Below are 72,089 nucleotides of genomic sequence, written 5' to 3' on the forward strand. Positions count from 1 at the left end.
TGTTCACTTTGAGATGTTAGAATTGTTTAGTGTTTATTATTTATTATTTTGTATTGACTAACACAATAGCATGAATGATCAGAAAATCACCAGATTCAAATTCTTACCGGAATATTTTGAATGTGGTAAGCAGGCCACAGTCATAAAATTGATTTTATTTGTAATAACACCATTACACTCCTTAAAAATGTAATGAATAAATAAATACAACATTATACTACACTCTTAAAAGGTTCCAAAGCAAAAGAGTTTTAAAGGAATCCATTTTGACAGAATAATTTTCTTAAAAAACAAACAAAAAACAGGTGGTGTATATTGGTATTGTTCAATATGAAAAAAATATAAAGATCACATTTTTGCCATATTGTCCAGCCATCCTTTCGCTTACACAAATCACCTAGTCAACTATATTTTTACTATACAGTATAATAGGGGTAGTACATTACAAACATTTCACCCCGCGACCCCTAAAATAACAACACCAGTGACTTGTGACCTCCTCCTATGCTTGGAGGTGGTTATAAGCATACAAATATTGCACACAATGGTACACACACACCAATAGGAACTATATAAGCAAGCTTATTGACGACACAAAAAAGTGCAAGGTTATATTTTTTTATAATCATTATTCATTTGTTTAATATAATATTAATCTCACTTAATGAGAATGGTGAGCACAAAGTTTATAGCACAATACTAAAATCAGCCTCCTTGACAGTGTGAATTAAACAAAGCACTGCAAAGCGTTACACGGACCAGTTGTGGCCTTTATTTTTAATGTATGTGAGTGCCATAAAGCTGTCAAAATTTAACATTGTACCGTAAAATCAATCTGCTACAACTAATGTAATTGCTGTGATGTTAATATAGCTTAATAACCACAGGGGTTGGAATCCAAAGGCTAATGATTTTTTATTTGCATGTTTTTTTTATTAACCTTTTAAATATTGAGTATGGGTCAGTGACTGATTGTTTTATAGACGATATACCTGCAGCTTATATGAGAAGATTTAACAAAGAATTTTACTTGTGCTGGAGTCTGTGACATTTACAATAATTTAAATTGATATAGAAGCATCAAATGAAAAATAAATTCATTAAGGAAATAACAAACTGAATTAATAAGGTAAGGCTGTGTTACTTAACATTACTTGACAAATATTAATAAACAACAGCTTACTTCTTAATAAATCGAGGATGCGTATTTTTCCAAACGGAAAGGCGGAAGTTAAGCGACGTCATTGCTCCATTAACTGCTGGGATGATTGACAGACAGTGGACCAAGCAAACAAAGCTAAAATTAAGCAAAGCTAAGCAAGGAGTGGCAAAAAAGGAGAAAACGGGGGTGCAAAACTACCAAAGGTAAGAATCGTTTTTGTGACACCATTGATGTAACGTAATGTTAACTGTTTACCGCCTAGCCTAATCAAACGTTAGCATCAAACAAAGGTACGTTAACCAATTCATCCAGCTTACTAAATTTCTAAATATTTGACTTACCTCCCTTGCAGTTAAAGAGAAAAATTACTTTGTGTTGTCTTTATACCACTATGACATCCAAATTCGCTTTTAGAAAAGATAAATAGACCCACTTACGTCAGTTCTCTTCCCCCTATTGGCCACGCAGTGCGTTTTTAGTTTCGGTTTACCTTTAGTATCAATTGGAGACTTCTCTGGAAAATTTACGACTGAAAATATTAACATTACACGTTGTGATTTAGGGCTATTACAGTATTAAGTATGTATTCAAATGTTTCACTTTCAATACTGAACTGCTTTCTGAGTTTGAAAATGATTCTTTAAGTTATTAGGAATAGGAATAAGCTATTGTTTATCAAGGATAGTATGTTTAAAACCTTTTCCCATAATGATTAAATTTATTTCCTCAATAATGGATTTACTTTTACATTGATGCTGCTATGAATATAATAATGTTAATAATGTTACAAATAATTTCATAATCTAATAATACTGAATTAAAATGCAGTCTCCATTGTGTTATTTTTGCAATTGTAAGTTTTTATTATGATTTAGTTTGACTATTAAGATTTAAAATGTGAAAAGTAATTTTGCCACTTAGAATTATGGCTTTCTATATCATTGGTAGGCATATCTCAATAACTTATAATTTTATTATTCATTCATTCTTTTATTCATTCATTTTCTTGTCAGCTTAGTCCATTTATAAATCCGGGGTTGCCACAGCAGATTAAACCGCCAACTTGTTCAGCACGATTTTACGCAGCGGATGCCCTTCCAGCCGCAACCCATCTCAGGGAAACACACTCATTCACACACACACTCATACATTACGGACAATTTAGCTACCCAATTCACCTGTACCACATGTCTTAGACTGTGGGGGAAACCAGAGCACCCGGAGGAACCTACAACGCCACTGCGTCGCCCACTTTGTTATGATTACTTAAATAGATACAATAATTTTTTTATTATGATAACTACTTATATAAAAAATATTAGATATATAGTTTTTATTAGAATAAGAAAAATACAAATACACCCAACATCATAAGTAAATAAACAAAGCTTCATTTTGTGGAAAGCAGTTAGATTGCTTGGATTTATTTTTGCAGACTATAAAATTACTGTATTTAAAAAAAATCACTTCTTTAACATTATTCTATTATTGCATTACTTTATACACTGGAAAACAATTACAGTTCAAATTAAAAGAATAAAAATGTAATTATTAAGTGTTATTGTTTACAGTTTTTTTTTTTTTTGTTGCTCTAATATTAGTCATTTTAGTGTTACGTTAAGTGAAAATTTCATATTTAATCCATAGTGTATTTGATACAGGTAGGTGTAATGTCATTGTATAATATATAGATATTATACGATATATGATACTGTACTTTTTGAGGTTTGGAACTTGGTTGTACACAGACCACTACAGAAGTTTTAGCAGGGAATATGAGTACATGTGCATGTCATGACCAGTGAGCATGACCATTTTAAATCTTTTATTTTTTTAAGCTTTAGCTGATTTTTTTTTTACAATAAAATATAATGTGTATGATATTTGTATAGTGACTCATCATGGTCAGTGTTGGCTGTAATTAACTACAGTACAAAGTAAATGGTTCCTTTAAATATATATTTTATTGTGTTTTATTTTCATTCATTTGCTTTTTAAGGCCTCAAATCAAAAAATCTACCCTGGCCTATTAATATATGTTATTGTTGAGCTTCTTTAACTTTCTTTTATTACCCTTTTGTTAGTCATGACACTTTTGAACATGTGTAAATTAGCAAAATGAAACAAAGAGAAGAGATTTCAATTTAATTTAATGTAATACAATATAAAAACACCTGTACAAAATGCACATATTTAAGTAAATAAAACAAGTTATATACTGTACATCAATTTTCTATTATCTGACTCTCAAATCACTTGAGATACAGATGAACATGTGTATCACACTGTGTTTGTCATTCATCTTCCACTTTTATGGCATTACGTAACAAAAAGATATACATTTTTTTTCCATTGTGTGGATTAGAACAAGCTTGTGTTATCTCCACAAGTACGGTGATATTTATCTTTGGTAAACACGAATGGGATTAGTGGGGATTGACTCAGGTACAGGAGGTAGTTTGGATAATCTAATGGGATAATCTGCACTGTCCGACCTGCTTCTCACAGGTGACTTTACAAGGGTCTCCAGCTTTAAACACACCCTGTCTGGCTCAATTACACAACTGCTTCGCACTGCCATCAATCTGCAAAGAAAACAATTAGGTAAGATTCGTATCTCACAGTTTTAGTTCTGAACACCTGACATAATGACACACTAATAAAGTTGTTGTTTTGGGTTTACTTTTTAAGCAATTTGGTGCCAAAGTATTTTTAATGGATCCTTGAAGTGAGTTTTGCTATTAAATTATTGTAAATATATCAGTTGTTTTGATATTTGTTTGATAAATGCAGTGATTATTTAATATATCAATGTCATATTGAGAGCAGTCTGCACATAAATAAATAAACAAAAAATCAACACTTAACGGGTTAGTAAATCCAAAACCAAACATTTGCTCACTATGGATTTACACCATGTGGTTCCAAATCTTTATAAATTTCTGTACTCAGTTGAACACTACAGGAAATATATTAAAGAATGCAGGAAAGCTGTAACCATTGACAAATACTATGAAAACACCAAACACAAATACTACAGTAGTTACTTTTACAAAAACAGACCAAATATGAAAATAAAAGCCTTTGAATATTTTTCCCGACACATTTATCTGCTAGATGATAGTCAGATAACGTCCTTCTTAATACCAACTTTGTATAAAATAATCGATAAAATGCTTATGATAAGCCATTGTTTGTTTACCTTCAAGTTCTTCTTCCTTCAGTTGCATCAAACTAGCTCCAGCACATACTGTACATCTCGATATGCGAAAGTGTTTCCATACGTTTTCATCGAAGGTGTTAACAACACTTGTCCATCCAAAGAGTTTGTAATGTAGTTAAATGTTTACAAATACAAATACAGCCGTTTAGAGCTTATTTCTGATTAAGGATGTCAGAATTTACGGGTATATTTAAATGGATGTGTGAATGGTCTTTTCCGGAAAAATTCCGTAACGTCCTCGCCTGTGTAAGCAGCACTTTTTTACGGTAAAGTCGTTCCTGAAATTTTCCAGATATTTACCAGTATCACTGTGTGAAAGGGCTAATATATAAAGGTTTCCATCTTTCTTAAGAATTTATTTTTTAACGTTCAACAGTGTAAAGAATCTTGTAAAGGTTTGGAACCACCTGAGGCTGAGTAAATGAGTAAATTTTCATTTTTGGATGAACTATCCCTTAAAAATGTTCTTTCCAAATTTATTTAAAAAAATAATATCATTTATGAATTTTACTGCTGGACTGCTCTATGATAGGTATTTTATTTTGTATTATTATTATTATTATTATTATTACATAACATTACATTATTAATAAAATAATATTTGATTGTTTATATTGTATATTAAATTATATTTAATTATGTTAGAATTGTTTTTGTAACTCTCAACATACAAAATAGAAAACAATATTATAGAAAACAATATTATATATATACAGTTGAAGTCAGATTTATTTTTTTCTTCTTTTTTAAATATTTTCCAAATGATGTTTAACAGAGCAAGGACATTTTCACAGTATGTCTGATAATATTTTTTCTTCTGGAGAAAGTCTTATTTGTTTTATTTCGGCTAGAATAAAAGCAGTTTTGAGTTTTTTATGAACCATTTTAGGGACAAAATTATTAGCCCCTTTAAGCTATATTTTTTTCTCGATAATCTACAGAACAAACCACTGTTATACAATAACTTGCCTAATTACCCTAACCTGCCTAGTTAACCTAATTAACCCAGTTAAGCCTTTGAATGTCACTTTAAGCTGTATAAAAGTATCTTGAAAAATATCTAGTAAAATATTATTTACAGTCATCATGGTAAAATAAAATAAATCAATAATTAGAAATGAGTTATTAAAATTATTATGTTTAGAAATGTGTTGAAAAAATCATCTGTCGTTAAACAGAAATTGGGGAAAAAATAAACAAGCAGTCTAATAATTTAGGGGGGCTAATAATTCTGACTTCAACCGTATGTATATACTACATTCAGCTTAACTTTTCTTCATGACCCAGGAAAGCCATTATCAACCGGATAAGAAAAAATAAGCACCCTCCTCTCACTTTAATCAGTGAGATAAAACAACAAAAGCTTTAATCGCTATCAAAAGCATGTAAGAATCCCACGGGCCTAAAAAATCACTTGTTGCAAACCCAGATTGATGTTAAACTGTCTTTCTAGACAAATTAGTGTTTAACTAGGCTGTTAGCTGGCTTTTGGTGGTGGAGGATGGGAGGTGTTAGTATCCCACAACCGAACATCCATCATTCCCGACAGCACTTCAGCGTGTTTGTGCGCGTTACCTGCTTTTTTCTTTGCACACTGGCGTCGCAGAACCGAAAACAAGAGACAAGACACAAAGCAAGCAAACGCTACTATCTCAGCTTTCATCTTCAGCCACGCACATCAGCAACAATTGTCACAACACAGAGGCCCGCCGGCTTAAGTAGTTCACCTTAACACCCCTGTACATGAACACACACAGGCTCAGACACACGACTCGACGTGTTTAACTTGTGTTGAGAGAAGGACTTTAACAGGGTGAGATGTCTGAGCTGTCAGTCATTCATAGCCTGCAGAGCTCTAGAGGTTATCTGATAGTGAAAGCATAACTCGCTTCTTTTGCCATGATTTCATCTGCATTGCATAACTCTCTTTCAGCCCGAGTCTGTTAGCAGGGTTTAGGAGGTTTTTTTAAGTGAGATTTCACTATTATAAAATACATTCTTTAAAAAGATAATTTTTAATATATAGGGCTGTTCGAATTTGGGGAAAATATCTAATTGCGATATATAATTTTTTTTTGACATTTTTAATTTCATTGACAATTTTCATTGACATTGGCGATTTCGATTTGATTTGCGATGTAATTTTGCAGTCAGGCTTTAGCTCAATAATCTGTATTGTAGCTTCTTACTGCTAAAATGGAGTGAGTGTTAGTTAAAAAAGGAGAAGAAAATGTGCTGGCAGTTTATAAGAGGGTTTGTACAGTAATAAACAACACCAACCCAGATAATATATGACTGCGATCTATTAAAAATGTTCATAAGTCACTTTTTCAAACCTTTCAATATAAAAAGCTGTTGGAAGAAAGATTAAGGTCCCGTAATGCAATTTTAAAAACATTAATAAATGGGGGGAATAACATGAATCATAAAAATAAGGAGAAGTTTACAGATTTTTTTCGATGTGGAATGATTTGTCCCATGCAGCAAAAAAACTCTTTCTCTTTAACAACTTTTAAATGCTTTTTAAGATGCATAAATCATGTTAAAACAGTTTTGTAATGCTGTGAAAGTGTAGTGTATGTGTTAGGCCTGCATAATATATAATTTCAGCATCAACATCACAACGTATGCATCTGCATTAACCATATCACAAGATAATGTTGAATCTTAATCATAGTTGACCAGGAGCTATTGAATTGTATTTACTTAGTTTTTTTTTTTTTTTTTTTTTTTGCAGAAATTGTATAAATCTGAATTGCAATACATTTCAAAGCAAAAACAAGATCAATTCACTTACCACACTGGTAGATCATTTTACTTGTTTTACACCAGGAGATAAAAGTAGCTGACTATTTTTCTTGGTGGTGAAAATACTAGTAGCTAGGGCTGCACAATATTGGAAAAATCTAACATTGTGATATTTTTGCATTATCATGGAAGCTATTTAGGGAGGCAGAGTTTAGGAGCCATAAATAAGAAGGCTTTACCTCCTTTAGTTGACTTTGCTATTTTAGGTACTACCAAAAGCCTTGAGTTTTTGGATCTAGTGTGACTAGAGCTAAACTGACAGGGCAGTCCTAACAAATAGTGATTTAATACAGTTTTTAGAACCTAATTGAAATTTTAAATCTGTTTAGGCATTATTATAAATCACTTATGGTTGTAAAAATGCTTTAAACAGCATTCCAGCTATGGTTTATGAATTCTATCAGATCCGTCTGCATTTAGACTGTCTCACTGTGTTTTGTTTCTTCACTGGATGATGAGATAAAAATAGCTGACTATTTTTCTTGGTGATAAAAAATACTAGTAGCTAGGGCTGTGCGATATTGGAAAAATCTAACATTGTGATATTTTTTGATCTGCATTATCAGGGACGCAGAGTTTAGGAGCCATAAACAAGAAGGCTTGCCCTATTTTAATAGACTCAAAAGCCCTGATATTTAAGACCTAGTATGACTAGAGCTAAACGCACAGGGCGGTCACAACAAATGCTGATTTAATACAGTTTATAGAAGTTCATTTAAATTCTAAATCTGGTTATGACATTATTTTGAAGCACTTTACAGTTTAGGCATGGTTGTGAAAAGCTGTAAACAGCTTTGTAGCTATGTTTCATAAATTGTATCAAGACCTCTGGATTTAGTTTGTCTCAATATGTTTTGTTTCTTCACTGGATGATGAAATCAGACTCATTGTGCACTGGATTATTATTATTGTAATAATAGCAAAAATAATGTTTGCAAATGAACACAGTGAAATACTTATAATCATAATAATTAACACCAGAAGATAAAAATAGCTGACTATTTTTCCTGGTGGTGAAAATACTAGTAGCTAGGGCTGCACAATATTGGAAAAATCTAACAATGTGTTATTTTATATATCTGCAAGTGCAATATATATCTGATATGAATACAATTTCACCAGATGACTTTATAATGTTAGATTGATTGGGGTGATTCTGCAGAGGGAGTTCAACTGCAAAAAATCTAATGAATAATGAAAAAGATACAATTTAAATAAACACTGTTTTTAGTTTTCCAAGTCTAACAGTATTCAGGTACAGTAATTGAATAATAAAAAATTAATAATTTTAAAATCATTATACAATCAGGCATCAAAAATACATGCGAATGTTAAATTATAATACAAACTTAACATTACTGTGATGATCACATTGCGATATCTATGAGTAATACTACTAGTAGCCTAAGACTTCTGCACAATACTTTTAATATACAAATAAGTTGCATGTATTGGGTTACTCCCCGATCCTGTTCGTTAGTTTGTGTCCCGTGCTGTTGTTTGGTCCTGCAACAGGAAGAGAGCCTGCAGCAAATGCTTACTGATATATATCAGCCCCTCGCCTCTCTCTCTCTCTTGCTCTCATTCCAGCGGTATGTTTGTGACTCATGGTACATCTGGAGCCTGTATGCAGGGTCAGCAGGCCCTCTTTTATCTGTAGGGCTGATTGTGTCTTATCTTATCAAAGAGGCTAAGAGCAGGCCCTCTATCAGTCATAAATTACGGACCTGAAAGGAGAGCCGTGCATCGAGAGGAGAAATGAGCTTCAGGGGGATTTTCAACTCAAATTTTTTTCGGTTCTGTTCATATATTATACAAACATTAAAATGTCGATATCTCATCGTTTGAAAAGATGGTACAAGAAGGCAATGCAAAGAGAAATGTGGTGACCATTTAAGGCAGTAGGGTCAGTAACATACAGTTGAAATCAGAATTATTAGCCTTTTTTTTCTCTTTTTTTTTAAATTTCCTAAATGATGTTTAAGAGAGCAATGAAATTTTCACAGTGTGTCTGATATTATTTTTTACTCTGGAAAAAGTCGTATTTGTTTTATTTTGACTAGAATAAAAGCAGTTTTAATTTTTTAAACACCATTTTAGGGACAAAATTTCTAGCCCCTTTAGGCAATTTTTTTTCGATAGTCTACAGAACAAACCATCATTGTACAATAACTTGCTTAATTACTCTTACCTGCCTAGTTAACCTAATTAACCTAGTTAAGCCTTTAAGTGTCACTTTAAGCTGTATAAAAGTGTCTTGAAAAATATCTAGTCAAATATTATTTACTGTCATCATGGCAAAGATAAAATAATTCAGTTATTAGAAATGAGTTATTAAAATTATTATGTTTGGAAATGTGTTGAAAAAACCTTATCTCCGTTAAACTGAAATTAGGGAAAAAAAATAAACAGGGGTGCTAATAATTCTGACTTCAACTGTATACTGTAGTATAAAATCTGTGCCAGTTTGTCCAGTTTTTATGAATCTACTTCTTGTTTTGATGCTTATATCACTTGGTTTTGACTTGAAAAATACTTGATTGTTAAGAGATGTGTGAAATCACTCTAAAGAAAATAACTAAATAAATAATTTGTCTTCTATGCATGAATTCTGTAAATATATGAACATTTAGAATGTCAAAAAAATTAATTTAAAATTTTATTCAAAATTAAAAGGAATTTTAGGTGTAAAATCACGTTTGTAAATCTTATCTGGTGCAAACACTACAATGTAATGACTTTGATCCTTATATTTTATTTCAGGTTTTTTTAAACAACCAATGTTTTTGATAGTTTTAGTTGATGATACAATTTCTGGGGTGAACAACGACGTAACTCGCAGCTGAACTATCATAGTACGATGCATTGTTTGGGAAGAGAACTATGTAGTGACAAGTGTTTCCCAAAACCCGTAGTTTCTCAGTCGCAGATCCATCGTTTGAACCACATTAGTTATAACATAAATTGCCTATAATGATGCTCTAAACGAGATGGTAACAGCTTCTTTAGAGAAGAACCCCATATTTTTTTGTGCAAATTATATTGTTTTACACGGACATGCATTTAAAAAAAATACAATTTCAGTTTTACCACCCTCTGATTGGGGTTGGTACTAAGCTGTGCAGGACACCGACCCTCCAGGACTGAGCTTGGACATGCCTGTTCTAAAAGAATAGGGCGAAGGGGGGATAACTGGGAATAGAACACTGCCAGGAAGTATGCTTCTAACTACAGCTCTAGAGGTGCAGTCGCAAGCATATAAGTTTGCGACGCAGTTTGTGAATGTTCCTTGGAACAATGGATTTGGGAAACGCCAAATCAAAAAACTGTTTGTAACAACGCAACTTGGATCTTTAGTTGGCTAACCATGGTTTTCCAAAACGCACCCATAGTGAGTTGATTTAATTTAATTTTGTGGAAGATTATGCCACAAAATTAAAAATTGAGCTGACTATTCTGGAGCCCAGAATATTTCTTGAAGACGAAAGACCTTTAATCTACTTTAAAATGTGGACAATACAATAAAGCAGTAGATGCAAGACTGTAGACATAAGTCAGTTACATAAGACTGTCCATGACAAAAAAAAAAAGAGAAAAACTGTGCCAGTTTGTGAAGTTTTTAGGAATGTACTCCTTTTTTTTTTTTCATTGAACACATTTTAAAAATACATGGTTATACCTTTGTTAGGGAATGTTTAAATCTAATTTGAAAACTTGTGTGGTGCAATCACGCAATAGCAAATGTTTTCACATTTTTAATGTACTCTATTGACCTTATTCTGCGATGCGGAAGTGCGCTCGATTTTCTGATTGTTTTAAAACTTCCGAAAAAAAAATAGAATAATATAATAACAAAAAAATATCAGTTTGCAACATCAAGCAGTAAAAAGAGCTGTTTTTAACGTCTTAAAAAGAATGGAAGTGGATGAGACCGGAAGTCAAGCTAAAAAGATTTTAATGGCTGCACCCTCATACACGGAGAATAAGGTGAATATTTCCAAATTTTCTATTGCTTAATCATTATTCAGCTTCAGGTGTTTTAATCATTTCCAAAACCACTGGCGTAAAAAATGAAGCACCTAAACATACAAACTGCTTTTATTTCTTTTATTACTGCATTCATTTGAAGAGTGAGTGGCTTTCAGAAACTGAGCAAATTTAAGCATGTAACTATGATAGGTTGCCACCTGTGCATGATGTCCATTCATGTAATTTAATATTCCACAGTCATCAGTTAGTGGTATTATAACAAACTTGAAGCCACAAAGTGGTAGACCACATAAAAATCAGAGACTGGGGTCAGCTTTTGCTACAAAGTCAATAGCTGCAAACCTCCAAACTTCATCTGGCCTTCAGATTAGCTTGAGAACATTGTCAAGAGAGTTTCTGGGTTTCCATGGCCAAGCAGCTGCCTCCAAGCTTTATGCCAACACTAACTGTCTAATGAAGTGGTGTAAAGCAAGTCCCCACTGGACTCTAGTAGTGGAGATGTGTTCTCTGGAGTGAGGAAGCTTCTGTCTGGCAAGCTGATGTATGTGTCTGGGTTTGGCAGTTCGCAGGAAAATGGTACTTTTCTTTACTGCATTTTGTCAAATGTAAAGTTTGGTGAAGGAGGGATTTGATGTGGGGTTGTTTTTCAGGGATGGAGATTGGTCCCTTATAGTTTAAGTGAAAAGAACGCTTAATATTTCAGCATGCCAAGACATTTAGAACAATTGCATGCTCCCAAGTTAGTTTGAACAGTTTGGGAATGACTCCTTCCTGTTCCAAAATGACTGCACATCATGTGTCATGGAGATGTGAATTAGAGCGTTTAGTCCCAATAACTTGGCTTCCACCGAGTCCTGATCTTAACCCAATAGAACATCTTTGGGATGAAATAGAGCAGAGACTGAAAGTCAGGCACTGATTTTGCATGGGATGGCTTGGCTAGCAGTCTCTGCTCTAATTTATCCTAAAGATATTCTTTTGGGTTAAGGTCAGGACTTTGCACAAGCCAGTCTACTAGAGGAAAAATAAAATCAACAAAAAACATTATTAAATCTCGTGGAAATTATTCTCAGATGAGTTTAATATTTTATAGGTGCAGAGAGTGGGACATCGTGTAAAAAAATTTTAAAGGGGTGGTCCAGAGTGTAATTTTAAGGCTTGGTTGTGTTTATAAGATGCAAAGCAATGTGTGCTCATGTTTCACTTGAATTAAATCATGTTATTTTTTCTTTTCATAACTCTCACTGATTATAATCTTTTTGATTATACAGCTACACAGCTAACATGAAAATGATTGTCATATTGCCTAGTTCCTCTGAAAAGCCCGCCCTAAATTGACTGATTGGTCATTTATCATAATGTGCTGTGATTCGTGGATCAGCTCCATGTCACGCCCATAAAAGCACTTTTGTGCTGTGTGATGTCCGCTCTCTAAAATAAAATCTGACAAGTGAAAATGGGGTGCGGCTCCTTGAGAGATCGCCATTGTGTGTGTGTGTGTGTGTGTGTGTGTGTGTGTGTGTGTGTGTGTGTGTGTGTGTGTGTGTGTGTGTATGAACTGTCTGTAGACGAGTGTAGCACAAGAAGCTTGTGTGCGGGACCAATGTTTCTTTAAATCGCTCTGAATATGAATTTGTAGCTAAATTGTTGATGTTAGGAGAGGTAAAGTAAGTTATAAAACATTGCCACTTTTTAAAGGAATTAGTTTTTCCAGAGCATTTAACATTTTCTAACTTTAGAAAATACATAGTATCCACTAGCCATTGGGATGTATTTGCTGGCTTATTTGATTTTTCAGTGAAGTAGAATATGACGCCTAGCTAATAATGTATTACAGGCCAAAATATCAAGGTGTTTAGAATGAAAACTTGGACCAAATCTTTGGAACCTCAAAAATGGCAACATCAGAAGATGGGTCTATTTACCTGCAACACCTTAGACATAATTGTAAAATAATTAATCCAATAATTCTGTAACATAGGGCATATGAACATATGACTTAAAATACACCATGGTGCATGACATCTGTCACATCTGTCATCAATATTGGGAAAAAAATTCAGATAGCCTAATTTGTGTTCCTAAGATGCACAAAGGCTACAGAGGATTTAAACAAAATGACAGTGAGTAATTAATTACAGAATGGTCCTTATTGGGAGAACAATTTTTTTTAGAGTACCAGTAAAACTTCATTATGCATCCCACTGTACTATTTTTGGCTTTGATTAATCTTTGTCTTATGTTGAATTATGTTGTCTCCAGATAAGCTGGATTATTGTATTGAACTAAATAAAACCTTTTTCAAACCTTGATTTAAAGGTTCTTAAAACATTTTTCATTCCAAAAATTATATAAAAAAAATCAATTGTTAATATTGTCAACTAATTTTATCAGTCCTAATAATCAGTGAAGTTTTTTTAAAGTACAGACTTTTGTAATGCAAAAAAATAAATAAATAAAAAAATTAAAGCATTTAATCCTTTTAATCGTGCCTCATTATTCATTATGATACCAGGACAGTTGTATCACCCTGAAACGTGTAACAGCCCCAGTGACAGGCAAGTACTTGACCCCTTAACCATCTGAACTTAAGGTACACAGTAAATCCTGTCGCAAAATGTCCCCTGCTCTGCCTTGAGTGTGTGCACACGGTGGCTGACACGGTTGAGACAATTGTCAGATGGGAGCAGCTTGGATGGAGCTGTTAGGCCATAAGCTGTGGCTCATCCCTCAGATAAGGCCCTTCTTAAACCAGGGATGAGGCAATAAATCCCCTAGTTTGACTTCCTACAGCAGCTTTAGGTGATCACTAAGTAACTGCGGTTAGAAAAGCTGCAGGTATCTAAGAAATGCCTGGCCTGTTGAAATAGGACAGGTCACATGCTGGTAATCCTTGCCAGCAACTGGCCTTATTATTCCAATAGAAATGCTTTAGACAGCTATGCTAACTTAAAACACTATCAAAGGTAGAATATGGCTTTTCTGAAGTTTTAATTTTAATGTTTGCACAGGAGTGCATTTTGATATTTGTATTCTTCACATGAAGGATGGGCAAATCACCTTGCGTGTCATAATGTTAGGAGGGTTTTGCCATGTTAATGGAGAAGCGCTTTGAGTTATTATAATGAGCTTGACCAACCTAACAACGGCTTATCTTCAAACAAAGATGGCCTGACGAACTTCTGTGGCTTTCTTTAGACAAATAATCACCTTCTGCTTGATGCCTTATCCGTTTTGGTGTAGTCTTTCAATAATCCCTGCTTCAATCTGTCTGTATCCCCATTTGTCAAAAGAGACACGTACGGAGCAAACACATGATCTCCTGCATTACAGAGCGCTTCCTCAGAGATGAGTATCAAGTCTATTTTCTGTGGTAATCTTGTGATTACTAACCCCACTGTACTCTAACCACAATGTGCAAAATAAGAAGCAAAATAAGAAGCAAAACACATTCAGACCATCGGCAATCACATGTGAATACATTTTGGAAATTGTTATTTTAAATTGTTATTTTACACAACCTAGCAAAAGGTATCTAATTCAGTATCTGTTGTTGATTCATGTAACATTTGATTTTCAAAGCATTGTTTTACTGTATAAAGAGACATTACAGTTTGCATAAACTATTTGGTCCCACTTTATAGTAGGTGTCCTTAACTACTACTTGCATCAAAAAGTAAACAGTGTACTTACTGTGTTCATAATGTTGGGGGGCAATATATTGGAAAAATCTGACTTTGTTATATATTGATTTTCTACGATTTTAATATCAATAAAATTTTACCAGATACAGTTGCAATCAGATTTACTAAACCCCCTTTTATTTTTATTTGTTTTAAAATATTTCCCAAATTATGTTTAACAGTGCAAGGACATTTTCACAGTATGTCTGATAATATTTTTTTCTTCTGGAGAAAGTTTTATTTGTTTTATTTCAGCTAAAATAAAAGCAGTTTTAATTGTTTAAAAATCATGTTAAGGTCAAAATTATTAGCCCTTTTAAGGTATATATTTTTTTCGGTAGTCTACAGAACAAGCCATCGTTATACAATGACTTGACTAATTACCCTAAACTACCTAATAAACCTAGTTGAGCCTTTAAATGTCAATTTAAGCTGTATAGAAGTGTCTTCAAAATTTGTCAAATATTATTTACTGTCATCATGGCAAAGGTACAATAAATCAGTTATTAGAAATGGGTTATTAAAAATATGATGTTCAGAAATGTGTTGAAAAAAATCTTCTCTGTTAAACAGAAATTGGGAAAAAAATGAAAGGGGGGGGGGTGCAAAAAATTCAGGTGGTTTAATAATTCTGATTGCAACTGTAGATTGGATAGCTTTATTGGATTGCATTTATTAGTTTCTTTAATTGATTGCATTTATGAATTGATCAGGATGGTTCTGTACTGGAGGGAAACATGTATAAGATATAATCTATACGCAGACAGATAAATACAGTAGAGCAAAGGTGCGCAAACTTTTTCTTATGAAGGGCCAAAAACCAAACTTGATTGAGGCTAGTGAGCCGAAGGTAAGCAGTTGCCATGGGAAATTTCCTAATTTATTTATTAATAATTAAAAATAACAAGAAAACATTGCTTAATATTAACTGATACAACATTTTCTTTTACATTTTATAATGAATGTATTATAGTAAAAAACAAAAGACAGTCTCATTTATAATAAAATTGAATTAAACTAGTTTTTGCCTTGATTAACTCATCGTTGTGTTCTGCATAGTCCTCTATCCGTTGAGACATTATTTACATTTTAAAAAATCAGATTCATTCAAACATTTAATTGAAACTTGTTTTTTTTTTTTTTTTTTGTAGCTCAGCAATAAAGAAAACAAAAATAACGTCAAACTGACCCTTCACTATGCCCCACCCTACTTAGTTATTGTTGCTACGCCTGTCAAGCTTTTGTGCCTGGCACATCTTTTACAATATGCGCTGGTGTCAGACATTCCCAGGAATGTAATTACAATTTTTTGGCAAACAGGTGAGATATCCAAGAAATACAGACAAAAAAAGGACTGCAGTATGCATTACAGGAGTATATTCACAACATAATAGGCAACCGATTCGAAAATAATTCAATCAAAATTTAGGCTAGCTTACCATTCAACAGCTTAGCTTATGCACAGCAAGAGAGGTGAAATTTCACTACCCTGTTCAAACTTTTAGGATACCGGATGTCAGATTTGCACAATCCTTTGGCCTGTTTCCCTCGCTCGAAAGCTTGACTGAGCCCCGGTTTTTGAGAGTGGCTTAGTGAAGGGTCAATTAGAAATGACAATCTCATTTCATTCGCCCCAACCCTCCCCATCATTCTTACTCTCTTCTCAGATGGGACGGTGGGCCAAATCAAAGTTTACAATAGGCCAACTTTGTCCTGCGATCCATACTTTGGGTATCTTTACAATAGAGCAAAAAAGAGAAATAAACAATGCTTTATGGTTTTAGCTATATAATTAGAATAATCAGATGTAAAAACCCTGAATAGACTACTTCATTGTTTTAATGACTCAAAATTTATCTTGATTAAAGTTACAAATGTCCTGAGCTGTGGGTCCTTATTATCTAGGATCCATTTTCTGCAATGATGTAACTATTGCCGATGTACAAATTGTGGTGCCAATGCTGAAATGGGTTAAGAAGAAAGTGGGTTACGGCGTAAAAAACTGTTAGCAGCGTAATTACAATTTAATTACAGATTTTAATTACAGAATTGAATTTGTTATGTAATTAATTTGTAGATGTAATTGCATGCAGGTATTTAATCAATCTTAAGTACAATGTAAAAAGATGTGTTTGCACAATAAGTTCATTGTAACAAATTACTTGTTTCAGTGTAAGTACAGATGATATAAAGTGGGACCAAATGTTTTTCTAAATGTAACCAATTTTATGGACACACAGTAGCATTCTGTGTAAATGTGTAGTTTAGCAAACTGGGTATTTAATGGGCAGTTTTGCTTAACAGAACCTCCATTGAACATGTTAATAAGCATGTTTTCTTTGTTTAGTTTTTTTTATTAGAGATGAAGAAGTTGGAAATAGCTTTGCAGCAATACATACATTGACAACAGATATCCATCCACACAGAGAGCAACGCTTGGATAAATAGGTAAATATGTGCTGATCTCTTTCCTCTCACCACCATTATAACACACAACAGAAATGACAGTGGGGCTAATACAGCTTTTAAGAAACATTCTTATTGAGATGATCTGGATATGTTTAAACAGACTCTCTTATTCAGGAGCACCATGTTGGAAGATGCAGTGTTGAAAAAATATGTTGATTTACCAGTTGGATAAAAAATGTTAAGTTAATAGATGTTTAATTTCAACAGTTTCTTTGCTTGAAAACATTACTACAGCACAACCAGAAAGTAGAAATCATGGCAACTATGCGAACAAGAAATATTAACTCAGGCTTTTTGGAAAAGCATTCAATTCACCTTTACTTGTATAGCGCTTTTACAATGTAGATTGTGTCAAAGCAGCTTCACATAAAAGGTCATAGTAAATTGGAACAGTGTAGTTCAGTTTTTTAGTTTTTTTTTTTTTTTTTTAGTTTTTAAGTTTAGTGTGTTTAGTGAAGTTTTCAGTTCAGTTTAGTGTGGTTTAAAAAATCACTACTGAGAGTCCAAACAATGAAGAGCAAATTCATCGATGCGTAGCTCTACCGATCCCAAACCATGCAAGCTAGAGGCGACAGCAGAGGGGGGAAAAAAACTTCACCAATTGGCAAAAGTGAAGAAAAAAACCTCGAGAGAAATCAGACTCAGTTGGGCACAAACATGTTAATTTCTCCGCTGGCGAAACGTCTTGTGCAGAGCTGCAAACTCAGCGGCCGAGGCTGGAATCTGGCCTCAGCGAAGACTTGTCTGTCCCTGGAGCATCACAGGAATCTCATTCTCTCCACTCTTGGATGACCACCACAGCAGCTGCTCAGGATACGGCCTAGTCCAGGATATGGAAACCCTGGGATCACCTCATCGCTGATCTTGGATCAAATGACTCTGCATAGTCTGAGGGCCTCTGGAAGAGTATCCCCAGGTGGAAATGGAGAATAAAGAGAATAATTAGCGTAGCTGCTGTTCATAGTGTATATAAACAAGATGCAGAAACCTGTGTAGAAACCCGCTAAGCTACCCGTTGAGTGTTTGCTTTTCTAAACAGATAGGTCTTGATAGGTTTTGAATTGGGAGAGTGTGTCTGAGCCTTGGACGCTATCAGGAAGGGTATTTCAGAGTTTAGGAGCCATAAATGAGGAGGTTCTACGTCCTTTATTCGACTTTGCTATTCTAAGTACTACCAGGAGTTTTGAGATCTTAAAGAGTGAGTTGGATTGTAGCGAGACAGAAGGTTGGTTAGATAAACTGGAGCTAGATTATTTAGAGCTTTATATGTAAGAAGGAATATTTTAAATTCAATATGAAACTTAACAGGCAGCCAGTGTAAGGAGCATAAAATTGAGGTGATATGATCAGATTTTCTAGACCATTTAAGAACTCTGGTAGCTGCATTTTGTACAAACTGAAGTTTGTTAATAGAGGGTGCTGGGCAGCCAGCAAACAGTGCATCACAGTAGTCCAGCCTAGTAGTCATAAAAGCATGGACTAGTTTTTCTGCATCAGAGATGGATAACATACTTCGTAACTTAGTGATATTTCTCAGATGAAAGAAAGTAGTTTTTGTGACATGGGATATATGAATTTCAAAAGTTAGATTGCTGTCTAATATGACACCCAAATCATTTATAGTAGAGCTAACGCTAACTTTCTATCCCTCTAATTGTAGATCGAGTTGTGAGATCTGCATCTGCTGTGTACAGGATTTAGGCCCAATAAGTAATAATTCTGTTTTGTCTGAGTTTAAGAGAAGAAAATTGTTGGTCATCCAATCTTTAACATCTCTAATACACTCAGTTAGCTTAGACAGTTCAGACGTCTCATCAGGTTTAGTTGAAATAGAAAATTGTGTATCATCTGCGTAGCAGTGAAAGCTAGTCCCATGTCTTCACAAACTGGTAACGGTCAGTTAAATATGACTTAAACCATTGTAGAGCCTGTCCCTGGATACCTGTAGACTTTAGCGATTTATGTTACTGAGACTTTAGTGTAGACCTGTAGCGATTTATAAGGATACTGTCTTCATTGGTGTCAAATGCCAAACTAAGATCAAGTAAAATTGATAGCGAGATGCACCCTTGGTCAGTAGCTAGGAGTAGATCATTGGTTATTTTCACTAATGCGGTTTCTGAACAGTGATGAGCCCTGAACACTTTTTCTAGTAGTTTAGACATAAATGGAAGATTTGAAATAGGCCTATAATTAGCTAAGTTGCTGGGTCCAATTGCGGTTTCTTAATGATAGGCTTAATAACAGCTAGCTTGTAAGAATTTGGAACATGGGCTAAAGATAAAGAAGAGTTGATAACGTTAAGAAGAGGTTCTCCTATAGCAGGTAGCAATTCTTTTAGTAATTTTGTTGGATTTGAGTCCAACATACTCGTAGCTGGTTTAGAGCTTTTTATAATTTTATCTAGCTCTTCCTGTTCTATGATTTTAAAGCAACGTAGATTATTATGATTCAGTGAAATGTCTACTGGATCTGGAGTATAAGGCGGTGCAGAAAGTTTAGCATCTCCTATTTTCTGTCTAAAGCCTTCTATTTTACCACTGAAAAAAGTTATCACTACTAATTTGCAGGAAAACATTTTGTTCCAAAGATGACCGATTTTTTTTGTTAATTTAGCACAAATTCCAGAAAAAAAACAGAGTAGCTGGTTGTTTGATTGATTGATTGATTGATTGATTCATTCATTCATTCATTTTCTTTTCGGCTTAGTCCCTTATTAATTAGACCCCTATTAATCACCACAGTGAAATGAACCGCTAACCTATCCAGCAGACATTTTATGCAGCGGATGCCCTTCCAGCTGCAACCCATCTCTGGGAAACATCCACACACACTTATTCACACTCATACACTACGGAAAATTTTGCTTACCCAATTCACCTGTACCGCATGTCGTTGGACTGTGGGGGAAACCAGAGCACCCAGAGGAAACCCACACTAATGCAGGGAGAACATGCAAACTCCACACAGAAGCGCCAACTGACCTAGCCGAGGCTCGAACCAGCAACCTTCTTGCTATGAGGCAACAGCACAACCTACTGTGCCACTGCGTCGCCCTCAATTCATAGATCATAAATAATTTGTTTACAAATCAGAAAGTTTTTATGACATCATAAGAGCAAATTATAATAAGGAATTATGGAAATGTTTATCAATCAACAATCTTCAATTAATTGTGTAATTACAATTGGTATATTGGTAAGTCTGTGTGATTAATTAAAAAGTACTCAAAGTCGACATTCAGAACCTATGATAGATCGAAAGTTGCCAGGTCAGTTTTTTAAATTACTTTACATACCGCGTGTAAAGTCACGTGATTCCACTCTGTTAAGGCTGATTTATACATCTGTTTTGAACACATGGGTATGGTCCGGCGCAGCTTTTGCATGGTCCCATACCTGCGCACCTCTCAAAAAATTTTACTACACATCGCTACACGTTTGCGCTACATTGACGATGATTGAAAGCTGCACCAGAGATGCCTTGAGACAGCATATTTTCTAATACAATCAAATTATTATTTACATTAAAATATTTGTTCACAGACGAGACAAGAAATGCACTGTTTTTTTTCACTTTTGTATGAGAAAAAAGTGACGTTTTAGGAAATGTGTTTTAATTTCAGTTGTTCAACATTTAATATCTCTCACTTGTAATAAGTGAGCATATTTACTGTAGAAAATTTATCAGTAAACTTTGAGGGCAAAAAAAATTAAACAAATACATAAAATAATTGTTTATTAATTGTGATCGAGTTAAAATGTTCAATTAATCGAGATTTTGATTTTGGGCCAAATTGTCCAGCCCTATGTATTGCTGTATTACAATTGGTAAACACAACAAAAGCTTCTGGTGTTTACTGCCTTCTGCATTCAATTGTCTAGTAGTTGCATAGTATAGTCGTTTTTGGAGTACGAGAACATGCTTGTTAAAGTTGTTTACTGCTAACAATGTAGGTAGAGAAACATTTTCCGATGAATCTGTTGCACCAAATAATTCAACATTGAAACAAAAAAAGGAAAAAAAGACTAACATACATCACATTTTGCTTTTTTGTGCATAAATGTAGACAACTTTTAGTTACTTCTGTGGAATGCAAGATCAAGCCTGTCCAATTACCCAGAAGGCAATGGACTCAGAGTCCTGTTCTGTTTTCCAGCTTCACTTAGAATGTGTGCAGGGGCTCCATCTGGGTCTGTTTGCCCCCTCTGTTCTCATTATTTACCCCATCACCTCTCAAGCATTCCACTGGATCTGACAGTCCATCCCAGTGCAGGACTAACAGAGGCTCCAGCAGCCATAGAGCTAATGAGCACAGCCCTAATACAATAATTTCACACAACAATCACAGTTTAGCAGAGAATGAGATTATGTGAGATATGACCTGCCGTATTTCCTTTTTAAGAGTAAGCGCATTGGTATAGTGATTAAAGTAGTACTCCAGGTTTAACGCAGTTTGAGATATATTGATGGCATCTATTGCATAAAATGAATTCCCACAAAAAAATAATAGGATATTTTAGGCACTTCATTGAAAGTTTTAAGTAAATTTTACTAACCCGGTGTTATGCCCTAATCTAATTCTTAATTTAGAACACTGTAAGAAATGCTGTTGATGGTTCTTTCCAATCCTGCATGATTCATTATAAAAAAGCTAGGTTGTTTAACACGTTTAAATCTTTTTAGGTTAAACTTTTACCCTATTTGTTTGATTTGTTTGAGCTGCTAGCAAAATACATTAAGACTAGGCATGAGTCGGTTTAAGATACTTATTAGTATTTCCCAGTATTGTGATAAGTGCTCTAAAATATATTCTTTTTAAATGTCTGGGTAAAAAAAAAAAAAAAAAAAAGCTTTTTTCCCCCTTTGAACAATCTTTTTTTTAAAATATTTTGAGTAGCATTTAATGTATTTTGCAGCCTTAAACATGTCAGGCTAAATAACTCAAATGAATCATTGACTTCGGCTGTCTTCATTAGTTTTAAAAACACAGATTTCTTTATAATTTGAAATGCCATCATAGGACATCTTTTAAATTTTTTTTTTTTTGCTGGAGATACTGTTGTCCTAAAAACTTTTTTTAAAATCTTACATATATCGTAGGAATAGTATAGGAAACGATGGTGGCAGTTTTAAAATCTTAACTTTTCCAAACCGCGGTTAGTTGAAAATTATTGTTATTGTCCCATGCCTAATGAAGGCGTTATTCTTTGCTTGACATACTTAAATACTTGATGTACATAAAATAAAAACATCAGTGAATGCACATGCAACAAGTTCAGCCACAAAAATAACTCCCATGCTTTTTCAGCACTAATATTTTTGTTCCTTTATGGGCCATTTCCACTTACTGGGACAGTACAATACAGTACAGTACAGGTCGTTACGGGTCACCTTTATCAGGCTTATGTTTTCACTGCCAAAATAATACCAATGGTGTGGTGTGTGACAGAAAGTTTTAGTATCATTCTCGCTCAAGAAAAAAGTTGTACGGGTCGTTCAAATATCATTTGAGAAGCCATTCTCACAAAACACATGCTTTATACACATAAATACTTGTATAAATGTTTTTATAACTTTTCTATGAACATAACTTGATTATAACTGCAGACCAATTACCTGCAGCCTACTGTAATGTCTGCAATTATAATAAATAAATAAATAAATGCAACATATATGAACACATACAGACCCTTACAGTCTCCGATATGTTACCAATTACAGAAAAACTACACACAGCATTCATTTAGCTCTTATTTGGGTTCAAAAACAACATGCAACATATAGCCTACAGTCAGAGCAAACCTCTCATCTGTATCTTTAATCTGCACCAGCACATGTAACCTCGTTTAGAAAGTAATTCTGAGTTTAAAATAGGCCAACAGGTGATAATAATAGTTAAACATGGCCGTTTGATCATGTTTTGGGTTGTCAAAACAATCATTCACTTTGTTTTTTCCGGCTTCTCCTTAGTTTTTTTTGCGCTACACTCTTGCGCTTGTCCGTTTCTAAAAGGATCGGGTGTCAGAAACACAGAAATCACGCATAAGTTATTATCAGCTCAAAGGTTTGTTATTTTTAATATATATGTAATTGCGAGTGATCACAAGCTCTCTGGAGAAAGTGAAACTGCTCGCACTTTTTAAAACAAAAACAGTACACAGCAGATTTTGTTCTTCTTGGCTTTGTGGCTGTTCATCAAGATAACGACAAGGTTTGTTTGAGCTTAGGTCGACCATGGCTCGTTGGTATATAGTATTACGTGGTATATAGTATTACGATGTAATGTCTTGACTGTGAATTTAAAAATGGTGGTTTCTTTGTTTTCATTCTCTTGGTTGTGTATGCATAAGTGACGTAAACCAGTAGTGTTTAGCTGCGCGTCTCACAGTGTCATGCTAGGTAGCCTTTGCAAAGTGTACCCAAAAAGTGGTATGGTATGGTTCGCTTTTAGGTACCTTTTGACAGGGAAACAGCCATAAAAGCATGCCAAATCGTATTGTACCCTACCGTACCCCTAAGTGGAAACAGGCCTTTAGGTTCGTACCGTTAATTTGCTACAAGTGAATGATGCACAAAAATAAAGCCCAGCTCCTTAATCAATATTTTGTTTCAGTTGCAATTACATAAACATACTGAAATAAAAGTCTTAGTAATACTGTGAGTATTAGCCAATTTTTACAGTAAAATACATTTAGTGCTGGTGCAAAATGTTACAATCTGACTGTAATTATTTGGTTAAAAGTGTAATACTGCATTTTTTAGGTTTAAGATGTTACAAAGACAATACTGTATATTGGATATAGGTTTTTTTACTCAAAAACATAAGCAACTCTAAAATAATGTTTGCTTCTTGTGTACATCTTATGTCCAATCTATATTAGACAGTTTAGCGTTTACAGATAAACCATTAATCTGTATTAATCTATATTTTTGGTTCTTCAATGTAACCTTTTTCACTGTTGGTGAAAAAAAAAATACCCCATAAAATACCTTTAAGAAGAGCTTAATGTTCGTGCCATTTTCTCCGTATAATGAAAGTGTGTGTAAATGAAAGTCTTTATGGAGTTCAAATTACCTGAACCTCTCTCTCATCTCAGTATCTTGGACCATAACTCCACTCTTTCCTCGCCCTCTCCCTCTTTTGGCTCCCTTGCTCTTTAAAATGTTACTTGAACATTAGCATCACAACATTGCAATAATGGATCCACATGCAGACAGTCTCTCCTCTGTCACGCAACCAGCAGTAAGGTTCAGTGGCAGGCTATTGTGAGTCAGGTTTATTTTATATGGAACACATGTCTATTAATGACAGACACAAAGCACGCGTGGTTTGGCTGCCCACAATATTGTGGGAATGATTACAGGGGACTGGGGGAGGGTGCCTTGACATTAGCGTTGCTTTTGATCATGCTGTTCACCAAGGTGGCGCTGAGGAAACTCAGAACCGATGCTGGCAAAGGTTTAGATGCTAAAAGGTTCCCACACATGGCAAAGGGAAATGGAGGCTCTTGTGTGAAGCCTCAATACAATAATTGGAGTTGGTGGGTACCCTGGCACAAAACGAATAGTGACAGTATAATGCCAAGCAAAACAGTTGTTTTTAAGCAGCGTTCGTTACAGAAAGGATGTTAGTAGTTTTGCAGAATTCCATTCTTGGTTTTGCTAAGAGGCTAGATAACTTCAGTTCCCAAGCAAGAAATTTCTTAGCTTTGTTTTACCATGTGAAATCAAAATTTATACTGTTTGTTTTGAGTGTTTAGCATGCATTGTTATTCTTTAGGCCAACAATTAATCAATGCAAGTTAATCCACTAAAAAAAAAGAGTTTGTTTTGATAATCTTCAATCAAAGTCTAACATTTGCTCACACATTTGGATTAGTAGTCCTTCTCTATTGACGTCCGTTGGATGGCTTCAACCACACTTCTCTTACCGTTAGTTTGCTAGAAGTGAATGATTCCCAAAAAGAAAGCCTAGCCCCCTACTCAATGGCTGTTTCTCAATTCAAAGAGTGCAGAGAACGAACTTGCGGTCTTGTGAAGACCACTGGAACACAGAATGTGTCCAGTGAGAAATGAGATGCTGTGTTCTTCCTGATAGTCACATGACCTTCACACATACAGTATTTAATGGACAATGATTTAAACATTTCAGCATTCATACAATGAGTTAATGTTTTTTTTTTCCTTTCAATATATATATATAACGTAGTCAGAATTATTAACTCCCTGAATTATTAGCGCCCCTGTTTATTTTTTTTCCCCCAATTTCTGTTTAATGGAGGGAAGATTGTTTCAGCACATTTCTAAGCATAATAGTTTTAAAAACTTATTTTCTCTTTGTCATGATGACAGTAAATAATATTTGAATAGATATCTTTCAAGACACTTCTATACAGCTTAAAGTGATATTTAAAGGCTTAACTAGGTTAATTAGGTTAACCAGGCAGGTTAGGGTAATTAGGCAAGTTATTGTATAATTACAGCTTGTTCTGTTGATTATTGGGAAAAAATTAGCTTAAAGGGGCTAATAATTTTGTCCCAAAAATGTTTTTTTTTTAAATTAAAAACTGCTTTCTTCTAGCCGAAATAAAACAAATAAGACTTTCTCCAGAAGAAAAAATATTATCAGACATAATGTGAAATTTTCCTTGCGCTGTTAAAAATCATTTGGGAAATATTTAAAAAAGGAAAAAAATCAAAAGGGGGCTAATAATTCTGACTTAAACTGTATATATATATATATATATATATATATATTAAAACCTTAGAAATATACTTTGCACATAATACAAATAAACAGATTGTAGTATGAATTTGTGCAAATAACCACCCCTAATCTGTTTTTTTTTTTGCCTCTATTTTAATGCCTCTATTAAGATTTCATAGTAATGTTTACTTTTACCATCTAATTTAGGGAAACTCCTGAGATAAATAAGCTACATCTCTGAACTTTAATAAACCTATATAAAATACTGCGCTTCCCACCTCCTTTATTCAGCCACAATGACTTCTGGGACTTCTAGAGCAAGTTCGGTGCTCAAGTCTGCATCGGTGCATCCTCCATAACAAGAACGAAATCCAGGTACTTTCACACATCCTTCAATCTTGCAGCCTTGAGTTTTGGAACTGAACTTTGGAGGTTGATGATGACATTACACGAGAACACAAGGCAATACTCAAAAGGCAATACACAGGCAATATTCTGTGTCATGCGCAAGTACATCAACATACTGAGATAAGTCTCAGTAACTTTTGTTTTATATGGACGATAAATGCGTTTCATTCAAAGCCACTTTTACTACTCATCAGTTATTTAATAGTGACTTGTGTTAAAAAAATTTTTTAAAGGAGTGGTCCACCACAATATCATATTTGAAACTTTAGTTGATGTGTAATGTAAAGCACTCTTTGAATCTAAGGGTGCTTTTACACCCAAGACTTTTGTTCCAGAACACACTTCGATTGGCATATGTGAATCCGGCAAACACACTTGGATCCGCGCCAAAACAATCAGTCTGAGATAGTCTAAATGGGGTGGCCTCGGCTTGATTGAAATGAACTCTGGAGTGGATCGATTGTAGTGGGAAAGCAATAGCATCCGAGTCAGGCTATATCACAGTGTATTATGGATATTTAATAGGCATATATGGCTATATGAAGAGAGAATTATGAGTAGGGCGAGATGTCATACCTACCTGTAAATGTGCATTTTATTTCAAATGCGAAAGTGAAAGCATGCTAAACTTTTAACGAGAGCTGTTTATCCGTTGAAAATGACCGAACAGCAGTCTTGGTTTATCTGTTATTTGTCTCTATAATGTAAAGTCTATAATGCATAAGCCAGCTGCTATGTATGAGAAAGTCTTACCTCTGATCTATATTTAGTAACGTCTGTGTCACTGTTCAAAATGAGAGGGCAGCTTTTCGCTTTTATTGTCTAATTGCTCATCGCCATAAATTAAAATAAGGACGCATGACAGCTGAGCGGGACTCTGCAAAATAAACCGTGAAACTCTGACCAATGTGCAGAGAGTTTACTCAAGTGACTTGTTTTAGCTCTTTTGGTCCATTTCAAACCTTTGCCATGTGAAGGCGAACCGCGCCAAGAACAAAAAGCAAGATTGTAACAATTTTAATCCCTGTTTCGGAACGAGAATCGATCCACAGGTGTGAAAGCACCCTAGGACGCTTAAAGTTCAATGCATAGGGAGACAATGGCTTTTACCGAGTTAGCTTAGCAAAATCTACAGCGAACAAAGTTTGGGGACTACAAAAAATACATTCGGGTTAATGGTGTTAAAAAGCCTTCAGATAACGCACATACACCCGCACAGCGAAGAGGTGTAGTCAGAGGCGCTGTAATGTTATAACAGAGATACTTCCTGGTGATGTGGAGCTCATCTGCGAATCACAGAACATAATGTTAGCTGACCAATCAGAGGGTGGGTCTTCAGAGGAACTAGGAAATAGGACAGTCATTTTCATGTTAGCTGAGTATATGAAAGAATAATGTGATTTTGTACAAATAAAGCATAGGTACAGGTTGCTTTGCACCCCATAAACATAACCAAGCCTTAAAAATACACTCTGGACCACCCCTTTAAGGCTAAAAGTACCTCCTAGCTTGCCCATTTTAGAAAGTCTTAAAACAAGGGGCGGTTCAGTCCTAAACATTTGTCTATAAGTATTTTCATAGCATTTTAGCAGAAAAATAACTCCTTAAACAGTGAACCATTAGAAAAAGTGAATAGGATGACTAAATAAGTAATACCAAATCACAAACTATTCTTTTTGCGGTTTTAAGCAATCTGCTTTAAGTTGGAATGTAAACATTTGAAAACTATTTTAACACACTACGTTTTTAACTAGTTTAATTTGCTTTCAGTTAAGTTTTTTAGGTTTTTAACATTTATTTCAAATTGTACAAACAATTATATTAGCAAAATTGCATTTAAGCATATATATGTTTTGTAAATACACATTTATTAAGACCAAAATATTTAATATTAATTAATTTTTTCAAACATTTTTACAGAATTATTTTCCAACAAAACACATTAACTTAACTTACATTTGAAGAACATCTTTATTTAATGTCTAAAACACTATAATCAAGAAACATTCTTTTTAGAATGTAATTCTTCTCTTAGCCTGGCAACATATTATCATTTTTATAACTAAATCTCCGACAGAGAATCCTTGGTTGATAAAAGCCAATCACTGTGTGCATAGTAATCATGTTGGCATCATCCATACCAACAAGGTTGACCTTCTTAGATTAAAACTTATCTATAATCCTTAATAAAAGTTTGTCTCAGCAGCTTTGTGAACAGAAAGCTCTTGGCTTAAAGCTTTTACTGTTATTTAGGAGAACTCTTAGTGTAGAGATAAAATGTTTTGTGACTGGCCGTTGCTCTTGGCGACTTCTAGAGCATTTTGTAGCAGATTTGTGATGTAATTCTCTATTTCCTTGAGCACTTTTGCATAGGATTGCTATAACATTCGAAGTAACTGTTGAAGTGTTTTGTCACAGAATGTTTTCATGTGGGGTTTTACTTTCGAGTTCTAGTACTAAATTTGCAATACTGAAGGGTCAATAACAAATAAAAATAGGGAATGGGATATAACGATTCAATACAGTGAAAAGTTGTATAAATGAAAAGTTGTGCTTTAATCGATTAGATCCTAATTAGTTTGGCATCTTAACTGGTTTTTATCATCATATTTAAAAAAAGTTTCTACTAGTTTTATCACTAGTTAACAATGTCAAAGAAATCGAGAAATCTACTAAAAACATATTCTATTTTTAACGCAATCTGAGACATGTACTGAATGTATTCACCAATGCATACTACATCTCACAGCAATTCATAGATTTTTGGTTTAGTGGCTAATTCGGATAAATTTGATCTCATTGTATGATCTCATTTCTGCAGTTTACCATGGATTTGCTCATTCCCCAGTGATGATTGGAATTAGGGGTGGGGTTAATCCGCAAAGAAAATTATATTATATTGTACATGCTCTCACCATGCTTGTCATTGTAAAGCCATATATACAGTTGAAGTCAGAAGTATTAGTCGCCCTGAATTATTAACTCCTGTTTATTTTCTCAAATTTCTGTTTAACAGAGAGAAGATTTTTTCAACATATTTCTAAACATAATTGTTTTAATAACTCATTTCTAATACCTGATTTATTTTATCTTTGCCATGAGGACAGTAAATAATATTTGACTAGATATTTTTCAAGACACTTCTATACAGCTTAAAGTGACATTTAAAGGCTCAACTAGGTTAATTAGGTTAACTAGGCAGGTTAGGGTAATTAGACAAGTTATTGTATAATGATGGTTTGTTCTGTAGACAGTCGGAAAAAAAATTTTGCTTAAAGGGGCTAATAATTTTTGGGAGGGGGGTAATAATTCTGACTTCAACTAGATATTTTTGTAATGTTTAAATCTGATTAAAGAATCTGAATGAAGAACCAATCTTTTTTTCAGAATAAAAGTATTTACTTAAAACTATAACGTTTCAATGTTGCCTTTAAACAAAAATTAAGCAAATATATTTATTAAAATAATATTTTAGTCACAGAGCAACTTTTGAAATGAAAAGGTAATACATTAAAACGCATGCAAAATATTGCAAAATTACAAACTACAACATTTCAGCAAAATTGTATATATTTTTTGTTTTTATTGATTTTTGATATTTTTTAAACTGTTGTTTCCTATTTTTTCCCTAACATTTAAATTTGGGCTACTAATTGTTGAACCATCACTGTAAGTTATTTTGTTAAATTAGTTTTAAATTTGGCTTCAGTACTGACTAAACTAATGTTTACATACAAATATGATATTGTAAAGCATCCTGTAAATATTCATTTAAATTATTCATTTAAATTAGAGATTTGTGAGTTGTGTACTGTATATACAAACAGAAGATATGAGAATAACAACTAAGAATTCTTTTCACCTAAAGATTAATAGATTTTATCAGGTTACTTCATTAGTTATGTTGTTAAATTAGTTCCAGCTTTGGTACTGATTATGTACACAAACATCTTATTGTATAGCATCCTGTAGAAAGTGTTGACTTATAAGAGAGACCTGTTAGGGGTGTGCTCATTTATGGTGAGCACTATATACTGTATGTTGGATTAAATTTAACAAAATAGCTTAAGATTATGTTAAAGTTAGCACAGCTCAATACACATGTAAGGTAATAATATTAAATAAAATTGCAATCATAAAGAAAGATCAAGAAAACCATTAAAATATTAGATTTAGTCGAACATTTAAAGTTTAGATTTTTATTTTTTGCAACTCATTAGAATTGAAAGGTACAATATTTTTATTCTAAAATATGATAGGTGACCAGACTTTAATGAATATAATTTAATTAAGATCGGAGTTACATAGAGACTGTATTCCCAAGCAAACACAATAGTTAAAGTAATGTTTAAAGTATGTTTGAAAACACAAGCAGGGCTAAAAACATTTACTAATTTTTAAGGCTAAAAATTAAAGCTACATTTTTGAATGTATGACCAAAAACTCTGGCCTTGCATGTTGATATACGGAGCTTTAAGCCATTTTTCTTAAGAGACTCAGTAGGCTAAACTGTAATTGGTTTCCAACTCAAAATGAAATCATTTGATGTTTAGGTTATCAAATATTGTTAAATTGACATCATTAGTCCCATGTGGCTTAGTCAAAAGCTGCTGGTCTAAATAAATGTGCAAACTATACTGTCAGATTTGCATACATTACAAATAAACAAAAACAAAAATGGTTAGAGGTTTCCTTGAATCTGACAGTAATCACTTCAAAAAAAGCTGAACCATCTAATGCCATTGACTAATTTGTGACTGATGCATATGTATTTATTTTTACATGTAAGTATTTAAATGTAACTTTATTACATATGGAGAATCAAAAGTCATATTGTTCTCTAAATTATTAACACATCTTGGTGAACAATTTGAATAAATGCACAAACAGCTGTTTAAAATCATACTAAAACAAATAAACTTTCCCAGTGATGGGTTGCAGCTGCAAGGGCATCCGCTGCGTAAAACGTGCTGGATAAGTTGGCATTTCATTCACTGTGTCGACCCCAGATTAATAAAGGGACTAAGTTGAAAAGAAAATGTATGAATGAATGAATGAATGAATGAATGAATGAATGAATGAATGAATGAATGAATGAACCTCCAATAAATATGGTTCATGTTACATTGCTTACCAGCAGAGGGCGATATGATTTTAAAAACTGTGATAACCAACACTTCAATCATAAGAATAGCAGGCAGTCTATGCATTTAGTGTGGGTAATGCAAATGCATTAAGCACAGAAATTTAATCTTAAACAAATAATCAAAAGACCCTTAAACTATACACATTACGACAGTCATACTTTTCCTTGTTTGGTTATCAGTAGCGTAATTACATAACCTGAAGCAGTGCTTGATGATCACTCGGTTGAAGGTAACAAACAGATTTTTTTTCCCCACAGAAAAATCTAACGTCATTAAAAGTTAAAGCACAGTTTAAGGTTATCAAATGTTTCATAATTTAGACTTATGAACGAGTTTCTGTCAGTAATTTTCAGGGTGTCAGAAGCTACACGCTTACAAAATATAGCTACCAGATAGACTTACAAAACATACCATTGAGTAGTTGTTATAGTAATGAATAATAATCAAATTATAATATGCATACTGATATTTAACTTCTGTATGTGGTAAATTAACTAACAGTGTACCTAGGTTTTAAGCACAGGAATTTGCCGTGTGTAGAGCTGAGAGGGATAGACATGCACTCATTCTTCAGTTGTGTGGGACTCTTCTGAGGCGGCTATTGGAGCCAAGTGATCAGTCATTGACTAATTGTTTCAGACAAACATTTTTTTCTCCATGAGAGTACAAGGTCGAGAATTTGGCTCTGTTAATTGGACGTAACAGAATGTAACAATGGGCTCTCAATAAAACGAGTTTTGTGATTATGGTTTTAGAAAGAGAAGAAAAGAGGCGAGGGGGCTCTCTAATTACCAGCCAGGACTCTGGAGATCCCGTCAGCCATTGTGCGCGGGTGTGCAGAGGCTGTGTGGCCGGCAGGCAGGCGACAGGCGCCGGATTGTGGACAAAGGACTGTCTGCTGCTGAGGCTGTGAGGCGTCCCCGACGCAGCGATTAACCCTTCCACCAGGACGGTGACATTTTTTATCGACTGTCTGTCCTCCCCCACCCGTGGAATAATGGTACAGTAGAGATGTAACAGGTGACTAAGTTGCACAGACGACGAATACTAAACTATAGTCCTAACCCACAAACAACACCTTGTACCCTTTTTATCCAAGTTGTAAACGAGTTCTTATGAAATCAAGGATGGAAAAGTTTTAAAAAAGATTTCCAACCTCTGTCTAATTTTTACTTTACCACATAAAGCAGTATCTAATTCATGCGTTAAGAACCTTTAACGTCCATGGTTTAATTCGACAAAAGGTTCTGCAATGTGGAAGTACTTTCGGTTAATCAAAATGCTCTCCAGTCTCTTTTTTACACTTTGCAAAAAGGTTATTTGTGGAACCTATTTTTCCTTATTACCGTGAAACCCCGATTTGGATTTTAAAAGAGCGACTTTATAAACATTTGATTTTAATTTTAATTGATTTGTCTCAACTACGCTATTTTGTCAGTAAACTACATCCCTGATCAACAGATGGCGCAGCTGCATCAGATTTAGCTTCTGATAACTGCAAAACGTCGACCTATGTGTTTAGTCAGCACACACGCTGCATTTTATTTAATCAAGTGAGTAAAATGTTTGATAGGCCTATACATTTTCACAAATATTTTAGAATTCCAGTATCACGCAACAAAAAAGCATACGAGATTAATGCATCTCGTAGCGCTAAGACTGAAAAATGACGATTTAGCCTTCTGAACATTGCGGCAGTCTTATTTGCACTGCCTCGTTTTTACAGACAATATGCATCCTCAAATTCACATAAATAAACTGATACAACGAACTAAAACACTTTCGTTTTATTTAAACCGAGAGAATGCAACAAAAACGATCATTTACCCGAAAATCCAGCACCTAGATGTTTAAACATAGGTCTCATAAGACTGCACATGACCTTCTCAATGCGAGATTATAAAGAAACCTGAGTTTTCCTTGTCTATGGACCATCACTGAGTTTAAACATCTTTTGTTGAATTTAGCTATAAATGTGATAGCTGTTAATTGTCACCAGAGATTTAAATTTACAGTGGCTTTTCTTTATAGCCTATCTTTCAGGATACCACAAACATAACACATTCGTTTTCCTGCTATCAAGCGCTAGATAATGTTCATATTTGTAAATGGTAAAATATATAAATGTAACAAATCAAGACCTTATAGTATTTACACACCAATGTACAGTTTAGAATAAATTAAAATTCTTCTCATTCAGTCCATTAACCTTATTTACATACGTGTTTTAGCCTACTTTTATTAGCTATTATAAATAATAAAAAAACAAGTCCCAGACAAGCAATTTAAACGTAGATCATTCTCAGTTGTTTTCGCATTGCTGCGTTTACGGTCCTTTTTAAAATACTCAGAAAAGTGTGGTTCTAAAAGGTTTTCAATATAGATGAATACTTAATACAAAGAGTCCAGAAGTTTTGCGCTTTATGTCACAATATGTCTTTGCCAAATCAAAGACGTTCCTTCTTTATAATTAGCAATGTAGATCCAAAAATGGTGCGTAACAAGTTCTAATCGAATTCCAGGAATGGGCCCATAGAATATGTTCCGATGTCTGAACCATATCTTCAAACGGCAAACTGTATCTTTTCACTGAATTATAGTTAGGAAGTTAGAAAGAAATCGTCGGTGGTTGTGGTATCATGGAGTCACTTTGGTGAAACACTACGAGGTGATGCGTCTCTGTGTTTCTCCAGTCCGCTGACTAATCTTTGTATATTCTGCAGTTCATTAATGGAATCCTTCCCTGACGATTTAGGAGATCCCGTATTCTGGCCGTTTCCGGTTTTATGGCTGTGGTGCTCTGACATAGGACTGCTCTCCCTGCTGCCTGATTTTGATGACTCTGATTCCGCACTCATAGTGCTTGGTATGCCGGTAGTGAGCAGACCGGAGCTCTGCGAAAAAGACATTGGGATCTGATAAGGGCTGAATCGCAACCTTGGCCGCGTGTTATTGAGAAAGGGGTTCCGACTGAGAGAGGACGCGGCGCTGCCTGCGGGGAGAGCAGAGGCCGCTGCAGCTGCAGCCGCCATGTAGGTGTATGGGTAGGGAAGCAATCCTCCGAACGTTGGCATGGAAATACCCTGAAATGAAAAAAAAGAAGATAAGTCATTATCAAACGAAATTGGATAAATGAATATTAGACAACCGCAGTCAATTCTTTGCACATTTACTGAGCCATAAAATAATGTACAATATTGTTACCAATTATAAACAAATTCAAATTCACTAAATTCAAATTCAGCTTTTAAACTTTTTTTCAGATGTAATATTGTCAGAAAACAAATAGAACAGTCTGAGGCTCAGAAATATCTATTTCTACTAAATATGCTAGAGATTAGAAAATATCTATTAAAAATATTTCATTGTTATCTATAATGATATTGCATATCATAAAAATATCATACCTGAGATGCAAGCATATGTTGTGATAGGTGGAATGGGAAAGGATTGGGTGAGCTTGTACTCTGAGAGGAGAGGCTGCCATTCTCTAGTCCACTTGCTCCAGACATGGAGGCTAACAAGTGTCCCATGCCCATGGTTGAGAAAGCACTGGGAGTCATAGCAAATTGCCCGGGGTGAAATAAGAGTGATTGTCCTGAACTCAGTGGGTTAAAGAAATGTTGATTGTGTAAACCAGAGAGGGCTAGACTTTGCAAGTGACTTGCGCTGAAATGTGATGGGTTCTCTGTTTGAACCATCAGAGGAGAAAAGCCATCTTTGACTGTGCTCATGCCTACAGAGTCTGCTTCCTTTTTGGAGGAATCTTGATCTTTCACATTTCTAGCATCCAGTTTGTCCTTGTCCAAGTGTCTGATGCTAAAGGCAGAGTCATTCTCTTTCCTCGAATCTGAGTAGTCCCCTTTCTTTTCTAGGTTCAATCTGTCCTTGACTCTGTCCTCGCAACGTGGGCTGAATGGTGATTGTGGTCTCTGTTCTGGACTACTGACTCTGATCATTCCATCATCGTGCTGGTCAAGTTCATTGTCACTTTCATTGAAGTTTTTGTCTTCTGGAAAAACAAATGTTAGGCACATCAGATTTTAAAAACCAAAGGAGTTGTTCCTTTATTAAGTTACATAGTTATTTCCACTCCTTAAATAACACACCAACTTGCATCTGTTTAATTACTCCCATTGATTATACAAGGATGGATGAAATGTGCTTTCCGTGCCAATTACTTCCTTCCTCTTCCACGGCACAATGAGTGTGATTTCATGAAATGTTTGACATTTGGGTAGTCTGAAGGAAACATTTTAATGAGCTCTTAATTGCTTGAGATGAAATTCAGAAGAAAAATTAGCTGACCCAATGCATGAGACATTCTCTCCATGGCACTTTTTTGTATATCATGAACTTAAGATGTGGCTTGAAGATTAATAACTTAGTGAGTGATCCTACTCTCATAGGAATTCAATAGGTATTGTCTTTTTTAGCAAATTTTTACAAATATCAGTTTGTTTCCATATATGTATCTAGTTATATTTTGTGCATTACTTACCAATGCATTCTACTAACCAAACTTATTCCCAGCAAATTTCATATCATCATTCAGTATAAAACATAGTCATAACTTGCTTAAATTTATGTAAAGCATATGTATAAAAAAAATGATCAGTTAAATAACAGGAATACAATTCATATTTTGCACCCAAACACATTGTGCTAAATAGTGCAAATAGTAAATTAAATAGTAAATTAAAAAGGGTAATGTTATATTTAGGCATGACAGTGCTAAAAAACTAAGGCAAAGGCTAAAATATTTTATTAATAAAGATTAACTGCATTGCAAAACTTATAAAAAGAATCCACACTTCACAGTATTTTAAGGTTCTTATAACATTGTTTAGCCTATAGGACAGGTATTATTAAAAGTAACAGACTGGATAAACACATGCAATTACAACAATAATTGAATGGGCTGCCAGGTAAAGTTGAAAGACTATGAAATTATGAAAGCATTTTCTATAAGTTTAGTTCGATGTCTCTTTACCTAATAATAATAATAATAATAATAATAGTAATGATAAATTAGTTTAATGTAGTTAACTTTAACTGTTAAGGTAGATAAAGTATGGTGGAAATAATGCGAGAAACCAGATACTGGAACACACCAGGCAGACGGTTCAAGAAGACTGTAACTAAATAACAGCTGGATGTAAACAATGACTCCGTAAACATATCAATCAATTTATTCTCTTTCAGTAGCTTTGACTTAAAAGACAAGATTTAAAAATAATTTGGTTCGGGTCTTATTTAAAATAAATAAATAGAATAATAGCAGTAATTATTTTAAAATACCGAACAAAATTATTCTTCATTATAAAACTTTAATCGAACGCATGGTTGTAAATGCCAAGAAAAAAACTTCGAACGCGTTAATTGTTGGAATTAAGAAATAGCCTGAATATGATCAACATTAAAGACTAAATTACAAAAATTTCAAGTGACATTGCAAAGCATGCCTTTACCTCTAGATCTGGTAAATTTCAGTGGACTTGTTGCTGGTCCAGTCGGTGAGTGAACTGAATCTCTCCCAGTAGTTTGTTCGCAAGATGAGTCGTCCGAATCTCCTCCATCTCGATCTACTTTGCATTGATCATCATACATGCGCATTGAAGGCATGGCTAATTGTTTTCTGAAATTTAAACTGAAATCGGTTTACTGTAATAACCAAATATTTGTGTTTTGAACATATTGAATCGTTCATAAAAATATTTAGCAAAATACCTTTTTTCTCTTCTTCCATTGCCAGTGTCTCTGAATCCTTTTGCAAATGGATTATTATCGATTTTCAGTTGTGTGATCTATAATAAAAAAGTGAAATCACATTTAGGTCATTACATTTGATCATGCTTTCATTGAAATGAGATATATTAAATTAACAGAACATTTTTTTTCCTGTGGCTGCAATTTGTTGTTTAAATAAGTTCAAATTAAACAAATTATCTAATTAAATAATAAATAAAAACGTGGCCTAAAGCATGTCCTGATTTTTCTACAACGGCTGGCTGAATTGTATTGTGAAAGATTGCCAATTTATAATTAGTCTAAATAATCAAAAGTAATCGTTCATTCGAATTCATTGTGTTGTTACCATCACATTTGACTTCCTTTTTTCACATTTGATCGATATTCTCTAGCTTCTCAAGTTCCATACAGGCAAGCATTGTGTCCGTTATCAATAAATGGCCTGTATAACGTTAGTATATTATTGTTAGTTTTCTGTTGTCAATAATTTGACTACAAATAACTGAAAAACAAAAACATCATAAAAGCCAAATAAAAACACACCTTTTAAGCTACGTTTAAGTACTCCAACTTACCTTGTCATTCTGATATGCAGTGACAGCTATAAAATCGGTCTCGGGGAATACATATGTCCTGAAGGTGCTATAAGGAAGCTTCAGAATGTCGTTGGCTCTAACGATATGAAACCTGGGTTGGTATTTGTGCATTGAATTTAGAATAGTCTGAAAGAAAATAAAATAAAGTTATACGGTCAATAAGAAAATCAGCGACATCAAAACACTTAAAAAGAGACAAAACACTAAATGTCGGCGACTGCTGTGTTTTATGTATCTTTATAATGTGATCTTGGAGGTGATTGCTGAGACAGGCCTTTAGTGTATAATCTTTGTATTATTATTATTATTATTATTATTTGTATTTTCGGGCCTTGTTTTAGGCTATAGCTAAAATAGATTGCATTGCAATTTAAATATTTTGTATGTTAGAATATCGTAAGTAACAAAAATTACATTTGAGACAGCTTTTCATTCATGCTTCATTTAGTCAACACTTCCTAAAACATGCTAAAAATCCAAATGCACCCTAAAATGTCCAAAGACCATAGCGTAATTTCCCAATCATCTTTGCTTCTTGATCATAGATAACCCAACTTTATTCACCGTATACCCTTTGTTGTTCTTGCAATGAATGGAAATTACATAATAAGAAAATAGGAAGAGTTTCTAATAACACATTTAGATTTACATACAAGAAAAAAGTAACTTACAAATCCATGTTTATCCGAAATATTGTTGGTGAGCTTGAGTTTATGGAAAGCAACAGGTTTTGCCATCCACTGTTCACCAGTAGCCGGGCTATCTGGGTGAATGTACATTCGTTTGGGCATCTCCGGATCGGCCTTTCCTGCGACCATCCATCGAGAGTTGTGAAATTTGTACCGACAGTCATCCGCCGCAACAATATCCATCAAAAGTATATACTTGGCTTTTTTGTCCAGGCCGTTCACCCGCACCTTGAACGGAGGAAACATTCTCCTATGGACGAAAGAGATATGATGGTGGGTCTGGGGCCGAATTTATTTAACATTTTTAGAAGACATTAAATAAATTTCTGATTGGATATAAATGCAAATAACTAATTTAACTATACCTTTCCCGTTATAACCATAAATAAATAAATAGCCAATGTTTTGCTTGTTTGGAAAAGGGCAAAACATGGCTATTTATTGTTTATATAAACATTTACCGACTATATTTACAAAGTCAAAAGAATTTTTTACATCTTTATAATTCATGTAGACTTGTTATTTAGACATGCTTGTCGATAAAATATCGAAATAAATATATAAATTAATAAAATGTAGCCTACCAGCTAATAGTTGTTGTTTATTTTCACTTAAACACGTTCCCATCGTTTACAGAAAGATTTTGGTTACATTGGTTCAGAAACATTAGTCTATTTATATATTAGTGTTTTTATTTAATAGCCTAATAGATCGCATATAAATTTTATTTGAATACTGTCATGAATATATGCTATGTGGAACAATTCTTAGTCTACTCTCTTAAGAGGCTTCGATGCTATGTCAGCATCCAGTACATCTGAATTTTAACCGAGCAATATTTTATAATGTAAAGTATATTTTACGATAAAATAGACCCAACTCTTCGCAGAGTAATATAATAACATCACCCTATGCAGCATTCAATAGGTTAAATAATGTAAAGACCTTACCTTCCTGATTTAGTGATGACCATTTCTGTTCCAATTTTGTGGAATTGATCCCAAAGCTCCTTAGCTTCTAATGTAACTTTAGGATCGTCCTCAACATCCTCCTCTGGCTCGAGACCCTTGAAAGAGCGCAGATGAGCCGCCTGGTGGTGATGTCCAAGCGCCGCGTGTAAACCAGCTTCAGCCGCACCGGAGAGCGCATGATCCGCCAGCGGTTTACTGAGACCCGGTGGTAAAGTGAGCGCTGGAAAGAACGAAGGTTGAGCCGCCGCAAGGAAAGCTGACATGGGAAAGTCGGCCGGCCTGTGCGCGTGAAAAGGGTGATAAGCCATAGCGTTCGCTGTGAAAACTGGATCTCTCATCGGTGCATCCAAAAAGCCAGATGAATGTATAATATTCTAAAAAAAGAATTGCGCCTGTAAAAACAACTCGTAAGTCCGACTGACTGTCGCTCTCTTGCCACTGAAAGCCAGTGTTGATTTCACAGTAGTTGAAGAGGACTGGTAGGAAATGTCACTACCATTTGAGTATGTCCAGTTGCAGCACAGTGATAATATCCTTCAAAAGAGCAATATTGACACTTCGGTTCAGATTTACAGTTTTCCTGCTGCAATAGTCTCAAGATTTAAAGCAGCCCCAAAATCAAGGATGCGTAAGTCACGAGCACTGTTGAAGAATTGGAGGTTCTTCCCTGGCCACTGTGTAACTGTGTCTGTCTTACATGCCCCTTCTCACTGGATCTCCGCACTAATGAACCAGACCGTCTTGATTGCAGATTTTACGCATTCTGGACCAATTGTAGAGCTTCATAGGCGTGGTTTTGACAGCTCCAGCCAAGATCGTGGAAGGGGGGTTGACTGGAAGGTGTCGGAAGCATTTGCAGTAAGAAAACATGTCAACAGAATAAAATATTAACCAATGACAGAGTAAGGATCTGGAAACCCCACCCCCGCATAACCTAACTGAAGAATGGTCATCTGGCTGTAGGCAGCCGTGTAAGAGAGTGCTTCTCCCGGCTTGTGTTTCACCAGTATAAGAACCGTGTGCTTTCTGTAAGCTCCAATGCTAAACTTTTAGAAAATGCATTTAAAGTTGTATGTGACTAACATACAAAAAATATTTAATGTCGATTTAGTGTCGCTGTTTTAAACATTTTGGAAATATATAGCAGCAACCCACATTTCACGGATAACAAAATAATTCTAGACAACAAATGCAGTTATTTGTGTTTACGAAGACCTTAAACCGACCGAATGTAATATTTTAAAGTACTATATTCGCCTATTTTTTACCCTAGCGATCTTCCGTACATTGGTTTCAGGATGGGGGATACTCGTAAAAGCAGGGCGCATTTAAAAGCGAAAATAAAGAATTTAGAGGGAATAACGAGCTGTCACATAGCCTTTTTTTCCAATATACGCCTGCAACAAACTATCGATGAATCGATCCTTGATAGAGACATTGTATATTTTATTGTAGCAAATAATTGTAGATTCATCTTTTTTCATTTTACAGAGCTATTCACTGTTTGTAAAATCGGCCGACAGGGTACAGCAGAGTAACAATCTCAGCTTTAAAGCTCCACAAACAGTCGTGTACCTTTAAGAGGCTCGTCAACAGATTCTTGATTAAGTGGGACTCCGTTTGTTAAAGAGCGCTTGGCGCCAGTCTGCTTGAGTCCCACAATAAGAACCTACCCCTGTCAATTCATATTTACCCCCAAATTCTCAAACAGCGTTCACCGATCCACTCAATGTTCTCCATTGCTTAGTCTACATGTTGAAAAAAATCCAACGAAAGTTTTTTTTTCTTCTTCTGCCAATCTATTTCCGCTTTCAACAATTAATCACCCTAGTGAAAGCCAACATATGGAAGATTTGTCTGGTGTTTTGAATAGATGTCTGATCAGTTAGGCTACTTTGATAAAAAAGGACGCAAAACAGTTAGGATTGGTATTAATTCCACACGTTTTTCTCAGATTTGGAATCTTGCACAATGTCAACAGGAAATACACGTTGTTTCTTTCAGTGAACTCATTTCATTCTCTGAAATGCTTACGGTGGACTTCAGAAATGACTTACTGAAGAACCCAAAACAACAGAACTGTCCTGAGAGAGAGAGGGACATAGGTTGCTTCCGACTTAATGCCGTCAAATCTCAAGCCGCTCTGCGGGTTGAAGTTATAAGAGAGGATCTTGAGTTACGGGTCCAGGATTTTCATTCACGGATATGCGAAGACAACAGGAAGAGGACATCAGAATATTTTTATGGATCATCCTGTTTCGATATTTCAACTTTGGTAAGATCTATGATATAGCATTTAATGTGGACAAGCTTCATATTTCCGGTATAAATGAACGCAGGTGTATTTAGAAATTGTAATGTATTTACTTTAACATAGTATGCATCTATTCAAGGCATTGTTTCTAGCCATTAATTCCACATTGCGAAATAATTTATGTACTGCTTTGTTCTGCAATATCCTTGTAAGCTAAGTTAAACATAATTCGAATTATTTAAAATATTGTTTCTTAGCTGCTGTTTTTTTTTTATTTTTTTGTACAAGGATCCATTGTAACTTGTTTTAACATTAGAATTTTGAAAGTGTGTCTATTGACATTTGCACTGAATTGAAATAAAAACACATGAATTAATTTCATTTTCCTCTGCCTGTCGGTATGTATGTAAAGAGTTTGAGGATAGAAACAAATAAATTACACAACAGACAAATGTGAGAAATAACATCAACTTCACATTTTTATTCTAAAATATGTTAAAAAAAGAGGTTGCACGGATTAACCCCACATGAAGCAAGTTAATGATTTTACCATGTATATACTCAAGTTAATTATGTAAACAAAGATCCATGTAGTAGTCCAACTGATTTATTTGTTTAAGTAAATTTATGCTGAGACCCCTTATGAACAATGTCAATGTCAATGCAGGTGTTTTTAGGGAGCGCTTTCATTTAAACACTTGCTAATAATCTTTTTATCCTGATCACAACGCATACTATTTTAGATAACCCATCGAAAAGTCTTTTGAATCACCGTTATGTTAGATAACTGAGGTCAAACAAAGTTTTCAAATAAAAATACAAACTATAATGTTATTTATTTTAATGAATTTTTCTGAATAATGGTATTGCATTTGTTGATTTATTTTTTAATGGAAGAAATTTGTTTCATATTGTTTTGCAAACCTAAGCAATCACCTCTGCACAGCATCACACTCAAAATCCTCCAGCGCTGTATTTATCCTATGGATCAAGGTCTTGGCGCCAGACCGTTTAAGACCTGTCAAAGTTCTTCATATTTCTCTGGTCCACAGCAGAACCCCTCCTTCACACCGTCTTCTCAATTGCCCTGTAGTTCGTCTGATGCATGAGCATGCATATTCTGACACTTCTCGAAATTTACAATTTTTTCATATAGGCTAAATGTTTTCAAATTTGTGTAGAGGCTGAATATATTTATATGGTGTTGTTTCATCGTGATACAGTCATCTGTAAATGAAAGCATTTAGTTTATCATTAACAAAACTGAATGACAAGATACATTTTGCGTCATTTTCACAGCTGCAACAGCTTGTTTCTCTTTAAAAAAATATTTAACTGAGCCGTCATCAGTTTTAAGCTGCAGGTTATAGGTTGGATTTTCCTTTTGTTGTTTTTTAAAACAAAATTAGGCATATATTAGTATTAGGTTTTAATTATTTATAGTGTTATTATTATTTCTATTACCATCACTACTGGTATTTATTTAATTATATTTATTTATCTATTTTTATCATTGATAATGTCATATGTTGTTCTGCAAGAAGTTTTTTTTTATGTTTTATTTATTTATTTATTTTATTTATTTTTTTACTTTTGATGTATAATTCACGTTTGGCTTTTAAAGTTTTCAGTTTAAATGTGATTGAGCAGGTGAGCCAATACAATAAAACACATGGACATGTACTGTGGACAACAATCAAAAATCACATTATAGCTTAAATAATGCTGTTTTATGCTATTTCTAAGTTTGTTTGGCTCAGAGCAAAGATAACTAAAATTTTATTATTATTATCATTAAGACTGCTATCTACGGAGATAATGCAAAATAACATCAAGCCTTTTAGCTTTAACATAGCATTTTTGAATAGTCACGTGACTGGAAAATAAAATATAATAATTTGGTCTATATGATTGGTGGCACTCCTTGTCCGTTGTAAACACAACAGCTTTTATCCAGCGTCCAAAGTACACAAAAGAACAGAGAACAAGATTTAAACGTTCAGATATAAGAAAAACACAATATCAAATCATGTTAGCAATTCTGTTTTTTAATATGTTAGAATATTTAATAAAACTGTTTTTTATTAGTATCTCAAAAAATAGTTATTATTAATATAGTATTTTATATAGTAATTTGAAAAGTTTCTAATGAATTCGAAATTCAGTTCCCCGTAACATCATAAGGTCTGTGCTACATAGGCTAGTTCTAGATAAATAAATAACTTTTAAAAAGACCATCTCTCATCCAGCAATGCACAAAATTTTATTAGCCTATCAGTCCAACAGTACAGTATATGTTTTTTTAATTTTCCAATCAGGTCGAGGATTAGGTTTTACTTGCGGAATTCTAGTCAAAGTGCAAACATACAACCACGAATCATTCTTTAAGATAGAACTATTTAATCAATACGATTACATTTTGCATACGGCAAATTTCCATCAATAACATAAAAGAGATCAAATATTACACGCACACACACACACTAAGCAACACGTAGCCTGTCGTCTGCTGGCAGAGTAATGTCCAATAAACCAATATCAGTGAAAAGTACATGTTTAAGACCTTTTATAGATTTTCCATGCATCTGTTTTATAAATAGATTTGTATTTAAAATTAAAACACAACACAATAGAATAACATAACATGCTACTGATTCTTGTTTATATTCAACAAAAGAACATTATCGCGATTTTACCTGTAGAAGGTGAGGCAAATTCAGTCTACTAATAAAACATGGGTATTCATTGAAATTCTGGTAGATTAAAGCCTTTAAATATGTTTCTACTTGCACTTGATTTATAGATAAATACTGACGAAGGTTTTGTTTCAGAAACTCCATCATCTCCTGTCGTATATATTTAATAAGCTATTGAGTGCGAACCGTATTTGTTATTTGTAATTTGAAGATATATGATCACAAAACTAAACTTGGAAAAGCGCGGTGAATTACATTTGATTAAATAAATCAATGTATAAAAATAAAATGAATTTGAAGATGCAAAAATAAAACAAAAAAAAAAAAACGATATGACAATGCACAGCTTACGTTCCAATAAATGTGATTTGAGTATTATACAACAATCTAATGGTTGACTCATAACTGTTGCTCTGCGGATTAAGAGCTAACGTGTATTAACCAAAACTGATAAATACCCCGAATACTCTGCCGGGCACTTTCTGTTTATTCGTGGCTTAAAACGTATGTTCTCTGTTACAAATTTGCCTAGTACTGATTATTTACAATGCAAAAGAGGTCTGCTTTTAAAACCCTGTAATTGTCATGTTATGGCTTTCACAATTAGGCTACACCATGGTGCCTTCTGAATATATTTGATAACACTATTAAAATGGGCTTATATTTTAAGATTATCATGGTATGCATTGAACAGATTTCACAAACAACAGTTTTCCTTGGGCTTTCAGTAATATCACTGAAAAAAATTAACCAATCAAAACAAACAACAATATTTGAAGGCTTTTGTTAATTTTACACTAAACAGAGCGAATTGCAATATAAATTCAGAAGGAAGCAGTTTTGTAAAGACATTCATCTGCTTATTCTGTTAATCCATGTATCAAGTAGCCTATTGATTTATTATTTGTGCATACAATACATGCAAGTCTGTTGTTCATAGCTTAAAATTGCCTTTGATGAAAAATATTACTAGGCATGGTAAAAAAAAAATCCTTATTCCTTTTGTTTGGTTTTCAAATGGCGAAAAATGTTTGGGATGCCTTAAAAAGGTCATTCTTTCAGCCAGCCTCTGGATGAGATTCACCAGTGATCAAAGGCTGGCAGGAGTGTGGGGGAGAGTCAGCTCTCTCCTGAGTTGGATTGTAAGGTGAATGTATTAACTTCACAGGTCAATCTCACCCTACATCAACAACACCTCTCTGAGGAATGCTCTATAGATGTTTCTAATGGTCATTACAAATGCCTGTAACTTAGCTGCAGGAGTGTTCATTTAAGGAAATCCGTTGGAAATGTTGTCAGAATGGTTTATATTGGCAACAAAGGCTAATCTGTGGGAACTATTTTGTTAAACTTTTTTTGGTGCAGTTTCTTGAACACACGTACACGCGCTTATTTCTCTTTACTGACACTGCGGCCGTATGACAGGACACTTCTTATGTAGGAAGTGATCTCAGAGGTCCCACACAAGAGGAATGGCTCCCTGGATACTGAGGGCAATAACTTGTAATTAAAGCCATACGATGAGTTGAGACAAGAGGTGGGAGGACAGGTTATGTGACATTACTTTACTTTTCTCTTCTCTTCTCTTCTCTTCTCTTCTCTTCTCTTCTCTTCTCTTCTCTTCTCTTCTCTTCTCTTCTCTTCTCTTCTCCTCTCTTCTGATGGAGATTAGATTCAAATTCAATAAAAAAGTAGCATTAAGTTGACACCAGATGACAAACAATAGGAATAAATAGCCAGAAAGTAAGTGTGGAAAACAAAAATAGAAATAAATACTTTGGTTTATTGGAAAATTGTGAGATCACTCTAGTCTTTCACTTTCAAAAATTCCATATGTTAAGTACATTTAATTTCAAACACTCCACAACCATATCCTCTAGTGGCACTCCAAAAAATCCTAAAGGTATATTTATAAAACAATTGACAAACCCAACTTCTGGGTTAAATTTTAAATATGTACATAACCCATTTTTAACCCAACATTTGAATTTGTCCATATATTAGCCTAATGTAGGTTGCAATAAGATTATTTTAGAGTATTGGCATCCATCAGATGTTCACTTAAGAATCACACTGTAAATAATTTGGATACTCTTTGCATACTGTTTGTTGAATGCTCTGAATATGACGACACGAATGACAAATAATGCCTGACACTATTGATTTTTGTACATCACATGACCACATTGTTTAGTTTTAAAACAGGGGTGTCCAAACTCGCTCCTAGGAGGGCCGGTGTCCTAAAGTTTAGCACCAACTTAAACACACCTTTCTGAAAGTTTTTAGTATACCTAGAAAGAGCTTGATTAGCTAGTTCAGACTTGTTTGATTAAGCTTGGAACTAAAATATGCTGGATGCTGGCCTTCCAACTGAGTCTGGTCACTGGTTAAAATCAGTTGCATAGATGAATTTAATTATACCTTTATGCCCTTTTTCGACCCTGAAACTGTTGACCATCATTCACTTTTAAAAATTGAACATTTTCAATGAAAGGTTCTTTAAAGAAACATTTTTTTGCATAGTGTGATGTACACTTATTAAATCTAAAGAAACTTTATTCGCACTGTAAAGAACCTTTTGTGAAACAAAAATTTTTATGTATGTTGAAGATTTTTCATTGATGCCAATAAAGAGCCTATAATAGACAAAAAGTGTGGGTGCATTGTTTGAAATATATTTTTATATTTTACATGAGGTTCAAATAAAGTCAGAACTTTCCTTCAATTTTTTCCTGTGCCAAAATGAGTAAGTCTGTTTGTTTTCTTCATACAGCTCAAGGTCAGCATATAACTCTGTCTCCTTCCCGAGTCCTGACTGTCCTCAATAAATTGTACACTGGCTGCTTAAACGCACACTGGGAAAAAAGAAGGACAGGAGACAGAAAATCAGTGAAAGATGACACACACAAAGGACGGAAAAGGTGTTCTGCATTTTCTCAGTCACCATTTGGAGAGAAATAACGACCGGCAACTCTACATCCAACCATTTTCCAAGCCCTGAATGATCAGCTCCATCTCTAGTAACATCAGAGAAGAACGCAGGCAGGAAGAGGGCCATCAATCTCCCTCGCTTTCACCTCTCCGGTCACAGTCCACACCTGGGACACATTTGACATTATGTTAGGTCACCCTGGGCTCTGACGGAGTCACTGCAAGGTCGAAACTGTAAAATTGAAATCCTATTTAAAAGCTAAGACATCACTGAGATTAACTTTATTTCGCTCGTAGAGGTAGCTCGGATTGCACAAAAGGCCGTGCAGATGTGATGAGAAGTTAGCTTGTAGCGAAGCGATAGCAGGTTAGATGTTACAACAATTGAAGAGGACTCTGTGATTGCCAAGAGATGGGAGGAAGAAAGATTATATACGGTTCATGACACTGAGTATTTCTGTCAGGGGCATAACAATGTTTCGGCAAAATAACACAGCCAGGACGGAACCGCAATTTAGCTGTTTATTTATGTTTAAAGGGATCATCATTTACTCATGTGGTTTTAAACCTGTGAGATTGACTTCCTTTTCCTTAAAAAATAAGTTATTTAGAAGAACTTTTCAACTGTTTTTTTTTTTTTTTTTTTGCCAAATAAGTAGTCACTGTGATCCAGTGTTGTATTGGACCCTATAGACTTTCAGTGTTTGGAGAAAAAACTAAAAACTTCAATCCCACTTTATATAATTAAGTGGAATAACTGCTAGACACTTGCATCAAAAGATAGGTGATGGTGTACTTATTGCGTTCATACTGTGTTGCACAACACCTGTAGTGCTATTGAGGCGGGAAGGTTTGGTTTAGTTTTTGTGGTATGGGTATAGGTTTAAGGTTGGGTTATGTTGTAAGAGATAGTCAACAGCCTACTTTGAAATTTAATTACATTTGTAGTTGCAATCAGATATATATTTTAAATATAAGTACAATTTAAAAACATGTATGTACATAACAAGTACATTGTACCAAATTAGTAGACCTAGTTTAAAAGTAGGCTACACAGTAATTAAGGCCATTTAATATAAAGTAAGAACAAAGCTTCAAATAATTTTCCTGTAATAAATCCATGTTGCTCAAAAGCAAAATGCTTAAAACAAGAAAAACAAACAATGAGGTATGACGTTTTAGGCTACTTAATTAAATAGTTATCAAGAGACAAGATTTCATATCTTCAAGTGATTTAATTTAATGTCATCTTGATTTCACAAGAATAAAATGAAATAAAACATTCCCTGCAGGCACAGGAAGTAAACATGACGTCATATTGATGATGTACCCCAACATACTCCAACATCGTGGGGACGTTGGATTTTGTTTGAAAAATTAAATCAGGTTGACGTCAGTGTCTGATGTCCAACCTAAAATTCTAAAATCAACCAAATATCAATGTCTAATCATGTTACACATTGACATTGTGTGGACGTTAACACTCTGACATCTATTAGATGTAAAATTTTGGTCACTTTTCAACACAACTTAAAATCAACCATATACAAATGTAATTCGACATTGTTATTGGACGTCCAAAAAAACGTTGTCCTTAGACTCTGGCTAGACATTAAATTTTGGTCCACTGACGTCATGACCTAAATCTAACCAAATATTAACATCTTATGATGTTGTGTGCCTGCTGGGTTAAAACTGAATTTTAATTATAAAGTCAGAATTGCTTTTATTCTGCTTTTATTCTAGTTGAAATCAAACAAGAGACTTTCTCCAGAATAAAAAATATTATAGGAAATACTGTGCAAAATTCCTTAGACTGTTAAACATGGAAAATATTTGATAAAGAAAAGATTATTCACATGAAGGCAAACAATTTTCACTTCAATTGTATGTGCATGTATTTTTTTCTTCATTAACACTTAACGAACATGCTGAATGACCACACTCGCTTCCACAAATTTGAGTTGTGTATGGTTTTATCGGTTGTAATCTGCAATGATATCATTTTCTCGGCCAAAGATCAGGCCCAGTCCCACTCTGAGCTCTAGGAATGTGAGTGTGGCTCATTACTCTAAAGGACTTAATCTGGTGAACAACACTAAAGACCTAAAAGCCTTTCTTGTGTGGCCTAATGCACCCACATTGTGAGACTTTTCAGACACTGGACTGCAGCTATTTGACTTTTTCTTCCCCCAAATTCACATCGGTCTGCTGCTTTAGAGCTTAAAAAGTGAATGTGACTTTTTAATTTCAAACAATTCACAGTTTGATCATTTGTTCATCTATGCCTAAAAAAAGCAATTGTTCAGAATCTAAACAATATCAGCAGATCAATGTTCTTTGACTAATGTCTTCGTGCTGTCGATTGATTAAACATACTGGTGTAAAAAATACAGAAGGAAATTCAGCTTCACTAAAAAAAAAATCAAAAATGATTCCTTGGATTTACACATTTTTACTTTAAAGTTAAGTGTTTCTAAACAATTTATTTGGACTGAATCTAAACAAACAAATTAAGTTAAACATACTAAATCTAATTTGTTTGTTTTAATTCAACACATATAAGTTGTTTGCAACAGTATTGCAGACATGATTATTTTCAGTGTTTTAAAAAATCAATAATAATGTGTTCTATTAACAGAATTGAGAACAATAGGGTTAGTTTACCAAAAACTGAAAATTCTGTCGTCATTTACTCACTTTTCACTTGTTAAAGTCTATTTGAGATTCTTTCTTCTGTTGAATACAAAAAGAGATATTTAGAAAAAAGTGAGGAAACCTGTAACAATTCCTTTTCATGGTATTTTACTTTTCCATAAATAAAAGGTGATATTTACAGGTTTTCAACTTTCTTCAAAATATCTTTTGTGTTCAACTGAATGAGGAAATTAAAAGTTTGAAACCACTTAAAAGTCAGTAAATAGTGTGTGAATTAAAATTTTTATGTAAACAAACCTTTTAATGCGAATGGTTTGTTGGAAAACGATTACAACCCTGTTGTGTGGCATTTTAGTTAGTTTGTTTTAGTGGCTCAAAAATGCAAACTTTGGAAAAAAAGATCTCAATTTGTATTTTTTTATTAGGTTTTTTTATTATATTGGAATTGTTCCGTTTCTTCTTCTTCTTCTGTAGAATAAACCGCATTTTTGAAGGTCTAAACATGCTAGAAAACTCACAAAACATTGTGCATGTGCCTGAAGTGGTGAAAATATACATTTGTTATGGGTTTTGGAAGTGAGTGTGGCAAAATGGCTGGACAGCGCCACCTATGCAGTTTTGACAGAGTGGGCCCCCGTGTTTCATGGACATGTACGAAAATTGGCTCACAGGTCAAACATGCCAATACCTACAAAAAAATCTTGGAGTAAAATCTTAAACCCAACAGGAAGTCGGATATTTTTCATCGTTTTTTCATTTTCGATGAAGAGTGTGTCCATGGCGGCCTTTGATGTTTCACCACGAAACAGGAAGTTGTTATTAACTCAGGCATGCATTGTCTGATCTGCCTCAAAATCCACCCTTTGAAAACAGTCCTGACCTGAACACGTTTACATGCCAATTTCCCATTACAGTAATAGCGCCACCTGCTGGCAACAGGAAATGTCATGTTTTACCCTGTAACAAACTCCTACAAATTTTATTAGATTGAATCCAAGTTATTTCAATATAATACAAAGGCATTTGTGATGTTAGATTATGAAGATCTAGAGTTTTTGTCGAAGAGTGTGTAGCACCCTATAGCACCACCTGCTGACAGAAGGAAGTTTGACAAAATATGATGAATTAAAAAAATTAAATGGGGGTGAATAATTCAGGGGGGCTAATAATTCTGACTTCAATTGTTCAGTTTTTATGGTAACACATACACTTCAGAAGACAAAATCTCCTTACATTTTCTGTTCTCACTTTTAGCCCCATACAGGCAGACATAAACCCGTCTGCTTTCACATGACATCAAAATGGCTTTGTTGTTCGTAAAACTGAGACATATACATATCATTCGGGTGTCTGATCAAGGGAAGACGTCCTCCTCCTTGACTCTTAAGCTAATCGCTTTAAGACACCCGAGCAAATCTGGTCTCAGATCAGATCCCCAGCATCCACAAGGGTTTCTCTCTCTCCCTCCCTCTGATTCAGAACACATTGCCCCAAATGAAAGCGCCGCTGTGACAGAGATACATGGAGGGCGGTATTAGGCTCAAAAACTGAGCCTGAGATCAAAGGGAAACACACAAGGTTCTTAATCAGTGAGTTGTGCCAGTGTCAAACCTGAGCGAGAGGGACTCGGGGCCAACTCGTGACTTACCCCAGCTTGTCTTGGCCATCCTCAGTGGCAATCAGTGTTGGGTGTAATTAGTTACAATGTAACTAGATACTGTAATGAAATATTTTTTCCCCTGAAAGAGTAAAGTAAGGGATAACTTTTTATGTTTAGCTAATTTCAGTTACTTAGAATATACTTGCTTTAAATGCCGTACATAAATTCAACAGCTCAGTATAAATTTATTCAATTTTACAAATATGTTTTGCTGAGTAATTTTATTCTAATCATGACTACATTTATCAAAGCAGCAGCATATGCTTAAGAAAAAATTGAATTGAGAAATGAGTTCATGGCAATACATATATTTTAAGAGAACCACAGTAATTATAAATAATTAGATTTTTCAACTGAAGAAGTATAGCTTTATCTGACAATTACTCATGCTTAAGTAATAATAAAATGTTTAGAAAATTAATGTCAATATATGAATATAAACACAACGTCATTTCTTTTAAACATTTTGAGTTTTGATACATATGGTGTTTCAAGAGTTCATTTTTAAGGCTCGTACACACTAGGACACTTTTCGTTTGCGTTTACTGTCAACGTTTTTCAAGATGTTTTTCCGGATTCAAACCCAAGTGTCGTCATCGTCAAGCAGAGGAGTATGCAAAATCACTCCCTGACGTTAGATAGTGCCATAAAACTTTAAGCTTCTGACACCCGCTTGTAACAGAGAAGAAGACAAAGTTGACACACTTGTTGTCATGGATGGTTCAAGTTGCAGCTCCAGCTCTAGCAATGAAAAAATGATTATTGTTCACCAGAGCAATAAGCAGCACCATGTTCATATCATCTCTGGGAATCTTCTTTATGTGCGCTCGCATTGACAGTTTTGCGCTTGAGCGCCTGCAACTCTGTACACATGAACAAAAGTGCCAATCTGATTGGTGGAGAAGGTTTTGACCCCATCAAAATAAAAAATAAATAAATAAAGAGCATGAGGCATTTCTTTAAAAATGTCGCTTTTATCCCTGCCGTTTTGCTCTTTGGTGTGCATGATGACATAGACGTCCTTTATTTAGTCACAAGATGTTATACGTCGAAGAAAAAAGCGACCAAAAACGTCTCAATGTGCATGGGGCATTAGATATCACATGGTCAATATCTTATAAGGGGGTTTGAGATCAGGTAGTTCTCAAGAGCTCCCCCTGGTAAAGGAAGGAAAAGGAGGAGATGGGGTGAAAGGGGGGATTCTTCCCAAACTGAAGATAGAGTAGTAGAGCGAAATCAGCCTATTTATTATAAACTTGAATCAATCTGATTGGATTATTGCTGATTACTGATAAGAGACTAACCGCGACCAATTATATCACATGCTCCTCTCAAAATTAGTTTTAACTTCAATTATAAAAAAACGTAAAAGATCCTGTTTGAGTCAGATTTAAAGAATTAAGAGTTTCGTTTCTATTGTCTACGCGTTGGGATTCTTGCAGGTTTTTAGTATTAAGTCAAGTAATTTTAAATTTATTGAGCAACTACGTTATTTGTTCAAAGTTGTTAGAAAAATAATTTAAACACAATTTTAACAATATGATTCGTAATGGTTACACTTTATTTTAAGTCACATTAACTACTACTTTCATCCAAAAATAAGTGCAATGAACTTATTTTGTTCATATTATATTGCAGAAGACCTGTAGGGCAGTTAAGCTGAGATACAGCTTACAATTTCAGAAATGCTGGGCTCTTTAAACCCAAATTGGGTAAATTAAACACTGGGTTAAATTTGGTCTAATAAATTTTATTAAAAAAAATAACCAAACAATTGGTTTAGTCTGTATTACACCCAGATATGGGTTGACGTAACCCATAATGTATGGGTATTGACCTTCTTCAATGAGTTTTTTTTTCTTTTCTCGATTTTATTTAATATTTTACAACTTCCGATTTAGTTTTGCCTATTGGAGAAATGACCAATAATAATAAACGTCAGAAAACGGTCAAACTACTTGCTCTACAAAAGTGTGTTTATGACTATACTTAAAAGAAGAGTAATATAATATAGGACACATCTGTTTGCAACATCAATCAGCGAGCTGTTTTTAACATCTAGAAATCAATAGAAGTGAATGAGACTATCAGTGTAGAGCCAAAGAAATTACAGTGGCAGCACCTGCTCATACGTGAAGAATATAGGCAAAAAAGGTTAGAGACAGGCTTGGAGATTAGGTTAAATCAGGGGTTAAACTGTAAGGGATGCTTCTTTTATTTAATTGACAATTTACACTATTAACAAACAATTAATAAAGACTTTTAGCTCAATAAACTACAAATTGTATGCTTATTGATAGCAATAAAGTTGTATTTGGGTTTATGTATTGGGATGTAAATTAAGATTATACAATAAAAGTGCTAATAAACAGTAAATATCTCAATAATAAGTGGGAAATAAGCTTGTTGTAAATGATGTGAATTGTTACTTAAACTAAAGTGCTACAGATGGGTCAATAGGGTGTATGCACAAAGGACTTTTTCAGTAACTTGGGTCAAACGCTTTAGGTGAACTGTATGCCGTTACAAAATTGGTGCGTTTAAGCTATAGTTGCTATATAATTCATATCTCCACTGCCTGATTGATATACAATATAAAGTGGGTCTCAGAATGAGCAAAAGGCACTGCATTAAATTACAATTTTCAATTTTCATGTCTTTTCAAATATGAACATGTATTTTACCCTATAGTATTTTCAATGGAGTTTCTGTGCTTGCCTGCTGATTCTGATTGCGCTAGCAGTTACAGTCTTTCACCTCTTTTTACACTTGAACAACTAAATGAATGCTTAAGACTATTTAATTAAATGTATTTTAATTACATTACAAAATTGATGTTGTAAAAGGAACTGTATAAAATGTTAAAAAGTCACATTAACAGTTCACCGGAAATTTAGCCGTATGGCAAGAAATACTAGCTGTATTGCAAATTAATAAAAAAATAATCCTAATGTATGTACATTATAATTGCATTTTACCAAATGACTTGTTTAAATTATACATAGTCGTTATGTGACTTAAAATAAAATGTAACCTTACTAATTAGTGATGAATTGCTTTTTTTTTAAAGTAACTTACCCATCATTGGGAGCAACCCACATCCACAAGGTCCTGTGCTTCCTCTCCTCCCCTACTTTCTCTGATTTGTCATTTTGTTTAAAGTATAATCCCACCATGGTGCCCCAGCTGTCTCTGGTTAGCGCTTGCACGTCAAAATGCCCCTCCGTGGATCAGGCCACAGGAAGATGAATCGTGCTTGAGCGCTCCATCTCCATATTTTCCAATCAAGCTCCATTAGACAGGGCCAAGCTATAGGAGACATCTTCACCTTCAGTGCCCTGCGACCAGATCTCTGACATTCAGGATGGACTTGTGTTACATGCTCATTATATACAGTGTAAAATTTCCCATCTGTCACATCGGGATTTGCCCATGTGGCCAGCACAATAAAGCTGGTTCATTCTCCTCATCTTCATATTATAAATGTATTTTTGTCCCATATCATCAACTGAAGTTAATAAAGCTTAAAAAGTAAATGCAATGTTATAAAATCAGCACTCAAGTATTGAATATGTGGATTTTTAACAAAGAATGTCTCACAGATAAATTGTAATTGTTGAATTTTGTTTTATATTTTTTTATTTTAATCTAGCAATTTTAGTTTATATGAATATATAAATAAAATGAATTCTAATGGAAATACACTGTAAAACCCGATAAGTTAAGTTGCAGCAAACCATTTAAGTTTTGAAACAAAATGGTTTAAGTACTGTAAACTTTTATATTGTCACATACACGTACATCCTTTGTGTTGATATCATCAAACTTTTAGATTATGAGTAACTTGAACAGTTTAAGTTTATTATCAAATCCCTGTTAGTTCAATTAACTTGAGTCAATTAACTTAAACTAAGTCCAACTATATAGCTACTCAAATGGTATATTCATTCTAGCATTATAGTTATTTTAACTTATTCTTAACCTATAGTTATTTTAAAATTAATAATTAATTCCTAACTCATTTAATTAGAGTTCTAATTAATACACTGTAAAACATAGCAGTCAAAATCACTAAATGAAATACGTTGGTTTAGCTTATAATTTTTTAAAAGGTTATTTTAACTCAGTGAAAACGAGATATGTAACTCATGAACGGATTATATTAAGCAGAAATCAAAATAAATGAGTTATGAATGAATAAATAATTTTTTTTGTGTTAACACTAAAACTAGAAGCAATACCAAATCACTTAAGTAGCTATAGTTATTAGGACTTAATTTCTTGAATTCACATACAGTAAACCCCCAGTCAACTTTATCAAATGAAATGAGTGTAGTTAACTCCAAATTTTCTGACAGTTAATTCTACTCATTTGAAAAAAGTTTTGAACTTAGTGTTGAAGGTAATGAGTTAGTTAAATACCTCATTACTTCAACTTAAATGGAGTAAGTTCACAGTACTCTTATTGTTTTTTTTTTAACTCAATTGGTATGTAGCAATCGGTTTCCTCAAATGGTTTGAGTTGCTTTAACTTATTGTGTTTACAGTACTCAGTTGGTTTGAGTTCTCTTCATTTATTGGGCTTTACTGTGCTCAAATTGCTCCATTTGGTCAAATGAATTAAGTTCAAAGTACTCATTAGGATTAGTTTTTGAACTTAAATGGTTGGTTGCAATCAGTTTCCTTAAACGGTTTGAGTTCCCTTAACATTTTGGGTTTTACAGTGTAGCGATTTGATAACTGAACCTAAAATGGTTAAATTACTAATACTCTAAAAGTTTGACAACACAAATTATCAACACAAATAATATGTGTATGACTATATATAGTCACATTAAAATAGCTCAAAGTACAAGTTAAATGGTTTGCAGCAATTGGTTTCCTTAAACAGTTTAAATTAACTTTACGTATCTGGTTTTACAGTGTACAATAAATTTATGAGTTACCATAACGCTTTTTCTTTGAATCAAAGTAACTTTTAAAAAAATTATTATTTAAACTAACTCATTTCATTTAATGATTTTCACTGTTAGGTTTTGCAGTGTGTCATAACTGATAATACTACCTGACAAAGTCTTGTGATTGATCCCAGTTGTAAGAGAAACAAATAATAACTTAACTTCTAGTTGATCACTTGGAAAAGTGGCAGAAGGTAGATTTCTGACGAATCGTCTGTTAAACTGCTCCACAATCCTCACAAATACTGCAGAAGACCTATTGGAACAAGCAATTCTCACAAACAAACCCAAAATTCTCACAGAAATCAGTCAAACTTTGTGAAATCATGGTTTGGGGTTACATTCAGGATGGAGGCATGATTGGCCGGCCCAGTCACCAGATATGAAGGTTATTGAGCATGTCTGAGGTAAGATGGAGGAGGCATTGAAGATGAATCCAAAGAATCTTGAAGAACTCTGGGAGTCCTGCAAAAACGCTTTCTTTGCCATTCTAGATGACTTTATTAATAAGTTATTTGAGTCATTGCAGAGATGTATGGATGCAGTTGTCCAAGCTCATGAAAGTCATGCTCAATATTAATTATTTTTCCACTGAAGCATGACTTTATATTCTATTCTGCACATTATTTCTGTTAAGTGACTAAGCAAAGTCAGACCTTACTGTCCTAATAAAATAATTAAAAATCAAGACATGATCATATTTTATTTTGGTAAAATATGTGTAATCTAGGGGCCTTTGCCTTTTATACAAGCCAGTTCATAGGCGACATTCAGGTAGTGTGTATATTTCAATTAAAGAAACTTACAGAATATTGTATTATATTATATTATATTATATTATATTATATTATATTATATTATATTATATTATATTATATTACAATAGGGCATTTCTAATATATATACAATCGTAGTGATTGACAAGAGCCAAACAGAATCCATTAGTTGTACCAATAGAGGGTGACTTGCTGCTGAACTGTTCTGAATAATGTTTGACAATTATATACATCGAACCCTCCCTGTCTCCAATGACTGGCCACATTTGAGAACCATTTCCTTGATCATGTGGGTACGTCTTTCCCATCAGGCACCAATCACAAACTGAAAACAGATACACCCTCATCATACATGTTGGGAAGAGGGGAATCATTAATGAGTCTATAGTAGCATGGAGCATTGTTATCATTAAATACACTTCCAGACATCGCAGGTGGAAGTGGAGGAAGTCTAGAGAGCAGGAATAGAGCCGCTTTCAATTACGCTTTAATGAAAACCCTGCTCCGGCACTGCTCAAGCCTGGGGCAGGAAAAAAAAAACTGGACTGCTGAGCCGTGAGTTAAGCCAGAGACCCTGGCTAAATATCTTGTTTCCAAATCAGCCCATGAGCTCAGTACCACCGAATTGAGATCAGAACAGATACGTTACATATCTGGCTGTCAAAGTTCACATGCTTGGAATGTAATGATATTCGGCTGAGGGAAAGAGGAATCAAGAACTGTTCAATTCTGTATGATTTGTTGAAGTCCTGGTGCTGTGATGGTCTCTCAACCATCCTAAGATGGACCGGAGTGTGGTTAAAATGTACCCAGTACAATGTACTTTGTTCACTTTAATCTAAACAAATAAATAAACAATCATATGTATTTCTCTATAAATTGCACAAATATTTCAAAAACAGATAAAAATAAAATAAAATAGAAAACAAATTTATTTTACTCAAAAAATCAAAGATTATACAAATAAAATAAGTTTGTTTTCTATTTTAAAATGTAAAATATAATTGAGTTAAAAAGCTTCTAATTTATATAGATTATACAGATTTTTTTCGATCAACATTTTTTTTTTACACTGTAAAACCCAAAAAGTTAAGGTAATTCAAACCATTTGAGGAAACTGTTTTGAACAAACCATTTAAGTTCAAAAACAAATCCCAGTAGCCGCATTACCACTATCAAGCCAGTGTGAGCCAGGGCTTTAATCGGGCCGGGCCGGGCCAATAGCCCGGGAGGTTAAGAAATGAGGCCAAAATCATGTCGCGTTTCCACTGTCGGGCTAGTAGCTCACAGTGTGTCACGCAAACACCGCCCACAGAACGTCCCCGAATCAAACGTCACACAACCCGCCCACTTCAGCGGGAATGAGGACAGGCAGATAAAGCAGACCATAAAATCATCACAAAACGAAACCATTAAAATGAAGACAACCGAAACAAACAAATGAATCGTTACTGTACAGCAGTACATGAAATGTCTATACGCACAGACCTGTGTATTTCCATTCATTACATTTATTGCACACATCCATAATATAAAGCCACAGAAATTCTCCTTTATAACTCGATATGGCATGTATTTTATACCATCCTCGTTTTGATAGAAGTCGTGTTAAGTTTTCAGCACAAGAGCGAGTAGCCTAATAAAATATAGCCATATTTGTTGCGCTCGGCAGCTATTCACTAAAGCTCTTCATTTAAAGTTTCATTTATAAATTTAACCACGTCATATAAAAACATAAACAGTTGTTTGAGGATATAGAACACATTTTGTGATTGGACTTTCCCCCGATGCGTTTAAAGCAGCGAGCGCTGCGCATAGGACTGAGTGACAGAAAAAAAGGTATAGGCTAGATTCTGCTTTCACTCACCGGAATAATGCTCTGTTTGCGCGATTTGATTAATATAATCGTATCCAAATACTTTATAAATATTTACTTATATAATTATTTACTTTATATTAATATTTCAAACCTTCTCCGATGTTTAGTTTTTAGAAAATATCGAAAATCTTTTTTCTTTTCAGACAGGTCTTTGTAAAATGAAAGTTAGGATATATGTGGCTTTAAAACGTGGCTTTTTTTTAAAATGTGGCTTTTTGATTTATGTATTGTATATAGGCTACCTACATTGTTATAGCTTTTGTTTATTTTATATTGGTTAATTTTTTTAATGTGATTTTATATATATTCAATATTTGTAATTCTTTAAATTATATTTCAATATAGCTTAGGCTATTTTATCAAGATATGACACTATATTGTTTAAAGTCTACGAAAGTGTGCACATAATTTGTTAAGTTTTATGTCTTTCTGTTTTATTTATATTGTTTTATCTCCAAAATAAATAAAGAAAAAAGCCGCTCGCGGCATAACAGAGCTGTGAAGGAGCGCTTTTGCCCGGTCTCACACACACATACAGGCATCTAAACGCGCACAAACAAACATTTTAAACTTGACAAAAACTTTTGAAAACTTTTACTGTCTGCTATGTCTTTAATATTGTGTAAAGATTATTATGCGTTATTGAAACATAAAGGAGGACGCAGCAAAAAACGTCACTATAAATTAAAACTACTTTATTATTTTATGCAGCAGCCTTATATTTAAAAAGGAAACATAAGGGTGATCATACGCAAAAAGACCCCAGACTATAAGGCTAGATGTTTTTTTTTTCCCTTATTTCTTTATTTGCTTGGCGCATGTACTTATGTGCGATCAGAAAACTGCCCGCCTCTCCTTTCACTCCGCCGAAGCCCCAGCTGGCCCTCCTTGGCCCAAGGTATTCGGCGGGCCGAAAAAGGCCGGCGGCTGGCCCCAAGAAAGCACTGCTTTGGCCCGATTAGGCCCCGGAAGTGACAGTGGAAACCCCACAGGCCTTGGCTCGCCCTGGCTTGCTCGCTTTAGGCGCAATAGTGGAAACGCGGCTAGTGAGTACTGTGAACTTAATCCATTTAAGTAAATGAAGCTATTTGACCACAGTAAAACCCAATAAATGAAGAGAACTCAAACTAAGTACTGTAAAACTCAACAAGTTAAGGCAACTCAAACTGTTTGAGGAAACTAATTACTACAAACCATTTGAGTTAAAAATAACTAATCTATATGAGTACTGTGAACTTGCCCCATTTAAGTTGAAGTATTGAGGTATTTATTTAACTCATAACCTTCAACACTGAGTTCAAAACCTTTTTCAAATGGGTAAAATTAACTTTCAGTAAATTTTGAGTTAGCTACACTCATTTGATAAAGTTGACTGTTGGGGGTTACAGTGTATTATTTTTTGTTGTTATATTCTATTCTATTATTGCCTTTGATTTAACAACGCAACATTTAGTTTAATTAAACTCAAGATTTTTATTTTACAATAATACATTTTAGGAATGAATAGCTGTACAAGTCAACATTAGTTAAAAGGATAGCGTATAACTCTTTACACCAGGGGTTCCCAAACTTTTCAGCCCCCAAAATTACAATGCCAGTTACTCACAACCTCCAATATCATCTGAGGAGGTTATATATAAAGCTTACACACCTCTGCAAAGATAGGCCCAAGTCTATTCATCATTAGATTTTAAAGAACGCCCCTTGGCATGTGTTTAATATATCATAATCAATCACCCAAGGCTCACAAAAAAATCGAAAGGCTGATGGCTTTTAAGGTGCATGTTGTTTGTTTGTTGGTGCATGAGTCTAATAGTTTAATAAAAGGAATTTGATTCCAGTCACCAGACATGAACATTATTGAGCATGTCTGATGTAGGATTAAGGAGAAGGCATTGAAGATGAATCCAAAGAATCTTGGAAGAACTCTGGGAGTCCTGCAAAAACGCTTTCTTTGCCATTCTAGATGACTTTATTAATAAGTTTATTGAGTCATTGCAGAGATGTATGGATGCAGTTGTCCAAGCTCACAGGAGTCATGCACAATATGAATTATTTTTCCACTGCACCATGACTTTATATTCTATTCTGCACATTATTTCTGTTTAGTGGCAAGACTTTTGTCTAAGCAAAGTCAGACCTTACTGTCCTAATAAAATAATTAAAAATCAAGGCATGATCATATTTTATTTTGGTAAAATATGTGTAATCTAGGGGCCTTTGCCTTTTATACATGCCACATCTTATACCAAATGATCAACTACAAGTCAAGTTATTATTGTTCATTAAACTTGGATAGGTGGCAATCAGGTAGTGTGTATGTATATTTCAATTAAAGAAACTTACAGACTATTATTTAATATTATATTATATTATATTATATTAAATTATATTATATTATATTATATTATATTATATTATATTATATTATATTATATTATATTATATTATATTATATTATATTATATTAGTGCATTTCTAATATATATACAATCATAGTGATTGACAAGAGCCAAACAGAATTCAGTAGTTGTACTAATAGAGGGTGTCTTGCTGCTAAGCTGTTCTGAATAGTGTTTGACATTTATATACATTGAAAAGAAAAAAATCGAAAGGCTGATGGCTTTCAAGGTGCATGTTGTTTTTTAAATGTAACTATTAACTACCTTTTTCTTCTGTGGGTTATGGAAAAAATAAGTGATTCTAATAGTTTAATAAAAAGGAATTTGATTTTTGGAAATCACCAAACAACCCCCCGCATTGTCTCATGGGCCACCCCAGCCCCCCAACCCCCACCCCCCCCAGACGTCTAAGAATAAAGCAAAACTAGACTAGTCATGAAATATAAAAATTATACAGACTTTATATGTGTAGTCATTCATTTCTGTTTATTTGATGACTAGTCTAGTTTTGGCCTATTCTTAGACGTCTATTAGATCTTCACTGACAGCCCATATTTAGCCTTGTTTTAGCCAAGATGACTTTGTTTAGATGTCTATTAGACATCTTTTAAAAATAAAAAAAATGCTTGCTGGGATATTTCCCAGGAGATAAATTAAGTACATTTTACCTCGCTCTTTAAATACAAACAAAAATTCATAATGTTTTTGATTACCTGGATGGTCTATGATGGTTTTCATTTAGTATTTTTTGTGTCCACTCTTGTTTGTTCTGAACAGTTAAACTGATACTCTTCTTCAGAAAAATCCTCCATGTCCTGCAGATTCTTATGTTTATCCAGCATATTTTGTAGATTTGAACACTCTCAGTGACTGAATGATTTTGAGATCTATCTTTTCACACTGACCACAACTCAGGAACCTAAAAACAACTATTAAAAAATTTCAAACGCCCACTGATGCTCCAGAAGGAAACACAATACCTTAAAAGTCAGGGGTTGGAAACCAATGGTTGCCTATACTTCCCTGTGGATTATATATAAACATCTTTTATGTAAAATATTTTACTCAGGACAGTATAGGGCTGCAGCATACTTTCAGCATCGATATTGCAATGTGATCATTCGCAATAGTCCCATTACAGGAAATGCAACTTTGACTCTGGGTAATAACTTATCATTTGCATAGGTGTTTAAGGCCTGTGACTGTATTAGGATTTTAAAAGTATTCAGGTATTATAATTCTATCTATTTGTAAATTTTCATTCTTTAATTTTCCTTTGGCTCAGTCCCCTATTTATCAGGGGTCTCCACCGCAGAATGTACCGCCAACTATTAAAGGATTCCTTTCCAGCAACAACCCAGTACTAGTAAAACACCCATGCACTGTCACATTCACAGTAAAGCCTATACTGCATATCTTTTGACTGTGGGGGAAACACTTGGAGGAAACCCACTCTAACACGGGGAGAACATGCAAACTCTTCACAGAAATGCCAACTGGCCCCAGTCAGGACTCGACCCAGTGACCTCAGTGCTAACCACTGAGCCACCGTGCTGCCTGTTTGTAAACTTTGTTGCAATCAATTTTATTGAATTTATTACACAATGAAGACTATCCAGTATTATTTGACATTGGATTGTTCAATCACTTTTTATCCAGCCTGATCTCACCAGAAAAAATAACTATTTTACGTATTGTCAGTTTCGTGACTAATTCATCCATATTCATATAAATTCATACAAATCTGAGTTAAGTTGAATGAAAATGTATGATTTTTAAAAGTAGGCGTGGACGACCCAACCAAACCAGCCCACCAAAAAACCCAACCTTCATTGGGGAGAAGCAAATCATACTAAACTGTAAGAATAAGATCATTTGATTTCCTACAAATTAGCCACTAAATCAAAAATTTACAAATTGCAGTGCGATATTGTTGGTATATCTTTATACACTTAGACTCAGAATGAAATAAAAAACTATTTTTATTTGTATCCTTTAAGTATATTTTATTGTATTTATCTATGTGTTACGGTTACCGGTGATCTAGCCTGTGCAGATTGCAGAAGAACTTCAAATCTGCCACTTTAATGAACTATATATATATATAAATAGTTTTAGTCAGAATTATTAGCCCCCCTGAATTATCAGACCGCTTGTTTAATTTTTCCCCAATTTCTGTTTAAAGGAGAGATAATTTTTTCAATTTTTTATTTTTATTACAACTCTAAAAAACTCTTTTCTAATAAATGATTTATTTTATCTTTGCCATGAGGACAGTAAATAATATTTGACCAGATATTTTTCAAGACACTTCTATACAGCTTAAAGTGACAGTTAAAGGCTTAACTAGGTTGATTAGGTTAACTAGGCAGGTTAGGGTAATTAGGCAAGTTATTGTATGATGATGGATTGTTCTGTAAATTATTGAGAAAAAATATAGCTTAAAGGTGCTACTTATTTTCTCTCTAATATGGTGTTTACAAATTTTAAAACTGCTTTTATTCTAGCCGAAATAAAACAAATAAGACTTTCACCAGAAGGAAAAATATCAGACACACTGTGAATATTTCCTTACTTATAATATATATCATATAAATATCTTTTAATTTCCAAGTTTAGATTTAAGATGGTGCAGCACCCAATTACGTGTAAAAGCTATACAGTAGCCTAAAGCGGTCAAGCTGGACCCAGAAAATAGAGGCTCCTTGAATGTGACTGTAAAAACTTCAAGCCCACCACACCCGTTCCAGATGGGTTGGAAATGGCAGTCAGCAAAAGGGCCAAGTCCAGATAACATTATGTTAGTGTGACATGGCGCTCAAGCGCAGAGGCGAACCGAATCAGGATTTGATTAAGCGAGCGAGCGAGCGCAGAAAGCCCAGAGCACAGGGCCAGGCACTCAGCCATGGCATGGCCACAGCAAAGATGCATATCTGTGTCAGGACACGCCAATGCAGCGCTGCATTGGTTGCTATAATCAAGCCGTCCCTGCGCCGGGGCAATGTGAACAGATACATTTCCAATGCAAACAGCCTTGTGCTGCAAAAAGCTTACTTCATCGTTATTAAACGTTGCACAAAACAAAGAAGGGTTTCATTGCATGCTCTGCCAACCTCATCTTGCATTTTGCAAGGCCCAATTATGCTTCAAAACCAATTCATAATTGCGCTCTGACCTTGTGCTTCACCAAATAAAACATCTGAATTGGTGCATTCAACAGAAATAAAAGGCTGTTTTTATCCTTGATGGTTGCTAGTGTAAATCCTGCAAGTCTTGACATGCACTTAACAAGTTTAACACTTTTTATGCAATTGCTTTAAATGTTTTTCACTCGCAGACCTCCAATTTAGGGTAAATATCGTAACTTTATGAGGATACATGTGAATGTAGTTAAGTATGAATCAGTGTTAAAGTGTTCAGTTGAATGGAATTGTGATGTTTTGATAAACGATAAGGATCTGGCAAGGAGGGGGTATCTACACATCTACAGGAAGGCCTCACACAAATCAGTTTGTAACTACATGGTTGAGTGGCAAACCATATTTTGAGTAATTTACTTAATCAGAATACCATTACGAAATAAAATTTGATGAGATCACTTAAAAATGTTTTGCTATGGACAAGGCTTTCATTGCAACTGCTTTTTCTTTAAAATAATTGTTTTGTTGTTTTAAATGTGCATTAGTTTCATGCGGAACGCAAAAGCTTTTTCATCATTTTTCAGTGGTGATTGGTATTGACATCTCACAGATAAAGCAGATGAAACATTCTTCCAAATTTAATTCTTACAGATTGGAAAGATAAGTAAATAAGAGAGTGGACTATCTCTTTAAGTAATTATGCAGATTATGCAAGTCAAAGAGAAGTTACTATAATTAAAATCATTATTACAGTTCACACAGGTGCTGACAATCACATTGTCATGGGTTTGACTGATTTCTGGAGAATGCATGAAGTTATAGACTATGTACTTAGTTACATATTTACTTACCTATATTTACTCACCGGTCACTTTATTAGGTATACCTTTCTAATACCAAGTTGGACCCTCTTTTGCCATCAGAACTGCCTTAATCCTTGGTAAAGAGTCAACAAGGTACTGGAAATATTCCTCCAAGATTTTGGTCCATATTGACATGATAGTATCACTCAGTTGCTGCAGATGTGTTGGCTGCATGTCCTTGATGCAAATCTCTCGTTCCACCACATCCCAAAGGTGCTCTGTTGGATTGAGATTTGGTGACTGTAGAAGCCATTTGAGTCCAAGAAACCAGTCAGAGATGATTTGCGCTTTATGACATGGCTATTATCCTGCTGGAAGTAGCCATCAGAAGATGGGTACACTTTAGTCATAAAGGGATGGATATGGCCAGCACCAATACTCAGATACTCATAGCACCAATGCTACGGCGTTGACACAAAGCTCAATTGGTACTAAAGGGCACAAAGTGTGCCAAAAGAAATCCCCCACACCATTACACCACCACCACCAGCCTGAACTGTTGATACAAGGCAGGATGGATCCATGCTCTTATGTTGTTGACACCAAATTCTGACCCTACCATCTGAATGTAGCAGCAAAAATCTGACCAGGCAATGTTTTTCCAATCTTCATTGGTCCAATTTTGGTGAGCCTGTAGCCTCTGTAGGCTCAGTTTCCTGTTCTTAGCTGACAGGAGTGGCACCCAGTGTGGTTCTCTGCTACTGTAGCCCATCCGCCTCAAGGTTGGACATGCTGTGTATTCAGAGATGCTCTTCAGCATACCTCGGTTGTAAGTGGTTATTTGAATGACTGTTTCCTTTCTATTAGCTTTAAATCAGTTTGGCTATTCTTCTCTGACCTCTGGCATCAACAAGGCATTTCCGCTCACAGAACTGCCGCTCACTGGATATTTTTTCTTTTTCAGACCATTCTCTGTAAACGGTAAAGATGGTTGTGTTTGAAAAACCCAGTAGATCAGCAGTATCTCAGACCAGGCTGTCTGGCACCAACAACCATGTCAAGTTCAAAGTCACTTAAATCCCCCTGCTTTCCCATTCTGATGCTCAGGTTAAACTGCAGCAGGTCTTCATGTAGACCATGGCTGCGGCCGAAACCGCCTACTACTCAGTAGCTACTGCATTTTAATTTAAACATACTTCTCGGCTGTCTGAAAAGTACGTTCTATACAGTATGAATGTGAAAAGTATGAATGGAATTCAGACGTACTACATCTGCCATTTTGTCATGGTCATGTGACCCTCCTGCGTCAGTTGTGTCGCCACACTTCCATTCATGAATTCTCTCGTGGGGTATTATGGGATAGCGCAGCATGCATGGGATGCGCACTCCAAAATCTCGCCGAAAGTAGTAAGTCATCCGGGTACTTCTCGCATACTGATTTTTGAATTCTATGAATTCTATACTACTCGGCTCACATACTGATTTTAGCGTACTATATAGTATGGAAGAATGCGGTTTGGGACACAGCCCATGTCTACATGCCTAAATGCATTGAGTTGCTGCCATGTGACTGGCGGATTAGAAATTTGCGTTAACGAGCAGTTGCACAGGTGTACCTAATAAAGTGGGCTGTGAGTGTATAATCACATAATTGTCATTTGATGTGACACAAATGAAACATCTTTGACTAAAATACCACAAGGATAAATGCTAAAATACCAAGAATATAGAATTTAACAGAATTTTCATTATCAATTTTCCCACAGTCAACAAGAGTGTGAATAAACATGAAATGCTGTAAAATGCTAATATGATAAGCATGATAGTCTGACAGAATGTGTAACTTTGTCAGTAATAGTGTGGGAATGTGATTAGACTGGAAGCCGTTCTGGACATTTGTTCATTTTCGAAATGTGATTTGCTTCGGATTTGCACGAATGAGTGAAACTTCTCAGCTTTAGAAATCTGATTAGAGAAGGGCAACACTGTGGTGGCGACTGGGAAGGGATTCTCTTAATCTTCCAGTTTCACTTGCTTCTACTCAGGGGATTTCTAAAAACACCCGTAAGCATTAATGTAATGAGCTTATTAGTGTAGACATGTGTGGTTATTCTGTCGGGTGCTACGTGTGAAAATCAAATGAATTTGTTTGGTTATTGCTTTGACAGTCAGAGTTGTAATTTACAAATCATTCAAGCGTTTTAAGCTATGCTCTGCGGACTCTTCAAATGTTATCAAGGGATCTTCAAAGAATGTCAAAAGTATCTCACACCCCTTTACAGGCCTCCTGCTCTTCCTAAACAGAAATGACCTCATATTGGCAGCTCACTTCTGAATCCAGACCCCCAAACCCCCCCGCCTCCCCTCCCTCCCAGCACAGACAGTAAGCATTTAACCATCTGCCACTATTTTCTCTGCCTCAGGAGGAAACAGAAGCATTCACAATAGCTTGTCGAGTGTTGTGGAGTTGAAGTGAGTCAAATTCATAACATTGTAGATGACATTTTTTAATGCATGCATGTTTTAGTGGCGTCTGCCTAAAATGCTGTTTCATTTCAAGATTTTAGTCTAAAGGTTCATTCACACCAAGGATGATAACTAGAATGATAACAGTAAACCTTAAACATATAGGTCTTATTAATACCCTTTCCCTTATTCAAATGTGACATCAACCTTTAAACTATTACCCAGTCTGTTAATTCTAGACAAAATAACTAGAAAAATTTGATTAATGAGGAAAATATGTTTCCTTATTATAATTATTGTAATTATTAATATTGTTCTTTATTTTTTTGTAAAAAGTGGTCACTATTGAGCCGAGGTATGTAATAGTGTAGTCTATTTAGGCTTTTCCACTGCATGGTAGGTGCAGTTTTGGCTTGGTACATACTGTTGCAACATAGGCTCATTCTGAAAACACAGCCCTATATACATTTCTGGAGATCGCAAATTATGTACCCAGAGTAACTTATGGCTGCATTTCGGGTCAATCTGTGCTATTTAAAAAACTTTCTTTTAGGTTTAGGGAAGGGTGTGGGCGGGGGGATCGGCTGGTCTGTTAGTGAGTCAGTCAACAGTGGCCTCTGGTTTGTTTTATGTGAGAAGAGCAACCACGAATGGCATTCGCGAGAGAAATTTGAGATCGCAAAAAATGTACACAGCGACCTCTGGAGGATTCACGAAGACAAAAACTGCAAAACAATGTAGCTCCTGGGACATATTTGGCACTCTCCAAAAATTTATATTGGGGTAAGTAATCAGAATGAGCTTAATCACACTGTGCTTAATCACAGGTTATTGTCATGCTAAACACCACTTTTAACCCTGGATAAAGACATGTTTTAGTCACTTGTAATTTAAAAGCAGTGTTAGCACCACATTTTACCTGGGGTTATGAAACCCTGCTACAGAACAAGGTTAGCACCACATAAACATCAGCTGGATATTTCACTTCGCTTAGAACTGTTACACACTGCATGAAAGATCATTAAAAAAATAAATAAAATAATAGGGGCTCTTTAAGACAAAATAAAGCAATAGTTTTGAGAATGTTGTTGAGTTTGTGAACATGAGAAGATGCTGAATGCACTGAAGACGTGAGTTATGATGACATTAATGGTAAAATCATCTGCTCTGATTGAATGCTTTCAAGTTCTAAAATCTAATGAAATATTCATTTATTATAATATTACTAAATAAAATATCAGCAGAATTTGATTCTATTGCAGCAACTGTGTTATGCAACAAAACCACTAGAGGCTGGTTGTCTCTGGCTTTTGTCAGAAATTGTAATTCTCTGCCTGCATATGGTTACTTCTCAAGCACATGTCTGGTATTGTTTGTTTGTGTGCATGAGTATGTGTGTTTGGTTTAGATAAAATGTAACCTTTCAATAGGACTGCATCTTTTGATATGAATGCTGGAGATATTTGAAAATTAGGATACTTGCGGCTTAAATTCTTTTTCTTTCCTGTTGATTCATTGGTATTCGTTGTATATGATGTGTGATAATATACAGTTGAAGTCAGAATTATTAGCCCTCCTTTGATTTTTTTTTTTCTATTTTAAATATTTCCCAAACAATGTTTAACAGAGCAAGGACACTTACACAGTATGTCTGGTAATATTTTTGTTCTTCTGGAGAAAGTCTTATTTGTTTTATTTCAGCTAGAACAAAAGCAGTTTTAAATTTTTTAAAAGCCATTTTAAGGACAAAATTATTAGCCTTTAAGCTGTTTTTTTTTTCGATCGTCAACAGAATAAATCATCATTATACAATAACGTCAAATGACTGGCAGCGACGGCCGCCAAACAAAAACCATGAAATTACACTGAATATAAAATTCTTTGTTGAAATAAAGTGCAAAAAATAATAAATCTACAGATATTTTCATTAAAATCTTTACAGAAAAACACTGTAAATTGTAATTAGATTGATAACTCATTTAAATCATATCTCTATAATTGTATAAAATAATCTTACAAATCAATGTTTCTCCATTACAATTTGCACCTTGACAGTATATTAAGGCTTAATATTATACCTTAAATATACAAATATGTGCCTAAGAGTGTACTGCCACTTTTAGAGTAAAAAATAAATGTACAGGAAAAGCAAAAATAAATACCCACGGCACATGATGAAATTACACTAAGTGTTTCGAAGCTAAACGAATGGTCTGTGCAAGTAAATGAACAATATTTACAACATTATCACCCTTAATTCACATCCTCTGCGGAGCACAAGCATCACATATAATAATTTAATTAGCTAGCATGTGACCCGACACTGTTCGTTTACAATTTTTTAAAATATGCTCCAGCATTCAGGACTAGCATAAACACAACACATGCATCTTCAGCCTTTTTTTTTTTTTGTTTGTAACAAAGTCAGTTGATATCTGAGTTTGCTTCTACGTATCCTTTTCTGAGAACCCAAAAGTATGTTCATCCTAATTTCTATGTATCTCACATTTCATTCACTGTTCTCCACCATTTCCCTGCTTGCTCTATCAGGTTAGAACTGTATTTGTCGGAGTCCACATCTGCGATTGCACTCTTAATGTGATCAGTAATGAATTTTGTGTTACATTAAGCTTGAATAAATGGAAGGACAAGCGCAGACTACAAGTGTCCAGGAGTCTGACTTAATCTAATGACAGCCAGGCAGAGACACAACCAATTAGAGGGGCAGAGAGTGGGCCACCGCAGGCTGCTGCTGGGACTGCAAATGAATAGACCAAAATCAAATCAGCCCTCTAATAGATGCGCTGCAGAGAAAGAGGGAGAGACAGTCAATGCTAAGCACATTAAAGCCTTGTGACCTCCCCGCTCCCACCACTGCTGCCCACAAAATTTACAGTGGGCCAAATCAAAAGGCCTCATTGTTCACATATGGAAGGGGAAGACAGCACTGCGCCTCTTTGAAAGAAAAGGAGTCCCAGGAACCTTTATTAAGTGTCTTACTGTCTGTTGTGCTTAAAAGCATACATGACATGACTATGAGACATACTGAATTTTGCTTAGATGCTATGTTTGTTGATACTGATTATTCATTTATTCGTTTTCTTTTTGGCTCAGTCCCTTTATTATTCAGGGGTCGCCACAGTGGAATGAACCACCAACTTAACCAGCACGTTTTACACAGCTGCAATCCATCACTGGGAAACACCCATACACTCTCTTTCACACTCATAAACTACGGCCAATTTAGTTTATTCAATTCACCTATAGCGCATGTCTTTGGACTGTGGGGGAAACTAGAGCACCTGGTGGAAATGCCAACTAACCCAGTTGGGACTTGAACCAGGAACCTTCTTGCTTGCTTCTTGCGACTGTGCTAACCAGTGAACCACCATGTCGCTGATTTAAAAAAAATGTACTTATTTTGTATAGATTTTTTATCAGTGACCAGTAATAACAAACTAATTTATTGATGATTTATATATAATATAAAGTTTTGGACCATTATTCTTCATTTGTTGGGTCAGGCATTGGACAAGAAGGATTCAAATGGCTCCTTTCCACTAAGTGGTACAGTATGGTACGTGTCGGTAAAGGTCATCTTTATCAGGCTTGCATTTCCACTGCTAAAAGGGTAGCAATGGTACTCTTGTACTTGTATGAGAGAAAGTTCCAGTCCACATCATTCTCGCTCAAGGAAAATTCAAAGTAAAGCTATACAGGTTGTTCACATATCATATGAGAAGCACTTCTCACAAAAAAGATGCTTTATACACATATACTTGTGTATAAATGTACATTACTAACCTTTTAATGAACATGATTTGATTATAACTGCAGATCAATGATTTGCGAAAATGCC

General features: G+C 34.6%; 1 protein-coding gene and 1 long non-coding RNA gene across 8 annotated transcripts; one reads left to right on the plus strand and one right to left on the minus strand.

Annotated features, from left to right (window-relative positions):
• The first annotated feature begins 1,218 nt into the window (after positions 1 to 1,218).
• Positions 1,219 to 42,237, plus strand: LOC141385627 (uncharacterized). Of its 6 annotated transcripts, XR_015491874.1 has the most exons (5): positions 1,219 to 1,365; positions 3,671 to 3,766; positions 17,214 to 17,314; positions 32,356 to 32,620; positions 41,612 to 42,237. It is a non-coding gene; the product is annotated as an uncharacterized LOC141385627 (long non-coding RNA). The 6 variants fall into 6 exon arrangements; XR_015491875.1 differs by lacking the exon at positions 32,356 to 32,620; XR_015491876.1 differs by lacking the exon at positions 17,214 to 17,314.
• tbx2a (T-box transcription factor 2a) lies at positions 33,193 to 40,345 on the minus strand. Of its 2 annotated transcripts, none has more exon segments than NM_001102384.2 (7): positions 33,193 to 34,683; positions 35,008 to 35,612; positions 37,072 to 37,238; positions 37,331 to 37,407; positions 37,927 to 38,073; positions 38,619 to 38,886; positions 39,587 to 40,345. In NM_001102384.2, coding segments are annotated over 7 exon segments (2,061 nt in total). In that variant the 5' UTR covers positions 39,946 to 40,345; the 3' UTR covers positions 33,193 to 34,245.
• Positions 42,238 to 72,089: the final 29,852 nt, after the last annotated feature.

The sequence above is a fragment of the Danio rerio genome, chromosome 5 (genome assembly GCF_052040795.2).
Source record: "Danio rerio strain M-AB ecotype USA chromosome 5, GRCz13ab, whole genome shotgun sequence".
Taxonomy (NCBI): domain Eukaryota; kingdom Metazoa; phylum Chordata; class Actinopteri; order Cypriniformes; family Danionidae; genus Danio; species Danio rerio.

Coding starts and splice junctions, on each gene's coding strand:
- tbx2a (XM_087252816.1), bottom strand. CDS start 39,945: ATGAGAGATCCAGTTTTCACAGCGAACGCTATGGCTTATCACCCTTTT. Junction 37,408..37,926: donor CTGCATATCAGAATGACAAG/GTAAGTTGGAGT, acceptor TTTTTATTATAG/ATCACACAACTGAAAATCGA. Junction 34,684..35,007: donor AACATATGCTTGCATCTCAG/GTATGATATTTT, acceptor TTTTCATTTCAG/GGTATTTCCATGCCAACGTT.